The sequence below is a fragment of the Rana temporaria genome, chromosome 3 (genome assembly GCF_905171775.1).
Source record: "Rana temporaria chromosome 3, aRanTem1.1, whole genome shotgun sequence".
Classification (NCBI taxonomy): Eukaryota; Metazoa; Chordata; class Amphibia; order Anura; family Ranidae; genus Rana; species Rana temporaria.
This window is the reverse complement of record NC_053491.1, coordinates 468,468,244-468,540,332: the sequence shown is the minus strand read 5'-3', so window position 1 is coordinate 468,540,332 and position 72,089 is coordinate 468,468,244. Positions and strand designations below refer to the sequence as shown.

General features: G+C 45.6%; 2 protein-coding genes across 2 annotated transcripts; both read left to right on the top strand.

The window, feature by feature from the left end:
• Positions 1 to 14,152: 14,152 nt before the first annotated feature.
• On the top strand, positions 14,153 to 29,772 carry LOC120933613 (vitelline membrane outer layer protein 1-like). Its single transcript, XM_040346912.1, has 3 exons — positions 14,153 to 14,397; positions 20,218 to 20,342; positions 29,220 to 29,772. The coding sequence occupies exons 1-3, from the start codon at positions 14,239 to 14,241 to the stop codon at positions 29,521 to 29,523; spliced, it is 588 nt and encodes a 195-aa protein (XP_040202846.1). The 5' UTR covers positions 14,153 to 14,238; the 3' UTR covers positions 29,524 to 29,772.
• A 3,592-nt stretch (positions 29,773 to 33,364) lies between these two features.
• On the top strand, positions 33,365 to 51,098 carry LOC120933614 (vitelline membrane outer layer protein 1 homolog). The gene is made up of 3 exons (XM_040346914.1): positions 33,365 to 33,591; positions 39,230 to 39,342; positions 50,782 to 51,098. The coding sequence occupies exons 1-3, from the start codon at positions 33,442 to 33,444 to the stop codon at positions 51,065 to 51,067; spliced, it is 549 nt and encodes a 182-aa protein (XP_040202848.1). The 5' UTR covers positions 33,365 to 33,441; the 3' UTR covers positions 51,068 to 51,098.
• The last annotated feature ends 20,991 nt before the right edge of the window (positions 51,099 to 72,089 follow it).

Here is a 72,089-nt window from a genome sequence, read left to right as displayed (position 1 = left end):
TATCCTGGGGGTGTGAAGTGATGCTCCTGTCCTGGGGTCAAGGAAACTTGCAGCCCAAGCCAGTCATGTGGGTCCCAACTCCCTCGCGCACCTTGCTGCCCAGGGGTGTACTGACAACACCCAGGGCCTCCAGACCAAATAAAGCAAGGGCTCCCTGTCAGGCTCTGCCCATGACCCATTCCTGGCCCTATCATGACCCACCCCTGGCTCCGCCACTTCAATTTGTACAAAGTACTACCTTTTTTTCTCTTATCGTCCATGGACGGACACAGCTCCTTAAATCTTGACAAGTGGGTTATGTTCCCTGTTTACAGGAGAAGACTAGGCAGAAACATGTTATATAATTAAATACATGTTTTAACAGAGTTGAACAGCCCCGCCCTCCTCACTGCAGCATGCAGCCTCAGTTTCATTCTACCTAGCAAGGAGAAGGACGTATGGCTACCTTTGGGCCCAGCGCCCTGAGGAGAAATGTTATTTTATTTTATTTTTTCTTGAAGAATCTTCTTTCAACTGTCAGCTGAGAGACAGGCTGGATAATATAGATCCTTGTAGTCTACTCAGTCTGACCAGCAAGCGTGGGCACACCTTTGCAAAGAGGCTGGGTCTGCCACGCCATACCCCATGACTCCTGGGGTGGCCAGTGAGCTTTTCTCTGAGGTCCACATATGACTGGGCTGTGGTGTTGTCTCACTCACAGTGGACCGGGCCGACAGCTACCTCCATTGCGGTTGTAGTTCTGTCAGGAATGCATCAGCATAAGTACAGTCCCTCCCGCTTCGGTGGGTTGGTACGGCTGGGCATTTCTGGGGTTCGGGGGTCCTCTTCTCCTCCCTTAACTGTGTTATCTGGCCTGTGTTATTTCTTTTTTGTGTGGGGCTTTCCTGTGAGGGTTTTTTCACTGTTAAAAAGTCCTAGGAGGTTTTTCCTGTATAAATGCAGCATTTTGCCGCCATTTGGCTGGCGCTGGCGCCATTTTTTGGGAGGTTTTCAATTGCATTGAAGTTTTTTCCTTCTGTGCCCTTCTTTGATTATTTCTAAGATGCGGAATGAGAAAAGCCGCTAAGGGCTTTTGTAGTCCCTCGCCGCCGGGCGGTTCAGTGCCCCTTTGAGGAGAGCCCTTTCAAGAGGTGGGCTTCTTCTCCGGTGGTGGACCCTCCGGGTGTCATGTATAGGTGACCATTCTCCCTATTGCGGGAGGCCCTGCTTGTATGGATCTGATCCATGTTTACCATGCTGGGGTCTGTCTTGCGGCCTATTGTGGCCACTACTCTGGGGTCTCAGTCACTCACGGAGTGAGCATTTTGCACCAGACCGTGGAGGAGCACTGACTCTCTCCCGAAGTTATTAGGCTAGCGGACCAGCTGGTCCAGGGCCTCATATAGGTCTGTGATGCTTCATTGAATGCTGCGCCCTTGTTATCCAGGGCTTCTGTTTCAGAATGTTTTTATCCACTGTGTAATTGGCAGCAAGAGAGTCATTGGTTTGAATCGGGACACTGACACCAATCTGCCTGGAGCTTGCCCGGTTTCCTCCAAAGGCATGTGTGCATACACCTACATAATATACAATATACATACACACCATGTGTGTGTATGCGAGCCTGGGAGGCTCGCATCATGACTCATGGCCTGGGGGGAAATGTCCAGCTTGCATCCCGGCCCAGCCAGCCCCTGGTGAAGGGGGATCTCACTGGTCAAAGACCAATGTGTATGTGAAGGGGGATCTGACTGGGGAAGGACTAATGTGTGTGTGAGGGGATCTCACTGGGGAAGGACCAATGTGTATGTGAAGGGGGATCTCACTGGGGAAAGACCAATGTGTATGTGAAGGGGGATCTCACTGGGGAAAGACCAATGTGTGTGTGAAGGGGGATCTCACTGGGGAAAGACCAATGTGTGTGTGAAGGGGATCTCACTGGGGAAGGACCAATGTGTGTGTGAAGGGGGATCTCACTGGGGAAAGACCAATGTGTGTGTGAAGGGGATCTCACTGTGGAAGGACCAATGTGTATGTGAAGGGGGATCTCACTGGGGAAAGACCAATGTGTATGTGAAGGGGGATCTCACTGTGGAAGGACCAATGTGTATGTGAAGGGGATCTCACTGGGGAAAGACCAATGTGTGTGTGAAGGGGGATCTCACTGGGGAAGGACCAACATGTGTGCGGCGGTATGATGTTACTGTTGGAGAATGCTCTGCATTCAAAACTAGAGGCAAAATCCACCAGTGACACATGGAAAAATGAAATTAGAACGTATGCATTATATCAGTAAGGATATTCCATACCCAATGTTTTATTTGTATTAAACTTTTACTCGTAACCCTTGAGGTTCTCTTTATGCTATGTGATATTTATTTATCGTAATGTATCACAACTTAGACATTTATCGTATTTAAACACAACACATTCAACATCTCATCTGATTTCTTTATTAAAGTATTTTTTTTTTTTTTAAACAATAGCATGAATCATTTTATTTCAAGCAAATATTCATATTCTTCTTTTTTTTTTATATAATTGTGATCCTGATTTTAACAACATCTGAAAACGACATCATTCATGGCCGTGTCATCTCCTTTTCCTTGGTCACGCTCCACTTTGGTTCTGATGCCACAAATTCCAGAGTGGCATTTACCACTCCAAGATCCAAATGTTCCCCAGCCTCCACCATAACCTGTCAGGATATTATTATCAGAGCACTGGAACATGATATTGTTGGCTGCAGTATCGTCACCATCGCCCTGGGACCCCTCAACTTGCAGAGCAAAACTGATGAGATATCCAGAGGGACACCACTGATAACCATTCCAATTTCCCCATCTGTAATAGAAAACCAATAATCTCATTGCTGGTCTATGGAGATCTGCTTATTTTGCACTACAGCAATACTAGGCAATTGGCTTTACATTTGAACTTTGACCATGCACTTAGATCCTCACAGCCACTGGTTATACGCACTTTCCCTTTCACTGTTCTGCTATTCTGAAAATGAGAACACCGATGTAAGCTTCAAGTCATTCTAATGCCGCGTACACACGATCATTTTTCGGCATGAAAAAAAAAACGTTGTTTTTCAGCATGTCCAAAAAACTACGTTATTCCAACTTCATCATTAAAAACGACGTTGCCCACACACCATCGTTTTAGAAAAATTATGAACAAAGCGCGGTGACGTACAACACGTACAACGGCACTCTAAAGGGGAAGTTCCATTCGCCTTTGGGCTGCTTTAGCTGATTCTGTGTTAGTAAAAGGCGATTCGCACTTTTCTGTCTGTTACAGCGTGATGAATGTGCTTACTCCATTATGAATGGTAGTTTTACCAGAACGAGCGCTCCCGTCTCATAACTCGCTTCTGAGCATGCGCGGGTTTAAAGCGTTGTTTTAGCCCACACACGATCATTTTTTACAACCCTAAAAATGAAATTTTTTAAAACGACGTTAAAAAATGCAGCATGTTCGAATATTTTATTTGTTTCGTTTTTCAGAAGCCGAAAAATGATGTGTAGCCCACACACGATCATTTTAAATGACGTTTTTAAAAACATCGTTTTTTTTCATGCCGAAAAATGATCGTGTGAACGCGGCATCAGGACTGTCTTGCATGGAAAAATCACAAGTTTGTTTTTAACCACTTCATTACTGGGCACTTAAACCCCCTTCCTGCCCAGACCAATTTTCAGCGCTGATGCATTTTGAATGACAATTGCGCGGTCATACAACACTGTACCCAAATTATATTTTTATCATTTTTTTCCCACAAATAGAGCTTTTTTTTGGTGGTATTTGATCATCTCTGCGATTTTAATTTTTTGCGCTATAAACAAAAAAAGACAGAAAATTTGGAAAAAAAACCACAATGGGGCTGATTTACTATTGTCAGTGCGCTGCGCTGGTTCGTGCCTTAATTAGTGCGTCGGGTGAAGCCTTAATTAGGCGCATGAACCAGCGTAGCAGCCGGCGCATTGAAAGTAATATGTAAAGCCGCGCCGAACTCCCTATAGAAGTCTATGGGAGAAATCAAAAGTGTTCATTTTAAAGGCTAATCTGCAAGTTTTGTCCTAAAAAGTGTTTGGGGACCTCAGTACTGCCCCAGGGAACATGTATCAATGCTTTTTTTATTTTTTAAAACGGCCGTTTTTTCGGGAGCAGTGAAATTAATAATGCTTAAAGTGAAACAATAAAAGTGAAATATTGCTTTAAATTTCGTACCTAGGGGGGGTGTAATGTCAGCATGTGAAATAGCGCATTTTTACCGCACTTAGAACTGTCTCTGCAAAAAATGAAATTCTAAAGGAAAACATTTTTTAAAATTCACACGCGGCTATAATGAATTGTCGGCTCCCGGCAATTCTAAAGGGATTCATTCATAAAGGAAAAAAAAAATGTATGGGGGTCCCCCAAATTAAATTACCAGGCCCTTCAGGTCTGATATGGATATTAAGGGGAACCCCGCCGTAAAAACAAAACAAAAAAAAAGACGTGCGGTTCCCGGCAAATATCCATACCAGGCCCTTCAGGTCTGGTGTGGATTTTAAGGGGAACTCCACCCCAAATTAAAAAAAAAAATGGCGTGGAGTCCCCCTAAAAATCCACACCAGACCCTTATCCGAGCACGTTAACCTGGCCGGCCGCAGAAAAGAGGGGGGGACAGAGTGCAGCCCCCCCTCTCCTGAACCGCACCAGGCCACATGCCCTCAACATGGGGAGGATGTCCCCATGTTGATGGGGACAAGGGCCTCATCCCCACAACCCTTGCCCGGTGGTTGTGGGGGTCTGCGGGCGGGGGGCTTATCAGAATCTGGAAGACCCCTTTAACAAAGGGGACCCCCAGATCCTGGCCCCCCCTATGTGAAATGGTAATGGGGTACATTGTACCTCTACCATTTCACCCCCAAAAAAATTTCAAAGTGTTAAAAATGACAGTAGCCGGTTTTTGACAAATCTTTTAATAACATCTTCTTTTCTTCTTTCATTCGGGTTTCTTCCGCTGCTTCTTTCTTGGGTCTTCTTGTCCACATCTTGCCCGATGTCTTCTTCTATCTTCTCCATCCATCCTTCAGCCAGCTCATCCACATCTTGCCCGGTGTCTTCTCCTGTCTTCTCCGTCCTTCAGCCTCCTCGTCCGCATCTTGCCCGGTGTCTTCTACTGTCTTCTTCTCGGTCTGCCAGCCTTCTCGTCCACATCTTTTTCTTCCCCGGACGCAGCGCTTGAATTTGAATTGGCCGCCGTGTTCCGTCCTGGGACCCGCCCCCCTCTGACGCCACAAGTAAACTCCTTAGAAGGTCATGTGCGTCAGAGGGGGGCGGGGTCACAGAGCGTCACACGGCGGGGGAATTCAATTTCAAGCGCGACGTCCGGAGAAGAAAAAGCCGCCGCAGCTTCCAATTGAAGTTCCCGCCGTGTCACACTCATGTGACCCCGCCCCCCTCTGACGCACATATGCCACACGCGGACTTTCATATGAGTTTACCTGTGGCCTCAGAGGGGGGCGGGTCCCAGGATCAAGAAGATGCGGGACGAGAAGGTCGACGGACAGAGAAGAAGATGGGAGAAGACGGCAAGATGTGGATGAGAAGACCCAAGAAAGAAGCAGAGGAAGAAACCCGAAGGAAAGAAGAAGAAGGAACCGCGGAAAGAAGATTTTATTAAAGGAATTGTCAAAAACCGGCTACTGTCATTTTTCACACTTTTGTCACTTTTTTTTGGTAAAATGGTAGGGGTACAATGTACCCCATTACCATTTCACACGGGGGGGGGGGCCGGGATCTGGGGGTCCCCTTTGTTAAAGGGCTCTTCCAGATTCTGATAAGCCCCCCGCCCGCAGACCCCCACAACCACCGGGCAAGGGTTGTGGGGATGAGGCCCTTGTCCCCATCAACATGGGGACATCCTCCCCATGTTGAGGGCATGTGGCCTGGTGCGGTTCAGGAGAGGGGGGGGCCGCACTCTGTCCCCCCCTCTTTTCTGCGGCCGGCCAGGTTAACGTGCTCGGATAAGGGTCTGGTGTGGATTTTTAGGGGGACTCCACGCCATTTTTTTTAATTTGGGGTGGAGTTCCCCTTAAAATCCACACCAGACCTGAAGGGCCTGGTATGGATATTTGGGGGGACCCCACGCCATTTTTTTTTGTTTTTACGGCGGGGTTCCCCTTAATATCCATTCCAGACCTGAAGGGCCTGGTAATTTAATTTGGGGGGACCCCCATACATTTTTTTTTTTTTAGTTTTAATGAGCAATGACTATTCTTTATAGCCATGAGTACTTTAAACTTACTTTTTTTTCACTTCAGAAATGACATCTTGTACAGGGACAGTTCTAAGCACGGGAAACATGCGTGTACCCCCCTCCCCCCCTGTATGAAATTTAAAGGAATATTTCACTTTAACCACTTCCATACCGCGCTTATTCTGGCACTTCTCTCCTCCATGTAAAAATTATATTTTGTTCCTGGGAAATTACTCAGGACCCCCAAACATTATATATAATTTTTTAGCAGACACCCTAGGGAATAAAGTGGCAGTCATTTTTTATTTGATTTCCAACGGTATTTGCGCAATAATTTTTCTAACGCCTTTTTTTTTCGCCCAAAAAAAAACACGGTCCATGAATTAAAAAATAACAAAACAGTAAAGTTAGCCCAATTTTTAGGGATAATGTGAAAGATGATGTTACACCGAGTAAATAGATACCAACTTGTCACACACTCATGGAATGGCGCCAAACTTCGGGACATAAAAATATCCATAGGCGATGCTTGTTTTTTTTATACAGGTGACCAGTTCAGAGTTACAGAGGAGGTCTAGGGCTAGAATTATTGCTCTCGCTCTAACGCATGCGTCAATACCTCACATGTGTGGTTTGAATGGTGTTTACATATGTGGGGACTTACATGCATATTCGCTTCTGAGTACGAGCTTCTAGGGACAGGGGCGTTTTATTTTTTTTTATTTTTTTTTAGCTCATATTTTTCTGCTTGCACTTTTTTGTAACTTTTTTGATTTTGGATCACTTTTCTTCCTATTACAAGGAATGTAAACATCCCTTGTAATAGGACTAGTGTGTGACAGGTCCTCTTTATGGAGAGAGGCGGGGTCAATAAGGCTGGAAAGCATGGTGTTGGAAAAAAAATAAAGATCTCATGCTTTCAGCTGCAATCATGTTCGTTCACCACAGTGGTGTAGTGTATAGCACTTTGACCTAGCAGCAAAAGGGTCGCTGGTTCGAATCCCGCCCGTGACACCATCTGCATGGAGTTTGCATGTTCTCCCTGTGCCTGCGTGGGTTTCCTCCCACACTATAAAAACATGCTGTAAATCGGATCCGGTCTAAATAAGCCCTAATATGCAGTAGTATATTTAGGTTTTGTGCTGCCCTAGGCCTGACTAAATTTCTGCACCTCCTAATAGAAAAATGACCCACCCCTTCCTGTCAAAGCCACACCCTGTTTTTGTATCACCCGCCCAGGAATTTTCAGGGCACACACACACACTAGTTCTGGGGGGGGAGGGGGTTACTGGACTCCCTTAATTTGCATAGTTTTTCTCTCACTTCCTGTTTGGCTATGGGGCAGGAAGTGAAGGCAAATCTCCCCAATTGGACACAGATAATACAAAATAAACTGACAGGGCCTATAACCCTCCCTCACTCTATCCAAAATTAAAGAAAATAAAAAGTGTTGATTATAGTTCTTGTTTAAGCACAAATTTCAGAGAGTTTTATTGAGAGGCCTAAGAAAATATAACCATGCCAATAGGCCAGGATACAGCGTTGCTAATATGTATAAATGTGTGTGTTAGGGCCCCCCACAAACACCACCCAATGTTAACTAAAAAATTATTATTTTGCAAATTAGTATTATCTGCTCATTTTTTGGGGATGTCTGCACCCCTGATAGTGACAACATTTGTGAGGTGTCTTCACCCTTTCTAATTCAAATTCATTCACTTCCTGTCACATAGCCAAACAGGAAGTGAGGGTAAAACCTTACTAATATCTTTTCTTGGGGACACAGAGATCAATCTAAATAGTTTCCCATTATGTAAATTGCACTCTAGCATTTTGCTGTGTACACCCCAAATTATTAGGGATCTTGGACTTTGGGGTCCATTTACTAAAGGCAAATCCACTTTGCACTACAAGTGCAAAGCAAGGAAGAAAACAAAACAACTTTGCTTCTACAGGATTGGACGTTAAAACCGTGAGTGCTTCCTCTCTGATTTTCAGCAACTATGCTTGTACTGCAGAGTGGCTTTGCCTTTACTAAACCCCAAACTAAATAATCATTTGGGGCAGGGATCCTCAAACTACGGCCCTCCAGCTGTTGTAGAACTACACATCCCATGAGGCCTTGTAATGCACTGACATTCACAGACATGACTAGGGAATGTGTGGGAATTGTAGTTCCTGAACAACTGGAGGGCCGTAGTTTGAAGACCCATGATTTGGGGTGTACACAGCAGTGCTGGAGTGCAATTTGCTTAATGGGGACACTAGTTAGATTGACCTGTGTCCCCAAGAAATGACACTGGTAGGGTTTTAACCTCACTTCCTGTTCAGCTGTGTGACAGGAAGTGAAGCCAATTTTAAGAAAAGGGACACAAAGCTCAACCCAAAAATAAAAAAACACAAAGCAGGGGTTCTAACACTCACTTGGCTTCCCTCAAACACCCACAATTTGAATAGGATTGCCTTGCGCTAGATTTAAGCACAGTGCTGTAAATCAGCACGTCAAGCCTGTCCACCAATAGCAAACCCCCCCCCCCCACACAGGCCATGTTTGCAGGTTTTCCTTCATCTTGCACATGTGCTTTAAAAGACAGTCTGGACAGCAATTCTTGATAAGAGAAATCCACAAAACATGTCCTGTTGGGGGTACTTGAGGGCTGAGGACCACTGCAGAAAAAAGAAAATACTTACCAGTTTGTCTTTAATTTCCTCGAGATTAAACATGGCAAACATTTCATGCCTACACACCAGGAAAGAAGCTTAGACAAAAATCACACACAATTTGTTAGGCCCAAACCTATTTCAGCTGCAGCTGTCAAAATATAGCATGAAAAAGTAACAAAAAACAAACTTCCAAATTTTAAAGTAATTTTTATTGGTCAACAAAACAAGGAAAGCAAAAAAAGACAAACAAACACACAAACAAAAATACATTTCAATAATCAAAATAAACATAGTTTTAACCTCACAACATCTTGACACATTCTTCATAAAATAAGGCCGCATAGACAAAGACATCAAAGTGAACATCATTTAAAAATAAACAAAAACCATTGGCAAAATGAAAAAAAACATGCAACAAACCACATTTGTGTTTAGCAACAGCATTTCTGCCAGCCTGCCCCTTCTGAGGGCAGCTGAGGACTGATCGATCCAAGCTTTTTATAACAGTGCTAGTAATGAAGCAACTGAAATCACATGAACAAATTGCAGTCTCTAGTTTGGGTGAGCTTGTAATTGCGCACACCTGGTATTAACCCAAACCACGCTCTATGAGCATCCAAGTGTTTTTCACCTTTTAAAAAGAAAGGATAATTTTTTTCTAAGTGTCTGAGCATGCTCAGTTCATCACACATGTAGGAACAAAGCTGCAATGGCATGAGAGCTTTTTTTTTTTTTTTCCCCTGATCTGATGCTTTCCAGCCTGAAGGGGAGGTGTTAAAGACAGAATTGAACACGCACATTTAATAATCTATTTGTGGGAAAAAAAAGGTTGCCAATTTTGTTTGGGAGCCACGTCGCACGACTGCGCAATTGTCAGTTAAAGCGACGCCGTGCCGAATCACAAAAACTGGCCCGGTCATTGACCAGCAATATGGTCCGGGCTCAAGTGGTTAAAAATTCACAAAACACTAAAGTTAGCCCAATTTTTGGTGATAATGTGAAAGATGATGTTACACCGAGTAAATAGATACCTTACATGTCACGCTTTACTATTGAAAACACTCCTGCAATGGGGCCAAAATTCAGTACTTGAAATTCCCCATAGGCGACCTTTTTTTTTTTTCAGGTTACCAGTTTATAGTTACAAAGAAGGTCTAGTGCTAAAAGTATTGCTCTCGCTCTAATGCACGCGTCAATACCTCACATGTGTGGTTTGAACGATGTTTATATATGTGGGCGGGACTTGCGTAAGTCCCGCCCACATATGTAAACACCGTTCAAACCACACTTGTGAGGTATTGTCGCGTGCGTTAGAGCGAGAGTAATACTTTAAGCACTAGACTTTCTCTGTAGCTATAAACTGGTAACCTGAAAAAAAAAAAAAAGGTCGCCTATGGGGAATTTCCAGTACTGAATTTTGGCCCCATTGCAGGAGTGTTTTCAATAGTAAAGCGTGACATGTAAGGTATCTATTTACTCGGCGTAACATCATCTTTCACATTATCACCAAAAATTGGGCTAACTTTAGTGTTTTGTGAATTTTTAACCACTTGAGCCCCGGACCATATTGCTGGTCAATGACCGGGCCAGTTTTTGTGATTCGGCACGGCTTCGCTTTAACTGACAATGGTGCAGTCGTGCGACGTGGCTCCCAAACAAAATTGGCAACCTTTTTTTTCCCACAAAGAGAGCTTTATTTTGGTGGTATGTGATCACCTCTGCGTTTTTTGAATTTTTAGAGCTATAACCAAAAATAGAGCTTTTTGACTTTTTGCTATAATAAATATCCCCAAAAATATATATTCTAAAAAATAAATAAATCCCTCAGTTTAGGCCGATACATATTCTACATCTTTTTTGTTCCAAAAAAATCGCAATTCGCGTTTATTGATTGGTTTTGGCAAAAGTCTCCAAAATATGGCATTTTTGTTATATTTTTTTTTTAACTAGTTATTGCGGCCATCAGCGATTTTTATCGGTACTGCGACATTATGGCGGACACATCGGACTCTTTTTTGGAACCATTGGCATTTTTCTAGCGATCAGTGCTGTAAAAATGCATTGCTTACTATAAAAATGCCACTGGCAGGGAAGGGGTTAACACTAGGTGCGAGGGAGGGGTTAAATATGTTCCCTGGGTGTGTTCTAACTGAAGGGGGGGTGGGACTGACATGGGTAAATGACAGATCGCTGTTCATGAAGGGGAACTCCAGACCAAAAAAAAAAAATGTGGGTTCCCCTTCAGGTGCATACCAGGCTCTTAGGCTTGGTCTGGAACATAAGGGGTTAAACCCGCGCCGAAAACCAGCGTGGGGTCCGCCCCAAGATGCAGACCAAGCCCTTATCCCAGGCACGCAGTCTGGCCGGACAGGAATGGGGGCGGGGACGAGCGAGCGCCCCCCCCTTCCTGAGGCGTACCAGACCGCATGCCCTCAACATGGGGGAGTGTGTGCTGTGGGGGAGGGGGGCACTGCCCCCCCACCCCAAAGCACTCTTGTCCCCATGTCGATAGGGACAAGAGCCTCTTCCCGACAACCCTGGCCGTGGTTGTCGGGGTATGCGGGCGGGGGGCTTAACAGAATCTGAGAGGCGCCTTTAATAAGGTGGCCCCCAGATTCCGGCCCCCCACCCTATGTGAAGGAGTATGGGGTACATTGTACCCCTACCCATTCACCTGGGGAAAAAAAGGTAAAGAAATAAAACACAACACACATTAATAAATGAATTTATTAGTCTGCCGGGGGTCTTCTGCCGGGGCCCCCCACCACCACCCCATTAGGCCCCGGGCTTCGCCGTCTTCTGCCGGAGCCCCCTTCACCATGAGGCTCCTGCCTATGGGGGTGGGCTCCGTCGCTTTCTGCGGGGGGGGTTCACCTACCCCCCCGTCTTCAGCGCCGTCTTTCACCGGGACCCCCTTCACCAGTGAGGCTCCTTGCCTTTGGGGGAGGGTCCCGGGCTTCGTCGGTTTCTGTGGGGGGGTGCAGCGCCGTCTTTCACCGGGACCCCCTTCACCAGTGAGGCTCCTTGCCTTTGGGGGAGGGTCCCGGGCTTCGTCGGTTTCTGCGGGGGGGTGCAGCGCCGTCTTTCACCGGGACCCCCTTCACCAGTGAGGCTCCTTGCCTTTGGGGGAGGGTCCTGGGCTTCTACGGTGTTTTCCGCCGGGGGGCGACACCCGCGGGCTTCTGCGATGCCTTCCGCTTCTGCCTGTCTCCTCCGCGGAGCACAGGGCTTTCTTCCGCCGGAGGGCGCCACCCTCCGGGCTTCTGCGGTGCCTTCCGCTTCTGCCTGGCTCCTCCGGGAGCACAGGGCTTGTCTCCGCTGTGTTCTCCCTTCTCTTCCATTCGATGTTGACACAACGAGGTTCCGCGCTGGAATGCCGTCTGAGCAGCGGGCATCGACTTATATAGGGCAATGCCACCATGTGACCTCAACCCATGTGACATCACATTCCCATCATGCCCAGGGAATGTGATGTCACATGGGTTGAGGTCACATGGTGGCATTGCCCTATATAAGTCGATGCCCGCCGCTGACACGGCATGTCAGCGCGGAACCTCGTCGTGTCAACATCCAATGGAAGAGAAGGGAGAGGACAGCGCAGACAAGCCCTGTGCTCCCGGAGGAGACAGGCAGAAGAAGGAAGAGAGAAGAAAGAAGACGGAAGAAAGCCCTGGCTCCGCGGGGGAGCCAGGCAGAAGAGGGAGCAGAGAAAAGACCAGGGAGTTGGCGCACCCCCGGCAGAAGACCAGGAAGACCGGAACCCTGGCGGAAGGCACCGGAAAGACCGGGGGATAGGCGCCATCCCCCGGCAGAAGTCGCCGAAGTCCGGATGGCCCCCCCTAATGTAAAAGAGCTTAAATGGGGTGGGGGCACCCGGCGGAAGGCTCCGGACAGGACCGAGGGATGGCGCCCTCCCCCGGCAGAAATCACCGAAGCCCAGGGTCCCGGCAGAAGATCGGGAGAGAAGAAACCCCCCCCCCTGTGAAAGAAGAAAGGGGGCGGCCCGGAGCTGATTAATAAAATATTTTATTCTGTGTGGTGTTTTATTTAACTTTACATTTCCCCCAGGTGAATGGGTAGAGGTACGATGTACCCCATACTCATTCACATAGGGTGGGGGGCCGGCATCTGGGGGCCCCCTTATTAAAGGGAGCTCCCAGATTCCGATTAGCCCTGCCCGCATACCCCGACAACCAATGGCAAGGGTTGTCGGGAAGAGGCTCTTGTCCCTATCGACATGGGGGCAAGAGTGCTGTGGGGTGGGGGTGCAGTGCCCCCCTCCCCCACAGCACACACTCCCCCATGTTGAGGGCATGCGGTCTGGTACGGCTCAGGAGGGGGGGGGCGCTCACTTGTCCCCACCCCCATTCCTGTCAGGGCCAGACTGCATGCTTGGGATGAGGGCTTGGTTTGGATCTGGGGGGGGAACCCCGCGCCGAATCGGCGTGGGTTTAACCCCTCACGTTCCGGACCAAGCCTAAGAGCCTAATGTACCCCTGGAGGGGGACCCGCGCCGATTTCAAGTTTGAAATTTGGCGCGGAGTTCCCCTTCATGGCTGAAAACAGCTCTGAGATTCCCGTGCGCTGCGTCACGCAGCGCAATCACGGGTACGCCGCTTGGTATTTACCAAGATTTTCTCGGCGTACTGACAAGGCGCACGGGAATCCCTGACTTTTCTCTCTACGCATGCCCAGTATGCAAATGAACCTCCCGAGGTTCAGGCGCACTGTGCAAGCGTACGGGGATCTGTTTTCAAAAAACACTTTCACTTTCAATTCGGCCCGCCAAACACATTCAAACACATGTCACTTCACTTCCCCTGCATCCCCCCACCTCCCCCCCTAATAAACTCCCGCCCAAACCCCCGCAATTTACATTTCAATGTGCCGTGCGCCAGGTCTGTACTGGTGCACAATGCACCCTCTCCTGGGCGCACGGAGCACATTAGTAACTAGGGAAATACACTGCACTAGCAGCGTATTTCTTTAGTAAGTGACCAAACGGCTGCTACTCCTGCTTTTACTCCATGAGTCATGGAGTAAAGGCTTGGTAAATCAGCCCCAGAGAGTTTTGCCAATGACTGAAAATATTTGAATCGACATATAATGGGTTCTTTGAGGATAAAGACATTGGCTCCGCTCCAGGGAATAGCCTGCTTTTGATTTCCCCTGGGGATTTGGCAAACTTCTTGTGCTGTTTTTAATTGTTAAAATCATTTCTGTCGACCGCGAGACCCCTTACTCAGCAGACTTGTCCATGGACTGCCACGTAGGGAGAGTTGGGGTGGGAAGATCTGATATTTGTTACCAAAGGCAAAAGATACAACTTATCCAGAAGAAACATGTCCTCGAGCACTGCATTGTTTATCCTTCTCTCCCTCCTCCCGATAGCTCTGGGAGAACACCCTACCATAGGTGTCCCTAACGGGGGCCCCTGGGGGGAATGGGGCCCGGTGGAATGGTGTCCTTGTGGTTTTCGTGCAAGAGGATTCTCCCTAAAGGTGAGCAGTCTACGCTGACAATTTTTCTTTAAATGGTTCTTTATCCTAAAGTATATGCCTATATTGCCACTAAAAGGGGTCGATCCATCCAAAAATGGATATCTCTACATGGTAAATGTTGGGGAGCCTAATCACATTTGGATTGCTTATGATCCAAACGGTCTTTGGTCCAAATGGTGTTTTGGTCCAAGCCCCACCCATGTGTTAGCCCCTTTACTAAAAGTCTCACTCTCCTTGCAAAATTTTTACATATATTGTATAATGAGGAATATGCAGAATGAGCTTGTTTAGAGCTTCAACCAAAAGCTGGAAGGCTAGTTTTGGGTGGAATATGTAGAAGTCAAAGTATATTTTTGTTAAGATACAGGATCTGCTCCTGAAGAATTGTGAAGGAGTGAAAGATTTCTGGAAGATGGTATCAGAGGAAATAGAAGAGATAACTGAAATGTCTCTTGGAGAGAATCCGGCGGTTTACTTGTTGTTGGATATTCCGATATCAGTAGAAAATTATAAAAAATCTTTGGTAAGACATTTGCTAATAACAGCTAGAGCATGTATTCCAGCCCTATGGAAGAGCACTTGCTCACCAAGTAGACCACAATGGCATGCAAAAATTATGGAAATCCAATATATGGAGAATCTCACGATGGCTCTGAGGGAACAGGAGGAGAAGTTTAGGGAGATATGGGCTCCCTATACTAGATATAGGGAACGAAGGGAGTAGGTGGGAGGGGGGGATGGCGAGGAGGGGAGGGAGTGGTAGAGGAGGAGGTAGAGGAGGAGGAATCTACTTTTTTTTTTTTTTTTTTTTCGGTTGTTTTTGGGTTCGGGAAGGTTTTGGACAAAGGGTCCTGACGCTGGGGTGGGAGGGGGGAGATGGAGATTTTCACTACCTCAAACAGGGAGAGGACACGTCAAATGTTCTGGGGGAATAGGAAATAAGAAGAGTGGGTAACTAGCTTTGGATTTATATGTTAGTGTATTTAGTTAGAGGCAATTACGGTCAGAGACAGGTCAGAAACAAGTATAATGTATAGTTGTTTGACCGTTTGCTTTTACTTTTTGATGTGTTAATATCCCTGTTTTTGTGGAATTGTGAAATAAGGAAAAGCGGAAAAATAAAGAATTTAAAAAAAAAAAAGATACAGGATCTGAGCTAGTGGTATGAGTAGCCAATGGGTTAATTTATCATATTAGTACAGGGCTTTTAAAATGAAATTACAACTCTAAAGCCTCGTACACACGATCAGTCCATCCGATGAGAACGGTCTGAAGGACCGTTGTCATCGGTTAACCGATAAAGCTGACTGAAGGTCCGTCGCGCCCACACACCATCGGTTAAATAACCGATTGTGTCAGAACGCGGTGACGTAAAACACAACGACGTGCTGAAAAAAATGAAGTTCAATGCTTTCAAGCATGCGTCGACTTGATTCTGAGCATGCCTGGATTTTTAACCAATGGGTTAGGAACCCAATGGGTTAGGAACCCATTGGTTAAATTTAAAGCAAGTTGGCTTTTTTTTAACCAATGGTTAAATAACCTATGGGGCCCACACACGATCAGTTTTGACCGATGAAAACGGTCCATCAGACCGTTGTCCTCTGGTTAACCTATAGTGTGTACAAGGTCTAACAAATTAATTTTATACCTACTCCTTGTGAGTTTACCTACTCATCTTTGTACCGTAATAGTCCTACTGCCCTCTTTTCTGCTTTGGTCTTTTCGGGTTTTAGGGTCCCTTAAGTCCCATGTCTATTCCAATAAATTCATGCAAATAATAATAATAGATAATGCACATTAAAAATAAATAAATAAAATATTTTTTTCTTTAAATTAAGCAAATGAAAATCATCCAAGATCCAAGAGAAGACATTTAAACAATTGTGATAAGTTGATATATTATCCAGCTCACACACAACTAACCAGTTGACTCTTTATTGCCATAGAAGAAACCAATCGTTTTCTGCCTCTTTTCACCCAACATGGCCCAGGCAGAAAAGTACTGTGAATAATAAAAAATGCAGTAGTCATGTGACTTTAAATGAGACAGGTCATTCCCTTTCAAAAAATTAAATGATCGCATTGATATAAATATCTTAGCAAAATTAATACATGTGTGTCGCCAGCACTGCATTAACAGGACTTTATAAAAAAAAATTAAAATAATTGTGATCGGAAACATCCTCCATCTCTAATTAGACAAACAATAAAAAATGCAGTGGTCATGGGACTTTAAATGAGGCATGTCACTCAAACATAAAAATTATATGATATATCAAGTACAATTAATTCCAAATTTATTAAAATTCATATTTGAACATTCAATATTCATAACAGTACATATTTCATATACAGTAAAATCTTGGATTGCGCGCATAATTCGTTCCGGAAGCATGCTTGTAATTAAAAGCACTTGTATATCAAAGCAAATTTCCCCATAAGAAATAATGGAAACTCAAATGATTCATATATATGTATAATACTACAGCGCTACTATTTCTAATTTATCAAAGAAAGGGATAGAAATAAAAAACTAAATAATACAGCTGCAAACACAAAAAAGTGTACAAAACCAAGATAATGTGATAAGATAGGTGTGTTGCGCTAATATTAACTTATTTGTAAGTACAAAAAGTGCATTAAGAAGAGATCCCCTTCCAACCTAATACAGGGGGGATCACAAGTGCAAATAGACAACAACCCAAAATAATGATAAATAATCAGCCAGTGAAGTGCTGGGAATAAATCCCTATCAGAATCAGCATACAATCTTCATGGACAACTGCAGCAAGTCAATACAACCACTGTCAGGTGGGAAGATATACACCACAGTCCAATATTCATGGAGTTTTCAGAGTGTACAGGCTTCACCTCTACATATCCTTTCCTTCAGGACGGTGCCGCTCATGTAAAGAAGGAAACACAAATATGGTGCAAATAACGTATGGATAAAGGAAGAAAAACAATGCAATGCGGCGATTGCACTCACGGAAACCCCGATCTCATAGGCTCAGCTGTAAAGTCATACGAACGCCGCTCAGTGCTTCAGCGATCTCCTCAGGTGGACGGATCTCACCGTCGATCGCGTCATGAATAAGTCGCGTGTCTAGTGACGATACGCGTGGGGGAGGAGCCTGCACACCACGTCGCTCATCTGCCGTCCTCATTTATGATTGTACTTCATGCCGTTTTTAGTCTGGCCGAATGTGAGTAGCCTGACTTTTACATTTTTTTGTGATTAAATCTACCTATTGCAACAGAGAGCACTTAGTCTGTGATTATCTTTTTTCATGCACCTGTCTTATGCGGTATGGTTGCCTAATGAGGATCTGATACATCAGCATGGTTCCTGTTTATTGTGATACCTGCCTAATTGACCATTTGTTAATTCAGTGGTCTACGCATGAAGGTGAGAGTAGCCATCTCTAACGGTGGAGGGATCACTTTAAGTGTGGTGGTTTATCACGCGGTGGAGATTTATTTCATCTACTTCATTTATTCGACACTTATAGACTTTGGATTGTTATTCTGAGTTTTATTTTTTTATTTTTTATTTATTTGGACTGTTTTATTATATACACACATATATAAGCTTGCTGGCTATATACCAGCATCATATTTGTCTAAGTTTTGCGCTGCACTAATTTCACCTATTATTACAACTTTTAGCAACTCACATGGTTGATGATTAAAAGAGGCACATCTAAGTATGCAGGGATCCGGGGTAAAGCTGTCCACATAGACCGTCCTCCGCTCCGCCAATCCATTACTGTGGGGGGAGGGAAGTGACTGGGGGAGGTGAACGATGGTTGACCCTATGAACAAGGGACACACTATTAGTCCCCTCTCCCTGACAGGACGTGGATCTGTGTGCAGGGGCGGACTGACAACTCATGGGGCCCCCGGGCAATAGAAGATTATGGGGGCCCCCGGGCAATAGAAGATTATGGGGCCCCCCCGGGCTTACAGATTGCCACCACGCCAGGAGGAAGTGTAGAGGCAGGGCAGCTAAAATCTCAGGATTTTCACATCAAAAGCATGTCGGTTTCGGACATATCAGGGACAGATGTAAAAATAACACAGATTTTTACATACTGTCCCTGGTTTTATTAAGCCTGGCAACCCTGATGGGGCCCCCTAGTGGCATGGGGCCCTCGGGCAGTGCCTGAGAGCCTCAATGGTCAGTCCGCCCCTGTCTGTGTGTTTACTATAAAATAGTAATTTTTGAAATATTATACTTTGGTGACTCCAATCCACCAGAAACAATCATTGAAATGTTCCATGTGATTCACTTTGACTAGAGGTTCTATGAGGAACTTATGCCGCGTACACATGATCATTTTTCGGGCATGAAAAAAAACTTTATTTTTCAGCATGTCCAAAAAACGACGTTTTTCCAACTTCATCATTAAAACGACGTTGCCCACACACCATCGTTTTTTTAAAAATGATGAAGAAAGCGCGGTGACGTACAACACGTATGACGGCACTCTGAAGGGGAAGTTCTATTCGCCTTTGGGCTGCTTTAGCTGATTCCTTGCTAGTAAAAGACGATTTGCGCTTTTCTGTCTGTTACAGCGTGATGAATGTGCTTACTCCAATATGAACGGTAGTTTTACCAGAACGAGCGCTCCCGTCTCATAACTTGCTTCTAAGCATGCGCGGGTTTAAAACGTCGTTTTAGCCCACACACGATCATTTTTTACAACCCGAAAAACAAAATTTTTTAAAACGACGTTAAATAATGCAGCATGTTTGAAAAAAAAAATTGTCATTTTTCAGAAGCCGAAAAACGATGTGAAGCCTAATGTTGAGCGGAATACGCCATATTCGATTTTGCGATATATCACGAATATATAGCCGAATATTCGAGAAATATTTGCTAAAATCGAATATTCGTGATATTTTATCCAAATGAAATTTTTGCGAAATTTCGCTATTGCGAATGCGAAAATAATTGCGAAATTTCGACAAGTGCGGTAGGAGAACTCTGATTGGCTCATGCTGAAATCGAATATTCGTGATATATTATCGAAATTTCGCAAATGCGAATGCGAAATTGATTGCGGAATTTCGACAACTGTGGTAGGAGAACTCTGATTGGCTCCGATGCAAAAGAAGGGCGGAGAAAGTATTCGCTAATATTCTGAAATCGAATATTCGTGAAATTTTATCCAAAAAACAATATTGCGAAATTGCGCTAATGCGGATGCGAAAATGATAGCGAAATTTTAACAACTGTGGTAGGAGAACTCTGATGCAAAAGAAGGGCGGAGAAAATAATCACGCAATATTCCTATTGCCGAATATTCGCATTGCGAATATTTGGCAATATAAAATGATCGCTTCAGCTACTCGGCCCAGTGTCTCTAATCATACCAGCAATGCTTTTAGACGTCGATGGAGATCACTAGGATGTGATATGTTTTAAAAATAAAATTGAAAAAATGCGAATATTCGGAATAGCGAATATTGGCCGCGAAATTCGATATATTCGCGAATACTCGAATATGCCATATTCGAGCCAAATATTCGCAATACGAATATTCGTGAGCAACACTAGTGAAGCCCACACACCATCATTTTAAATGCTGAAAAATGATCGTGTGTACGCGGCATAAGGAGTTGGCTAAGCCAAAATTGCCACAATGGCAGAGAGCCTCTATGTAGGCCAAATATAACAATGATACTAAATAGAGTTTGATGTCTTCCAAGTCATAAACTAATCTGAACAATCGTGAAACCTTGCAATCCTTACATAACTTCCTGCCACTAAATTGAAATTTTTAGACTGTTCTTATTAAACTTTATTCATAGGTTGAAGAAAAGAAGAACATTGAAGATGACACGGCTCTAAATGGGGTCCGTCTGCTGTGTGTGAACCGCAATGATACATCCCTGGATGGTAGCAACGTGTACCCCATCCAGTCTGCAGAAGCACGGTAAGTAAACCACAACCCAATACGTTTTGGGCTTACCTGGGATCAGGGTCGATGCACCCTATAGGCTCACTATGCAAGCCGCTTAGGGCCCCGCAAAGCTGCGGAGGGCCCCCCAAATTACTAGAGGCCCCTGCCTGGTGAGAAGTCATTTTCGGCCCCTCACCCCGCTTCCTCAACTCACTGGCTGCATGGGAGAAGAGGTAAGAAGTCATCACCCCCTGCTTTTCTCTTTAATGTAAGATGCCATTTACGACAGCGCCCCCCCCCCCCCCTCCCCACTTCTCAACTTTAATGTGACATGTAATTTTGCTTAGGGCCCCAGGGAGGTCAGGATCGGCACTGCCTGGGATTTCCAAACGTTGACTTGTCCATCACAGTCCAAACAAACTGTAATGCCGCGTACACACAATCAGAAATTCCGACAAGAAAACCGTGGATTTTTTCTGACGGAATGTTGGCTCAAACTTGTGTTGCATACACACGGTCACACAAATCTTGTCGGAAATTCCGACCATCAAAAACGAGGTGACGTACAACACGTACGACGAGCCGAGATCAATGAAGTTCAATAGGCAGTTCAGCTCTTCTGCTTGATTCTGAGCATGGGTGTTTTTTTCACGTCGGAATCGCATACAGACGAGAACCAGCTCTCAATCTTTTGTTGGCGGAAATTCTGTTAGAAAAAGTCAGATGGAGCATACACACGGTCGGAATTCGACAAAAAGCTCACATCTGACTTCTCTTGTCAGAATTTCCTATTGTGTGTACTTTTTTCCGTCGGCATAAGAAATTGGTTGAAAATTTACTGAAAATTGAACCGCCAGCTTTCACCAAACATTCAAACAGAGGTGTTGGATGAGCTGCTTTTGGGGTTTATTCACATCTGTGTGGATCAAGTAGATCAGAGATATCCAAACTATGGCCCTCCAGCTGTTACAGGACTACATGTCTCATGAGGCATTGTAAAACTCTGACCTTCACAGACATGACTAAGCATGATGGGAATTGTAGTTCCTGAACTTCTGCTGGGGCTAGATTCAGCAAGAATTTACGCCGGCGTATCTTTAGATACGCCGCGTAAATTCAAAGCTGCGCTGGTGTATCTTCTTTCTGTATTCAGAAAGCAAGATACGCCGAAATTAGCTTAAGATCCGACTGGCGTAAGTCTCTTACACCGTCGTATCTTAGGGTGCATATTTACGCCCGGCCGCTAGGTGGCGCTTCCGTCGTTTTCGGCGTAGAATATGCAAATGACCTAGATACGCCAATTCAAAAACGTACGTGCGCCCGGCGAAATTTTTTACGTCGTTTGCGTAAGGCTTTTTCCGGTGTAACGTTGCTCCTGCTATATGAGGAGCAACCAATGTTAAGTATGGACGTCGTTCCCGTGTCGAATTTTGAAATTTTTACGTCGTTTGCGTAAGTCGTTGGCGAATAGGACTTTGCGTAAATTACGTCCACGTCGAAAGCATTGACGATTTGCGGCGGAATTTCGAGCATGCGCACTGGGATTCTTTCACGAACGGCGCATGCGCCGTTCGTGAAAGACGTCATTTACATGGGGTCATGTTTTATTTACATAAAACACGCCCATCTCTTCTCAATTTGAATTTGGCGCGCTTACGCCGGCTGATTTACGCTACGCCGCCGCAACTTATGGAGCAAGTGCATTGTGAATACTGCACTTGCCCGTCTAAGTTGCGGAGGCGTAGCGTAAATAGGATATGCTACGCCCGCACAAAATTACGTCCCCCTACCTGAATCTAGCCCCTGGAGTTTGGAGAACCCCCAAGTACAAGAGATCAATGGAAAAGCATCAAAGTGTCAATGCCCACCAACTTATGAGTTTTGTGAGACACGATTACACAGATCAATGCATGTTGATGCACATCGTTTGTTGATGTGGATTATGTAATATTTTGCATTATGACCCATTGACATGATTTTTGATAATTTTCCATTAATTTCAGAGGAAAAACACATAGGTGTGAGTCTAGCCTCATTGATTAACTGTATAGGTATAATATGTATGCATCATTGGGAATGAATGGCACCGTACCAACACACTAATGCACACTACTACACCATAACAATGCTAATAGATCCTTCAAGCTGGGGCTTATATTTCTTTTTTTCAGCAATTTTTCTAACTGTTTATGTTTTCATCTAACGTATATTCTGTTGGTTGTTATTTCTATAAAATCTGCGTTTTACCAATAAAAAAATTAAAGGGTTTGAACTTACCTCTGGGGATGCTGAGCTGTCAGCATCCTTGCAGCCAATCTAGGGGTCCGGGGATATGGAGATTCTCCCTCTTTTTTGTGCAGCATTTCCAGGATGAACCAGACTAACTCTGATTGGCCAGCACTATCACAGTGAATCGTTGTGGTCTGTCCCAAAAGCGCTGCATTGAGAAGAGAAAGAAAAGTGGGGACTTTGAATCCCCATACTGCTGGGGATTCTGACAGCTCGGCAACTCTGGAGGTAAGTACATACATTTTTCTGTAAGGCCCCATACACACGAGAGGATCCATCCGCTGAAAAATCTCAGCGGATCGTTTTCAGCGGATGGATCCCCTGGTGTGTATGCTCCAGCGGATCTTTATCCGCGGATATTTTCGAATTCCAGCAGATAAAAATTTGTTGACATGCCAACAAATCTATCCGCTGGAATCGGATCCCACGGATCGATCCGCTGGTCTGTACAGACTCACCGGATCGATCCGTCCGAGGGGATCCCCCGCATGCGTCGTAATGATTCGACGCATGCGTGGAATTCCTTATATGACTGCGTCGCGCACGTCGCCACATCATCATCGCGGCGACGGCGCGACACGTCATCGCCAGAGGATTTCGGCGCGGATTTCGATTCGATGGTGAGTACACTCCATCGGATGGAAATCCGCGCAAATCCTCGAGAGGATTTATCCGCGGATACGGTCCGCTGGACCGTATCCGCGGATAAATCCTCTCGTGTGTATGGGGCCTAACAGTGAAGCCACCCTATAAGCTGAAATCTGGGCGCACGAGTGGAGTGACGGCTGTTCCTATCTCCACTTTCCTGGCTGCCCTTTCAGATGGCCCCTTGGAAAGTTTTAATCGGAAAGAGAGAGCCTAACAGCAAACAGCTCCTGCTGTCTCTCTGCTTACAACATACATAATGCTAATCCAGTGGAATATTTTTTTTATACAAACAGATATACAATGTTAATGTTTACAGCAGATCTTCACCCTCAGGTGTACGTTTAATAAACCGTGATAAGCGGAGATCATGATGATCACGGCTGATCACTGCTTATCACAGAGCATTGCCGGTTTAATAAACTGTGATAAGGAGCAGAGAACACATTCTTCACTTCACATCACTTCACATCACAGCACATGGATGTTTTGTCACAAACGGCCAGTTTAATAAACCGTGATCTGAAGATTTCACAGCTCTTCACCTGAAATATCTCCCTTCCAGATTCACCAGCTCAGAGGTGGAGAATCTGGGAGAGAAGCTGGTGTGATAAGAGGAAGAAGGCTTATTTCTTCCTAATTTCAACACCAGTGGGTTAAAAATGAATATTAACAACAATATACGTGTATGTGTGTGTGCGTATATATATATATATATATATATATATATATATATATACACATACAGTATCTATATAACACATGACACATGTGTGTGTATATATATATATATATATATATATATATATATACACATATATATACACACACACACACACATATATATATACTGTATTTATCGGCGTATACGTGCACTTTTTTTCCCTTAAAATCAGGGCTAAATTGTGGGTGCGCGATATACGCCGATACTTGCTTCCCGCACTGTTTGAACTTTGCCGCCGATCCCTGCTTCCCGCGCTGTGTTTGAACGCTGCCGCAGACATATACCGAGCGCAGTATACTCGGGTACAGTCGGCCAGGCTCGGCTCCCTTCTAGGTTATGCGAGAGGAGCCGAGCGTGCCCGAGTGTACTGCGCTCGGTATATGTCGGCGGCGTTCAAACACAGCGCGGGAAGCAGGGATCGGCTCAGAGACAGCGCAGGAGCAGCGGGGAGGACACCACGAAGGTCGCAGACGGACGCCAGACCGGACAAGGCCGCCGATGGACGCCAGGCAAGACACCAAAACTGTAAGTAATAAAAAATAAATAAAATTCAGGAATTTCACGTCCAGAGTAGGGGTGCGCGCTATACGCGGGTGCGCACAATAGGCTGATAAATACGGTATATATATATATATATATATATATATATATATATATATATATATACATACACACACACACACACATATATATACATACAGTATTTATATATATATGTAATTTTATATATATATATATATATATATATATATATATATATATGTTATCACATGTCTGAAAACATTAATTACATGTTCTTTTAAACGTTAGTTTCACTGTTTGAATTCGGCTGCACCATAATCTCACAATATCTCACGAGATTACAGGCAGTCCACCCAGTTTTTACACAGATCTCAGCTGTTTTCAGAGAAAAAACTTCACCTCTGTTCACCATCTGAGAACTGAAGTTCTCAGTTTATTAAACCGGCTGCAGAGGAGATAATTCTCCTCATGAGAACTGCCGTGAACTGCTGTGAACTGAACGGAGAAAAAACTTCACAGTTTATTAAACGGACACCTCAGTTTGATGTTGCCTGTTCTCCGCCCCTCCTCTGTGTTGTGTAAATATGTTTTTTTTTTTTTAAATGTACCTTCTTTTTAAATAAAGAAACCTCTGCATGTCCCTTGCCTAGGTGAATGACATGCACTTTACCCACTGTGACTCCTGGAATATGTATGTCACATATCCCAGGAGGTCCTTTATTGAAAAAGAAGGGTTGGGCCAGCGGGAGATCTAACGGCTGAACCCAGCTTCCCAAATATGTCACACTAGAAGATATGGGCACAGGACTGAGTGAGGGCAGAAGAGATGAGGATCCCAGTAGGACAACTCTGAATCTGCTGGGCACGTAAGTATCTTAAAGTGGTTCCGAAGGTTTTTTACCTTCATGTATTCTATGCACGAAGCTAAAAACTTTCTGGGAGCAGCGGCCAGCCTAGACCTCCCCAATCCTTACCTGAGCCCCCTTTGATCCAGCAATGTTGACGTTAGCCTCCTCATTGGCTGAGACAGCACCGGGAGCTCATTTGGCTTCCACTGTTGTTGGTCACAGCCACTGAGCCAAGAGAGAACAGGGGGGGGTGGTGGGGCTGAGCTGCGACTCTATGTGTCTCATAGATGCATAGAGCAGCGGCTCAGGACCGAGCATGTAGCAAGCTGCTTTCTTTGGGGGCACTGCATACTGTCACTCCTCCAGACTAGCTAGCACCACATGGGTAGGCCTGACACTAACTCAGCCAGGCCTCAGTGAACTGTCTTTTGCGGGCAGGGACCTCGGCCCCTGTGGTGTAGAAATAGTTCAAGTGCTAGTGTCATCTGCTTAGCTACCAATCCCAGATAGCTCTCTTCATGCCCTGCCAGCCAGCCTCTCTGCAATGACCTCGCTCTGTTCCCCCTCCCACAGTCCTCTCTTCTGGTTCTGCACCCATCTCTCAAACTGCAATTTCCTAGTTCTCTCAGGCGTGCCTCCCCACTGTGCCTCACTCACCAGCCCTCCTGGCTGCGACCAGTTGTCCTCCCTGGAGTCTCTTAGAAGTGTTCTCTCCCACTGTCCTCCCCTTGCTCTCTCATGTGCCTCTCCTCTTCTCTCCTTCTGGATGCACCCGAGCCCTGGCCCAAGGTCACCCCCCAGACCGGGGAGCCCCCTGTGAGCCATGACAGCCTCCACACTCCCTCACTCCAGCTCCTCCACCCGACAACTCCTTTCCAGTTGGGCTGACCCCAGGTATTTAAGGAGGCCTGCCCCCTGCCAATTCAAGTTGGGGATTAGATAAGGCTCCTAGAATACCCTAGGCAACTCCACCACTCCTCTCTTTTTAGCACCTTCTAGAAAAAAAGAGGGAGGTGACAGTGATACTACCTGTCAGTCACCAAGCCCTGCCCTGAGCCACTTCCAGCCCAGAATAAAAACAAACAGGCCTAGCCAACAGCTAGGCCTGCCTAAATTTTCCTCACTCCAGCACCTACCTAAGTAGAGGGTGCTAAACAAGTATGACATGTTTGTTAGTTAAAAAGATTTGCTTTAAACTTAAAAACTATTTGAAAGATATTATAATTTTCCTTTAAGATGGACCTAATGTCAAATGTGTGTAAGTGTAATGCCGCATACACACGATCGGACATTCCGACAACAAACCCGTGGATAAATTTCCAACGGATGTTGGGTCAAACTTGCCTTGCATACACACGGTCGCACAAATGTTGTCGAAAATTCCGATCGTAAAGAACGCGGTCACGTACAGCACGTACGACGGCACAATAAAATGGAAGTTCCATACCAAGTGCACCACCCTTTGGGCTCCTTCTGCTAATCTTGTGTTAGTAGAAGTTTGGTGAGAGACGATTCGCGTTTTTCAGCCTTGTGCTTTTCAGTCCGTTACAGCGTGACAAGTGTGCTACAGTATCTCCATTACAAACGCTAGTTTTACCAGACGGAGCGATTCCGTCTTGTACTTGATTCAGAGCATGCGTGGAATTTTATGCGTCGGAATTGTCTACACACAATCGAAATTTAAGAGAACGGATTTTGTTGTCGGAAAGTTTGAGAACCAGCTCTCAAATTTTTGTTGACGGAAATTCCGACAACAAATGTCCGACACACGGTAGGAATTTGTTGTCGGAAATTCCGAGCGTGTGTATGCGGCATAACAATTTCATGTATTTGTAACCTCTCGCAGATCCCAGTGCTTCCCCTGACAATGTCTTCCTCTGCCTGGTGCCTGTGCAGGTCTTGGTTAATAAATATCAGGCACAGTTCAGCCCTTGTCTCTCACCTTGTGTGACTTACTACAAAGACACAACGTTGCAATCTGATCACAGAGGGAGAAGAGACTGAGGAAATGCTTCCTCCTGAATGCAGCAGACTGATTGATTATATTATCAGTCTGACCCAGGGGCGGACTGACCATTCGGGCACTCGGGCACTGCCCAAGGGACCCATGCCACTAGAGAGAGCCCCATCAGGGTTGCCAGCCTCAGTAAAACCAGGGACAGTATGTAAAAATCTGTGTTTTTAAACAAATCCCAAGATTATAGCTGCCCCCCACATCTCCAGTAGCTTTTTAGTGTGTGTATGTATACTTTGTGTGTATACTGTGTGTGTGTATATTATGTGTCTGTGTGTGTGTATACTGTGTGGACCCATAATCTATTGCCCAGGGGCTCCATGAGTTGTCAGTCCGCCGCTGCTCTGACCATACCTCCCAACTTTTTAAGATGGGAACGAGGGACACCTATCAGCAAAAGCATGCAGGCATAGGACACACCCCTTGCCACACCCCCTTAAAGGAGAATTGTACAAAAAAACAAGATTGGTTAAACCCACAAGTGTTTTTTTTACCACTACTATTTCTTTATATTGGCTTTTGGAATTTACATATGCAGCAATTTGGAAATTAGATGAAAGGTTTAGCGCTTTTTTAACACTTTTCGATAGATAAAAAGTAGGGTTGTCCCGATACCGATACTAGTATCGGTATCGGGACCGATTCCGAGTATTTGCGGGAGTACTTGTACTCCCCGCAAATGCCCCCGATGCCTCATCCGATACTCCAACCCCCCCCCACCGCTACGCCGCATCCCCGCTGCCGCCGCCGCTTGGTTAATACGGGCGGGGAACATTACAGCTTTCACTTGAATAGCTGTAGTGTTTCCCGCCGCGCCGCGTATAGACACTCCCCCTTGCTCGGGTGAACTGTCCAAACCCGAGCAAGGGGGAGTGTCTATACGCAGCGCGGCGCGAAACACTACAACTATTCAAATGAAAGATGTAATGTTCCCCGCCCGTATTAACCAAGCGGCGGCGCAGCAGCATGTAGGTAAGGGGGACATGGCTGCATATATGGGGGGGGCATGGCTGCATATATGGGGGGGACATGGCTGCATATATGGGGGGGACATGGCTGGATATGGGGGGGGGACATGGCTGGATATGGGGGGACATGGCTGGATATGGGGGGGACATGGCTGCATATTGGGGGGAAATGGCTGCATATGGGGGGGACATGGCTGGATATGGGGGGGACATGGCTGCATATGGGGGGACATGGCTGCATATGGGGGGACATGGCTGCATATGGGGGGACATGGCTGGAGATGGGGGGGACATGGCTGCATATGGGGGGGACATGGCTGCATATGGGGGGACATGGCTGCATATGGGGGGACATGGCTGGATATGGGGGGGACATGGCTGCATATGGGGGGACATGGCTGCATATGGGGGCGACATGGCTGCATATATGGGGGGGACATGGCTGCATCTGTGGTGGGACATGGCTGCATTTGTGGGGGGGCATGGCTGCATTTGGGGACACATTTTAAAAAAAAGTATCGGTATTCGGTATTGGCGAGTACTTGAAAAAAAAGTATCGGTACTCGTACTCGGTCCTAAGAAAGTGGTATCGGGACAACCCTAATAAAAAGTATATTTTGTATACATCTATATAGACCAAAATGAAGGACAAATGATGGGGAAAGAGGGACAGAGGGACATTGCTCCAAATCAGGGACAGTTGGGAGCTATGGTCTAATAACTATGATATCCTCGGAGTCCAAAGACTTACCTAAATGATAAGAGTAGGAGATTTGGGGTAGAAATATACCACGTCTATTATGTTACCTGACATGTATTCATGCAGACCTTTAAAGTTGCCGAAAGTTTCACTTTAAGCTGAATTCCTATAGCAGGTCTGATGAATCTAATTTTCCACAGGTGGGGTGAGTGGACCGAGGTTTTGTGGTGCCCTGAAGGATTTATCATAAGGTTCACCATGCAGGTGGAGGCCCATAAAAAAGGTGGAGATGACACGGCAGCCAACAATTTCATGTTCCTCTGTTCTGACACCATCGTCCATATGGGGCTGGGCATGAACTGGGGCCAATACGGGAAGTGGAGCAGGCGCTGCCACCACGGGATCTGCGGGATGAAGACCAAAGTGGAATCTCCACAAGGAACCGGAGACGACACGGCCCTAAACGATGTCCAGTTTATATGTTGCAAGGAAGGCGGCAGATAAACACTGGGATTAAATGCTGCGCTGTAATTGGGTAAATGTGATGGTCATTTTGATTTGAGATCTAACCAATAATCCGAAAGAAATAGAAGTGTAAACCCACTCGGTAATTCAGCAGCATGCGGTATCTGCCCTTGTGTTCCCAGCTCCGTCCATCTGCCTAAACTATTACGGACTTTTTGCATGCTTCATATTAAAGCCTAACTCCAAGCAAGTTAAAGGGGTTGTAAAGGTTCGTTTTTTATTTTCTAAATAGGTTTCTTTAACCTCCCTGGCGGTATGATTCTTTCAGAAAAAACATGCTAAAAGCGGTACCATTATTTGCAAGGAAATTTGGCGTTTTATATTGTAGGTCTGTAATTTTTAGAAATAACTCACTTAAATCTGACCAAACAAGATTCTAATAGGCATCCCAGGTATGACATTTTTTTAAAAACAAAATTATAAATTATAATATAATAAATAATTATAAATAATTATAACAAATAATAATATAATTATAATAAAAATTATTCAATAATGTAATCAAATCAAAATCACTGAAATTTGCTCAGTTGCAGAATTGTCGCTGTCATTACTTTTATTTTTTTATGACGAATTTCCCCACAAATCGCTATCGCACAATTCTGCAAGTGATTATAATTTATTATCGCTGTTTTTTAGCTGATCTAAAACTATTTTTGACATAAAGGGACACTTTTGGTTGCTATGGACAATCTACAGTTTGCAGGGAGAAAAAAAGGTTTGTATTATATAAAATGACATGCAGGACACTGGGCAGACCACTAGGGACAGGGGTGTGTGTTTTTTTTTACATACAGTACTGTAATCTATAAGATTACAGTATACTGTGTGTATAGTGTTTGTTTACGTTTTTGAATTTGGCGCCGTTCTCCGTCCCCGTGCGTCGTAACGTCGCAGGGGACGGAGATCGGCGTCACACAGAGGCACTGTGTGAATCGAGCGAGGTCCCGCTCGCTCACACAGCGCGGTGGCATCGCTGGATCCAGGGACAAGGTAAGTAAAAAGTGCCTGTGGATCTAGCGAGGCAAGCCCGTGACTGACACGGGGTTATCGATAGTAGAAAGAAAATCTAACCCCGTGTCAGTCTTGGGAAGACCGCCAGGGAGGTTAAGCTAGTGCATTGTTGGTTCACTTATCTTTTCCTTTCGATTTCCCTAATAAATGTTTTTTTTTTTCTTTGTCTGAATTTCTCACTTCCTGTTCCTCCTCAATATGCTTGCCCTCATCATCTGAGCCATTCTTGCTGGAGGTTAGTCAGCCTGCTTGCCCCCTCCCTTGGGACTACATTCCTGCGGGGAGACGCTGTGAACACAACATCTCCCCACAGGGATGTAGTCCCAAGGGAAGGGACGAGCACGCTGACTAACCCCCAGCCAGAACGGCTCGGATGATGGGGGCAAGCTCAGGGCCGATCCTAGGGTCACAGGCGCCTGGGTGCAGAAAAATTTCTGGCGCCCCCACATGGACGTGGTAATTTTAAGTAAGTTTCTATGGCAATGACTCAACCACAGAGATGGTCCTCCACAAAGTCTTCATTACTCTGGGATCCTTACATGATCTCTTAACAATAAACAAAATACAGGAAGAGAAGCAGAGTACTTTATTGGGATCTGGAGGGGGGGCCTCTCTGATGGACACAGAGAGGGCTTCTGTTAGAGAGTCTGTTAGAAAGACCCCCAGACATACTACAGACATGATACAGGAGACGGTCAGAGACTGCAGACATGATACAGGAGATGGTCAGAGACTGCAGACACAATACAGGAGATGATCAGAGACTGCAGACTTAGTAAAGGAGACGGTCAGAGATTGCAGACATAATACAGGAAACGGTCAGAGACTGCAGACACACAGTACAGGAGATGATCAGAGACTGCAGACACAGTACAGGAGATGATCAGAGACTACAGACATAGTAAAGGAGATGGTCAGAGACTACAGACATAGTACAGGAGATGGTCAGAGACTGCAGACATAGTACAGGAGATGGTCAGAGACACATCAGTTCTGGACGGACACACACCTATGCTCGGAACACTAGTTCTGGATGGACACAAACAAGGAGAGAAGGAAGGAGGGTAGAACTCTGCGACTTCGGCGCCCCCACCTCTGCAGGCGCCTGGGTGCAAAGCACTCTGTGCACCCTGCCTAGGATCGGAAGGCTTACTGGGGAGGAACAGGAAGTGAGAAATTCAGACAAAAGAAAACAAAGAAAAATCGAGGGAAAAGGTAGGTGAACCAACAATGCACTAGCTTAAAGGAACCTATTTAGAAAATAAAAAACAAACCTTTACAGCCCCTTTAAAGAAAGTTTTGGCTTATGTTAAACTTTTTTACCTCCTGACATCCTATAAATGTATTGCAATATCTGATTTTACAAGGAAAATAATAAAGATTAAAAATAAAAGCTTACGGAGATTGTGAAGTTTTTTTTCTTTAAAATAATAAACATGTTATACTTACCTTCTCTGTGCAGTGGCTTTAGACAGAGCGGCCCAGATCTTCCTCTTCTGGTGTTCCTGACGGTGCTCCTGGTTCCATCCCTTCAGCGAGTGCCCCCATAGAAAGCCATTTCCTATGAGGGAACTCATGCAGACTTCTCATTCTGACCCTGAGACACGCTGCCTGCGTCTATAGACATAGTGGTTTGGCCACGCCCCCTCCTCACAGAACTATATTGACAGCAGTGGGAGCCAGTGGAAACGTTTTTTTGGGGGCAAACAGTATTTCCCCTCACATTGGTCGGTCAGTCAGTCAGTAGCACTTACCCCATCACTGGTGTCTTCTCCTGCTCAGCGGCGTCTTCCCCTGCTCAGCAGGCCCTATGTTCTCTTACTCTCCACGGGTTATCACGGCGATGGCAGCGGTTTCCTCCCTCCTCCTCAGCGGCGAATCGGGAGTCTTCTCTTTTCAGCCAATCCGAAAACGGGTCTCACACCCGCTTCTGATTGCCCACATTGAGGATCAGTGTTTCAACAGCAAATATTCATTCACTGTTGTAACACACCTGGGTGGGCTCAGGTCGCACTTTCTGCAACCTGAGCCCACCCTGTTTTGAAAGCCTATTAGAGTCTTTGGCTCTAATCAGGTGCGTAAAAAAAAATGCCCTGAAAGGGACTGGATGCTTGAATAGGGGGAGGCCACTGCGGCCATTCATTGCATATAGGGGGGTGGAGTGGAGAGAGGGGGAGGTGCCTGGGCGCCCCTAATAGATGGGCCGCCCCTGGTGGGAGCCAATGGCTATGAATCTGCCCTGTGAGAAGGGAGACACTGACACCAACAATGGGGCCCTATTCCTTCTACTGAAACTAACAAAGAGGCACTATTCCTCCCACTTATGGCAAGGGTGAGGCACTATTCCTTCTACATGAGTATGTGTATATCCAATACAATACGTAAAAAACGTCAAATATGCGGAGTCACAGTTAATATACATTAAACACGCCCACATCATCCACATTTGAATTAGGCGGACTTACGCCGACACAGATACGTTACGCCGCCGTAACTAAGGGCGCAAGTTGTTTCTGAATACAGAACTTGAAAAACTCACTGCAAAGCTACTGGCGTTTTTATAACGTTATTTTAACGTCCAGTGTGCATGAGGCCTAAATATAAAAATGGCAGAAGGATTAATTTTTAGTCTTGCACATAATAAATAAAATACGACAGGTTCCCTTTTAAAGTACCAAATGTTTCAGATTTTCAACTGGGTTTTACTGAAAGCTTGTTCTTAGATAATTATCAAGTTGAAACAGTTAAGAAAACCCCCAAAAATCAATACCGGTCAAAGTTCTGTCAGTGACTCGGTGTTACAAAGGTGGGAAGGCGTCAGTCAGTTCCCAAATATTTCCCACCATTCAGTCCACTTCAGGATCAGGAGCCCGTCTATAGAAGATGATTAGGGTGTTGGTGATTCTCTCCCTGCTACAAGTCACCCTGACCTGTGAGGAGACCATCTATGTGGACAATGGTGCAAAGTGGGGCGATTGGGGTGACACCGAGATGTGTCCAGTCGGGACCTCCGCAAGGGCTTTCGAATTATCGGTAAATATCACATAATAAAATGGCTTCAGCTTCCAACGATGACTCAGCGAGGTTGATCATTTTTAAATTTTTCACAATTTCAGCTAAATACATTGGTGTCATTAACCACTTAAGACCCGGACCAAAATGCAACTAAAGGACCCGGCCAGGTTTTGCGATTCGGCACTGCGTCGCTTTAACTGACAATTGCTCGGTCGTGCGACGTGGCTCCCAAACAAAATTGGCGTCCTTTTTTTTCCCACAAATAGAGCTTTATTTTGGTGGTATTTGATCACATCTGTGGTTTTTATTTTTTGCGCTATAAACAAAAATAGAGCGTCAATTTTGAAAAAAAATCAATATTTTTTACTTTTTGCTATAATAAATATCCCCAAAAAATATATAAAAAAATAAAAATTTTCCTCAGTTTAGGCCGTTACGTATTCTTACCTATTTTTGGTAAAAAAAAATGCAATAAGTGTTTATCGATTGGTTTGCGCAAAATTTATAGCGTTTAAAAATAGGGGATAGTTTTATTGCATTTTTTTTTTTTTTTTTTTTACTACTAATAGCGGCAATCAGTGATTTTTTTTTCATAACTGCGACATTATGGCGGACACTTCGGACAATTTTGACACATTTTTGGGACCATTGTCATTTTCACAGCTAAAAATGCATTTAAAATGCATTGGCCTAGATTCAAGAAGCAATTGCGCCTGTGTAACCATAGGTTACACAGCGCAATTGCTTACTTGCCCCGGCGTAACGAATGCTCCTGATTCAGGAACCTCGTTACGCCGACTGCAGCCTAAGATCTGCGCGGCATAAGGCTCTTATGCCCGCATATCTTAGGCTGCATTCTTGCGATGGCCGCTAGGTGGCGTTCCCGTTGTGCTCAGCGTATAGTATGCAAATTGCATACTAACACCGATTCACAACGTTGCGCGAGCCCTGCGTACGCAATTTACGTAGTTTCCGTACGGCGTTTTTTGCGCAAGGCTGCCCCTGCTATTAGCAGGGGCAGCCAATGTTACGTATACCCGTCGTTCCCACGTCGCGAAATTTGAATTTTACGTAGTTTGCGTAAGTGAATCGTGAATGGCGCTGGACGCCATTCACGTTCACTTTAAAGCAAATGACGTCCTTGCGACGTCATTTGCCACAATGCACGTCGGGAAAGTTTCCCGACGGAGCATACGCTCTACGATTGGCGCGAGAACGCGCCTAATTTAAATGATTCCCGCCCCCTACGGGATCATTTAAATTGCGCGTGCTTGCGCCGGGCATTTTGCCGGCGCGCCCGCGCAATTTACGGAGCTTCGGCTCCGTGAATCGAGGGCAGCGCAAAAAAATTGCAGGGGCAAAGGGCAAAAACGTTGCCCTGCGCCTCCGTAAAAATAGCGCAATTCTACCTGAATCCGGGCCATTGTTTATTGTAAAAAAGACAATTGCAGTTTGGGAGTAAATCACAAGGGGGCGCTAATGGGGTTAAGAGTGACCTCATCTGTGTTTCTAACTGTAGGGGGGTGTGGCTGTAGGTGTGACCTAATCGATTGTGATTCCCTATATAATGGAACACACGATCGATCAAGGCGCCACAGTGAAGAACGTTTACACACAGCTCTCCCCGTTCTTCAGCTCCGGGGACCGATCGTGGGACTCCAGCGGCGATCGGGTCCGCGAGTCCCGAGGCTGTGGTCACGGAACTTCAGGCCGGGTCGTGTGCACGCGCCCGCGGCGCGAGCGTGCGACCACACGGCTGGGCTTAAAGGGCAACGTACATATACGTTGATGTGCCCAGCCGTGCCATTCTGCCGACGTAAATCGGCGTGAAGGGGTTCTTAAGTGGTTAATAAAGGCACAATAAAAAGTTTTTAGATAGAATTTTAAGAGTGCAGATGGCTATAAATTGACGCTGCGGCTATTTTTTTATGTTGTTTATTTATATTTCTTTTTTGATTTCTTTGCAAATTTTTTTTTTTATTATTATTATTATTATTTTTTTTTTTTGCACATAATAAAATGCATTCTTCTTTCTCTTTATTATTATATATTTTTTTAACTTTACAATTTTTTTTTTACCTTTTTCTTAGTGCTTTAAAAAAGTATTTATGCCCCTTGAAATTTTCTAAATTTTGTCACAACCAAAAACGTAAATGTATGTTATTGGGATTTTATGTGAGACCAACACAAAGTGGCACACAATTGTGAAGTGGAAGGAAAATGATAAATAATTTTGCAACCTTTTTACAATAAATATGTGAAAAGTGTGGGGGGGGGGGGGGGCATTTGTATTCAATACTTTGTAGAATCGCCTTTCGCTGCAATTACAGCTGCAAGTCTTTTTGGGGATGTCTCTACCAGCTTTGCACATCTAGAGAGGGACATTTCTGCCCATTCTTCTTTGCAAAATATCTCAAGCTCTGTCAGATTGGATGGAGAGCGTCTGTGATCAGCAATTTCCAAGTCTTGCCACAGATTCTCAATTGGATTTAGGTCTAGACTTTGACTGGACCATTCTAACACATGAATATTCCTTGATCTAAACCATTCCATTGTAGCTCTGGCTGTATGTTTAGGGTCATTGTCCTGCTGGACCGTGAACCTTCACCCCAGTCTCAAGTCTTTTACAGACTCTAATGCCTCCTACACACTATTGGAATTTCCGATGATAAAAGTCAGACAGAATTTTTTTTTGTTCTAAGATTTCCCTATATTTGGCTCCATCCATCTTCCCGTCAACTCTGACCAGCTTCCCTTTCCCTGCTGGAGAAAAGCATCCCTACAATATGATGCTGCCACCACCATGTTTCACAGTGGGAATGGTGTGTTCAGGGTGATGTACAGTATTTAGTTTTCCACCACACATTGCGTTTTGCTTTTAGGCCAAAAGTTCATTTTGGTCTCATCTGACCAGAGCACCTTCTTCCACATGTTTGCTGTGTCCCCCACATGACTTCTCACAAACTGCAAACAGGACTTCTTATGGCTTTCTTTCAGCAATGGCTTCCTTCTTGCCACTCTTCCATAAAGGGCAGAGTTGTGGAGAGACCACTAATAGTTGTCCTGTGGACAGATTCTCCCCCCTGAGCTGTGGATCTCTGCAGCTCCTCCAGAGTTACCATGGGCCTCTTGGCTGCTTCTCTGATGAATGCTCTCCTTGCCCGGCCGGTCAGTTTAGTTGGACGGCCATGTCTTGGTAGGTTTGCAGTTGTGCCATACTCTCTCCATTTTCGGATGATGGATTGAACAGAGCTCCGTGAGATGTTCAAAGCTTGGGATATTTTTTTGTAACCTAACCCTGCTTTAAACTTCCCCACAACTTTATCCCTGACCTGTCTGGTGCGTTCCTTGGCCTTCATGATCCTGTTTGTTCACTGAGGTTCTCTAACAAACCTCTGAGGGCTTCACAGAACAGCTGTATTTATACTGAGATTAAATTACACACAGGTGGACTCTATCTACTAATTAGGTGACTTCTGAAGGGAATTGGTTCCACTAGATTTTAGTTGGGGGTATCGGAGTAAAGGGGGCTGAATACAAATGTATCCCCCACACTTTTCACATATTTACTTGAAAAAAACTTTGAAAACCATTTATCATTTTCCTTCCACTTCATAATTATGTGCCACTTTGTGTTGGTCTATCACATAAAATCCCAATAAAATACATTTACATTTTTAGTTGTAACAAAATGTGGAACATTTCAAGGGGTATGAATACTTTTTCAAGGCACAGTAAACCCTTCATTTTTCAAGCCCTTCTAATCACTTTTGAAGCATGCAGCTTTATTATCTATTTATACACAAACACTAATTGTGATTTGAAAAGCCACGAATGTGGGAAATTAACCTTTAATTTCCATTGTAACCTGTGTGTGCCACCTTCTGTGTCTGTACCAAAGCCAAACAGTCCAGGGTATGTAAACTTTTTATCGGGGCCATTTGGGTGATTTTTGTTACCATAATGATTTAAAAAGGATACAAAAAAACTATGTGATAATAAATGGCTTCAAATGATTGCTATCCTTAAATAAAGATAGTTTTTTTTTTTGGCATGATCAGCCATATTTTCAATATTAACCACTTCAGCCCCGGACCATTTTGCTGGTCAATGATCGGGCCACTTTTTGCGATTCGGCACTGCGTCGCTTTAACTGACAATTGCGCGGTCGTGCGACATGGCTCCCAAACAAAATTGGCGTCCTTTTTTCCCCCACAAATAGAGCTTTCTTTTGGTGGTATTTGATCACCTCTGCGGTTTTTATTTTTTGCGCTATAAACAAAAATAGAGCGACAATTTTGAAAAAAAAAGAATATTTTTTACTTTTTGCTATAATAAATATCCCCCAAAATATATAAAAAAAACAATTTTTTTCCTCAGTTTAGGCCGATACGTATTCTTCTACATATTTTTCGTAAAAAAAAATTGCATTAAGCGTTTATTGATTGGTTTGCGCAAAAGTTATAGCGCCTACAAAATAGGGGATAGTTTTATGGCATTTTTATTAATATATTTTTTTTTTAACTAGTAATGGTGGCGATCTGCGGTTTTTATCAGTACTGCGACCTTATGGCAGACACTTCGGACACTTTTGACACATTTTTGGGACCATTGCCATTTTTATAGCGATCAGTGCTATAAAAATTCATTGATTACTGTAAAAGTTTCACTGACAGGGAAGCAGTTAACACTAGGGGGCGAGGAAGGGGTTAATTATGTTCCCTGGGTGTGTTCTAACTGAAGGGGGGGTGGGACTGACTTGGGGGGAAATGACAAATCGCTGATCATACATTGTATGAACAGACGGTCAGGCATTTCTCCCTCTGAAAGGACCGAGAGCTGTGTGTTTACAAACACAGCTCCGGTTCACGCTCTGTAACGAGCGATCGCGGGTGCCCGGCGCTGATCGTGCGACGGCACCAGGGGCGAGCAGGGGGCGCGAGTGCCTCCGGCGGCACGCACGCACCCCTAATGGCTGAAATGCGAAATTACTTAATATTACGTTGTTTTTTTCTGTGAAAATTTGCACTAAAATAGATATTGCACAACATAAAAAATTGGAACTGCCGTTATTTTATTCTTCTGGGTCACTAGAGTCGGTTGTGTGTTGGATCCATGGCAGTGATTCAGAGCATGTCTGTCTCCTTTGCTTCAGAACCAGTACATGAGACACTAGCAGGGGCGGACTGACCATTGGGACTCTCGGGCACTGCCCGAGGGCCCCATGCCACTAGGGGGCCCCATCAGGGTTGCCAGGCTCAATAAAACCAGGGACAGTATCTAAAAATCTGTGTTTTTTTTTACATCTGTCCTTGATATGTCCAAAACCGACATGCTTTTGATGTTAAAATCCTGAGATTTTAGCTGCCCTGCCTATGCAATGCCTTCTGCCGTGGTTGCCATCTGTAAGCCCGGGGGCCCCATAATCTTCTATTGCCAAATTTAGAACTTGCTTTAAAATTTAACCGATGGACGCCTAACCGATAGGTCAAAACTGATGGTTAGTATGCAAAAGCATCGGTTAAAGGTCCACGCGTGGTCCACGAGTTGTCAGTCCGCCTCTGGACACTAGTCAAGGAATAATAGTTGCTTCCATCAAATTCTTCTCGCATTGGTGTCTTGCCTTATTAAAAATTGGCTTTGTGTGCTTTTAAAGGTGGAACCTTCTCAAGGACATGGAGATGACACGGCTCTGAATGGAATTCGACTGTTGTGTGCTGAACCCGGCAGCGAAGACATTAAAGCCAGAATTACTTCTACAATGGCAAAGTAAGTCCGTATATCCATTGTCCGTGTGTACGCCTGTTATAAAGACCACACAGAAATCACTAAATTTAAACTCGAATGCATATGTGCAGCGTAAAAAAAAGGAGACTTTAACGCCAAGCACATGGCGGCCTGCGGTGCTGAGAGCACGCCCAATCTCGTGCTCCCGGCACACTGACCAAGCTCTCAGTTCATGGCTTTTGATTGGGACCCACTTAAAGTGGAAGTAAACCCATCGATTTAATAGTTTCAAAAAACAGTTACATTCCCGGCATGCCAGAAATGCCAACTGTCACATTGGTTGTGCTCTCAACCAAACTGTCAAGCCAGCCAATGGCTGGTGTCCTAGCTTATCACATGTCCAGCACCATGGTAGTTGAAGTTTAAACAGAGGCCAAGGTGGCAGCTTCCTTGGCTGAAAACAATAGGAGGGTTTACTTCCACTTTAAGCGACTTAGTAACCAGTCGTGGGCCACAATGAGTGGAGCATGCGGGTGACAGGTCCATGTCCACCCTGCATATGCAGAGCGGACACGGACATGGCTCGCTCCACTCTATGGGCCCTCCGATCCGATCTGCCCAGATAGAAGGGGACGGATCCCCCCCTTCTGTTTTTTTTTTTAGTGGATCGTATTGGAGGTAGGTGCGGTGTATACGGTAGGGTGACCACATTTCCAAACTACCATTCAGGGACACCCCCCTTCCCAAAAATCAGCTTGTGGTATAACGAATCACAGCACAGTGATTGGACACAAGAGGTGGGATTTATGATTTCACCAATCACAAGCAGGGGACGGGATTGTGCTCCTCCAGGCATTCCCGGCCAGGACAAGTACTGTCAGTGAGTAAAGTGGTGATATGGCGGCCTTTTTTGGGGGCATCAGATTGGCCCGGAGGGTGGCTATGTCAGTTTCATTCCGGGACACTGTATTGTCCTGGAATGAAGGTGCCCGGGACAGACCTGCAAAATGCGGGACTGTCCCAGGCAATCCGGGACACGAGGTCACCCTAGTATACGGCCACAAGCCCGTTTACATCTGTGGCTCAATAAAGGGGGACGGAGGGTCCGATTGGGTTGGACCAATCATGCCAAAGGTGCCTAAGGCTGCTTTCACACTGACACGCTGAGCAGAGCAGTGCACCTGTGGCTTTCATGTGGGTTACCTGCACTTTGCCATAGACTTCTAGTATATCCTGCTGTTGTTGTGTATTTTCTGAAAGCACACGAAACCTGCAAGTATAAAAACGGGGGGAACTAATGCGCAAAACCAACCTCAACAAGGGCACAACAAAGCTAAAATAAGAAAATCAAACTAATAATGCAGCTGCCACGACTAATAGTGTTCACACACTTAGAGCAATTAATGACAAGGGGGGGTGTAATGGCGCTTGCAACAGGATCTAATTAAAACGAAATATCAATAACGATTTCCATAATGTTGTCAGGAAAATGTGCTCCACTGGTTCCTGTGTAAAATGTGTTCCACTCTGAATAAAATCATATACCCACCCAACATTAACTGAGTAATGTGGAGAGTAATAAGAGTGGATAAATGATGATAAAAAAGACAAATGTGCCAGTGACCCGCACAATATTAATAGCGAGTGATCTGGAATCGTTCAGATAAAATTAACAAGTAGTAGCTATCTTCGTAAACATATAACATATATAGTGCAAATATGCAAATGAGCTCAAACCAATCCAAAGTGCATAGTGCAATAAATGAATAATATCCATAAAAGTGAAAAAAACATCAAAAAGTGGAAGAAATATAAATAATAAAATTCCAATCCATGCATAAAAGTGAAAAAAAAAATTCAATCCATAAATGACTGCAGTGAAAAATGTCCCATATAATTCACCAAGGAATTAAAAAAAAACATGAAATGTCAATAATAAAAAAAAAAATATATATATATATATAAAAAACATGCAGGTTACAAAAGAAGTCTATGGCCCCGTACACACGATAGAATCCATCCGCAGATAAATCCCAGCAAATGGGTTTCTGCGGATAGATCCTATGGTGTGTACACGCCAGCGGATCTGTTTCCGCGGAGAAATCTCCTCTGGGATGGATTCCAGCAGATCGGATATTTGCTGTGCTGCACAACAAATCCATCTGCTGGAATCCATTCCAACGGATGGATCCGCTCGTCTGTACAGACTTACCGGATCCATTCGTCCAAAGGGATTCCCCGCACGCGTCGTAATGATTTGACGCATGCGTGGAATTCCTTATATGACAGCGTCGCGCCCGTCGCCGCGTCATAATCGCGGCGACGGCGCGACACGTCATCGGCAGAGGATTTCCGCGCGGATTTCAATGCGATGGTGTGTACACTCCATCCCATCGAAATCAGCGGAAATCTTTGAGAGGATTTATCTGTGGAAACGGTCCGCTGGACCGTATCTGCGGATAAATCCTCTCGTGTGTACGGGGCCTATGGCTCAGTGCAGGTTACCTGCAGGTGTTCTGCTCTGCACCCGCGGATCAGTTTGAAAGCAGCCCAGTAACCACTGCAGAACAGATATTCCCATATATACACTGCGATTTTAATAAAAAACATACCTTCAATAACAGTATTCTATTCAGGTATCGCCGGTTGTTGCTGTCCCAGGCGGAGTGCATTTGGTATCACTCCGCCTGTGACAGGAGGCGGCGCTGTAGCCACTTACTTTCTCTACCGCCCACTTCATTAACAACACTGATGCTCTGGGATGGCGGGTCAGCAATCCACAATCTGGGCTTGCCAACCCATCATCCCAGAGCAGGAGGTCGCGGGCCACATCAGAGCTTGTTGGCACATCTGCATTTGAGCAAGGACAGGGAAGGTCTCAGGCCGCGTACACACGGTCGGTCAAAACCGATGAAAACGGACTGAAGGACCTTTTTATCGGTCCAAACCGATTGTGTGTGGGCCCCAACGGTCAGTTATCCTTCGGTCCAAAAATTTAGAACTTGCTTTAAAATTGAACCGATGGGGGGCGTGACCGGAAGCCAGCCTGGAAGGAAGCATCCCCTGAGAGCTCCTCTCCAGCCCGCAGCAATTAGGCAACAAAACGGGGGTAATTCCTGCCATCCATGGGCGGATCGCGGACCACCAGGTCCACTAAGGCTCGGGGAACATCCCAACCCCCGCCAGGCTCATCCTCGACCCTGAAGCACTATTTTCGGCCATCCGACATGCCGCCGGGCGGAGGAGACAAGATGGCGCCGGACGCTGCCGCCTTCAGCACAGGGACGTCTCCCCCTCACTCACCTCACCATCCGGAGCCATCCCCGACCCGATCGAGGACATCCGATTCGCCGTCGAGCCCGGATGGCTCCCAGCAGCCGGTGAGTGGATCCCCGCATCCGCATCTCCCTGCCGCAGACCACGCGGCACAGGCCGCGGCTTTCTATGGCCCCCAGGACACTCAATGTACGGGGGCCTTCCCCCGCCTGCTCCGCTCTGCCCCAGACCCTGAGCTGCAAAGCGGGGACCAGCTCTCCTCACCCACATTTAATCGGGAGGATTTCCCGGCCCTGCAAGCCACCAGCACCTCCCAGGCCTCCATAAGCTCTCCACAGCAAGGCAGCTCCCCGGCCAGTGCTAGGCCGCAATCCACCTCTCCCGCAGCACAGGGGCTTATTTACCCGGCCATCCATCTCGGGCCCGGGGATAGGAGAGGGATCTCTCCCCCCTCATATGCCTCAATGGCAAGCACTTCTGCCCCATGGCACGGAGGGGCCCCCACTTCTATGGAGGTACAGGCTCGGGCCTGGTCCGCATCATGGGACGCATCTCAGCAACCCCCCCCGAGGCCAGAAAACATGGAGACTTAGGTCCCAGCCACCAGCCATCCCCCATCAACCCACTCCATCCCACGCATGACACCGGGGGACCCTCTCATTATCCCCCTCCGCCATGGCAGTCCTATATGCAGGCCTTTCCCACGAAAGACGACTTTAAACAGTTAATTGAAGACGTCAAGGCGACCTGCCGCGCTGAAATTCAAGTTCTCCATACGGGTCTCAAACACTTAGCTGACAGAGTGGAGATGGCGGAGGAGGAGATCCAAGAGACTAAAATGGCAGTGCACCGCACACAAATCCAGGCATCAGACCATCATCTTATGCTCAGAGACATGCAGCGGCACATCGAAGACCTGGACAACAGGGGGCGCCGCAACAATGTCCGCATACGCGGCCTCCCCGAAGCGGAGGGGGCCGAGGACCTGCAGCTCACCCTCCAGAAACTATTCAATGGCATTCTGGGCGAACCAGCAGACAAGACCATCGAGATGGATAGGGCTCATCGAGCCCTCAAGCCAAAGGGCCCTGCCTCCAAACCGCGGGACGTCATATGCCGTGTAAACTCCTACCCGCTGAAGGAAGCCATAATGCGCAAAGCCCGCCCCATTCGTAACCTAGTCTTCAACAATAATCCACTACAGCTCTACCCGGACCTTTCCTGGATTACCCTCCAGAAACGGCGTCTTCTTCAACCCCTGCTCCGCACCTTACAGGACAAAGACATTGTGTACCGATGGGGCTTCCCCTTTAGCCTCTCCGCCAGCCACCAGGGAACTTCTGCCACCTTACGCTACCCAGAGGACCTGGACACCTTCTGCAACACACTGGACATCCCTGTCCCCCAGCTGCCAGATTGGGACCTTGTGGCTACACCACCCCCACCACCGGTGGTCTGGCAGAAAGTCCCGCCGCTTAGGCGCCCCAGAGGCCGCGACCCTGGCCGCAACTCCCCCAGGCACAGGCCTACATGAGATGGTCATCCTGGCCACAAGAGCCGCCCTGAGCACTACATGAAGCTTTCAAGTTTTGTTTTTGCCCATTGTTTACATTTTTTTTGGTTTTACCCCCGGTTGCCCAAGCCTTACCCCTGAGCTACATATCGGGCCAGTCTCGGACGAGACCCCGTAGAGGCTACCCTTCTGATTACGGACCCCCCCATGGCTAATAGCCTGAAAGTTCCTTCTTCCCCAACCCCCACGGTGGAATTTATCCACACCACCCCCCTGCCCCCCCGACCCACATTTTTGGACTCTTTGGTCGGGAGGTCCTCAAGGAACTGTTGGGTCCCGGGGGCCCTCGGGCCACCTGGACCCCTATTGTTGAATAATGTTGTGTTCTTCCTCTGTTTATTTGCTTACAACTCTCCTTTTCTTTCCAGATCTCTCTCTCTCCTCTTTCGAGCAGGCAAGACCCGAAGGCACGCCTCGGTGGCTGCCGGCCCGGCGGCCCCTCCACCCACCCTCCCAGAACCAGACGTAGCGCACCTGACTCCAGCTAAGTATGACTCACGACCACACCACCCACAACATGGCTAAGTTGCTATCCCTGAACGTACACGGGCTCAACTCTAATAAGAAACGACATTTAGCACTAAGGGAATTCAGGCAGTCGGGGGCGGAGATCATAATGGTACAGGAGTCGCACTTCTCCAAGGGCGACTCCTTTACGTTCGCAGCTAGATATTTCCCCTTGATATACCAGGCCTTTAGTTCGCGCAAACGGGCAGGAGTTGCAATCCTGGTCAAACGGGGCACCCCCTTTACCTGCACCGACACCTACATTGATCCCCTGGGCCACTTTATCATCCTGAGGGGTACGTGGCATTCGAGAGACATAACCCTGTGTACCTTATACGCCCCCAACGCCCATCAGCACAGATTTTTGGGCCGGGTCCTCGCCCGCCTAGCCCGCTCCCCCCACGGTTTATTGGTGGTGGGAGGGGACTTCAACCTACCCCACTCAGCAACCTGGGATCGCCTGGTAGTGAACCCCCGGGCCTCTCAGACTAGGGCCCTGCGGGACTCCAAGCTCTTCCGCCAGCTTACGAGGAAACATGCTCTATTTGACGCATGGCGGGCGCTTCACCCAGGGGATCGCCAGTTTACCTTTTACTCATCCCCCCATCACACACACTCACGCATAGATTACTTTCTAGTTAATAATACCACGCTACGCGCTACTAGCTCCGCACAGATACTACCCATCTCCTGGTCTGACCACGCTCCCATTACGTTGACCCTCGACCTGACCGCTCCCAACCGCAGGCCTTGTAACTGGCGACTGAATGATTTCCTCCTGAAGCACATCCCCTCCAAAATGGAGATAGAAACTGCCCTACAATTGTATTTTAGCGAAAACGATACGCAGGACATATCCACCACCACACTGTGGGCCGCTCATAAAGCGGTAATCAGGGGACGCTGTATGGCCATCTCATCGGCCCTTAAGAGGAACGCTGAGTCAGCTAAAAAACAGGCGGAAGCGCAGCTTCAAGCCCTAGAATCCCGTCTCCAGACCTCACCCTCCCGGACGCTTCTTAAACGCATTACCCTAGTGCGGTCGACACTCCGGGACCTCGCGCTGGGTCGAGTCGAGAAGGCCCTTGTCCGCCTCCGTCAGGTATACTATGATAAGGGCAATAAGGCGCAAGCTCTATTAGCAAGGAAGCTAGCCGATCGCTCCCTCGCTTCCACCCCGCACCAGGTCCAGGACAGATCGGGCAACACCATATCCCACCCGCAAAGTATTGCGGACGCATTCGCAGCATTTTACGCGGATCTGTACAACAGGCCTGAAATTCCCCATAACCCACCCACCCCCGACCTACTTGATAGGATGACACAATACCTGACACAGGCGGGCATCCCTCGGCTACAACCGGAGGACCTGATCCCCCTTAATGCTCCCATCACAGATGAGGAGCTAACCCGGGCCATTAAGGCCCTGCCCGCCCACAAGTCCCCAGGTCCAGACGGGTTTCCATACGAATATTATAAGACCTTTCTCCCCACACTTCTCCCCCACATGACTAAACTCTTCAACGCCTTTCTACAACAGACCCCCATCCCGCAGGATATGCAGCGATCATTTATCACCCTCATTCCTAAACCTGACAAGGACCCTTCATTATGCGCAAGCTACAGGCCAATAGCCCTATTAAACTCAGACCTCAAAATATTTACGAAGGTCCTCTCCCTCCGTTTAAATGTAGTCTTGCCCTCCCTGGTCCATAAAGACCAGGTGGGCTTTGTCCCCCTCCGCCAAGCGGGGGACAATACGAGAAAGGTGATTGACCTAATTGACGTGGCGGGCAGGGAGGGCTCGGAATCTTTGCTCCTAAGCCTAGACGCAGAAAAGGCGTTCGACCGCCTTGGCTGGCCCTTCATGCTCGCCACGTTGAAACACATGGGGTTTAGGGGACCTTTTCTTCAGGCGGTCCGACACCTCTATACCAACCCGTTATCACAGGTAAAAACTCCCTTTGCCACTTCGTCCACCTTCCCTGTCACCAATGGAACCCGCCAAGGGTGCCCACTCTCCCCCCTGCTCTTCGCTCTGTGCGTCGAGCCCCTAGCAGCGACGATCCGCGGTAACCCGGACATTCGGGGTATTCCAGTAAGGGGGAGGGAATTTAAGATCTCCCTCTTTGCTGACGATATTATTCTAACATTGACGCGCCCCCGCATCTCCCTGCCCAATCTTCACGTTGAACTTGAACGATACGGGGCCCTCTCGGGATACAAAACCAACACCTCTAAGTCGATGGCCATGCCGATAAACATGCCCGAACCAGAGACCCTACACATGCAGTCAGTCTTCCCATATCACTGGGAGCGAACCTCCCTGAAATACCTGGGGGTCCATCTGACCCCGGACTTTGCATCCCTGTACCAGGCCAATTTCCCCCCCCTTTATAGCTCGATCAGGGCGCTGATCCATAAATGGAAGCCCCATCAGATATCCCTTCTGGGCCGGATAGCGGCCATAAAAATGGTGATCCTTCCAAAACTGCTGTATCTGTTCCAGACCCTTCCCATCCCAGTCCCATGCGCCCATTTGCGAGCCCTACAAGCAGACCTCCTCCGATATGTGTGGAACTACAAGCGCCACAGGATCCCACGTTCGGTCATGACGGCGGCGCGAACCGAGGGAGGCCTGGCCTTCCCAGACCTGGTGAAATACTACCAGGCCTCACAGCTACGAGCGGTGGCATCATGGTTTCCCCAGAAGTCCTACAATAGGTGGACGGAGGTGGAAAAGATTTGGCTGGCACCAATTCACCCCAATAACCTCCTCTGGAACGCGAACGCGTCAGTGGAGCCAGGACGTTTGCTAGGCTCCATGCGGCAGCTTCAAAGCATATGGAGGAGGCTAGCCCAAGGCTGCCGACTGAAATCTGATAGCTCCCTGCTGACTTCCTTTCTCTATAACCCTAAAGTACCGACAAGCCTCACCCACCCGATGTCATGGCCCTGGGCCTCGCGAAACCTATTTCATTTTGGCCATTTAGTAGATCCCAGGTCCCGCACCCTACACTCCTTCGCTGATCTTCAAGCCAAACATGACATTCCACGACAAGCTTTCTTCAGCTACCTACAGATCCGCCACTACGCCCACACAGTAGCCCCTCGGCTCCTCTTCTCGAAGCCAACCCCATTTGAGCGCATTATACTAGAGGGCACAGCTCGAAGGGGCCTTATATCAGACATATACCAAATCTTAAATGAACACTCCTTCCAACAAAACGGTAAACACGCCTATATGCTTCGATGGGAGAGGGAGCTTGGGGAGGTGCTCTCGGAGGAGGAGTGGGGAGCGGTTTGGAGACAGGCGGCCAAAAGCTCTATCTGTACCCTTTATAAGGAGAATGCATACAAAGTGCTGTTTTTTTGGTACCTGACCCCGGACGTTCTCCACAAGATCTACCCTTCCACCTCTGACCGGTGCTGGCGATGTAACCAAGCGAGGGGCACATTGTTTCACATATATTGGGCCTGCCCCTTGATTGTCCCGTTTTGGACTCAGACACGAGAGCTCCTGACCCGCCTCCTGGAGGTGCCCATACCCCTCTCCCCGAAGCTATTCCTTTTGGGCCTGTCCCAACCTCGCATAGCCAAACCTTATAAAAAGCTGTTAAGACACATTATCACGGCGGCAAAGTGCTTGATAGCACTAAACTGGAAGAAACCGATGCCCCCAACCCAAGAGGCCCTCTACGTTAGGGTCAAGGATGTAGAACTCATGGAAAAAATGACGGCTAGGATCCGGGACAGACTAGAGGATCATGACCTTGTCTGGGAGAGGTGGCATGTGAGGGAGGACCCGCCGTGAGCCGACGACAGACCACCGAGGTATGCTACAACACCCACCCCTCTTGCCTGCTTCCCTCCTCTCCTCTCTCCCTTTTTCTATCCTCTCCTTTTTCTTTTTCTCTCTTCCTTTTCTCTCCCTCTCCACTTGCCTCTCCCACTCACCCATCCCCCCCTTCCCGCCCCACCTCCTCTCTCCTTTCTCTCTTTTGTTTGAATCCTGTTATTTTATAAGCTACTGATAGTACAAATAACTATGAAACCACTGTGTAAGCACATTAAGCTGGAATTGTGTACCTCTTCTCTTCTCTTACACCAGATATGTTGCCATATTTTGTACTGCCCTTTTTTCAAAAATAAAAAACTGTTATTGGAAAAAAATTGAACCGATGGACGCCTGACCGATAGGTCAAAACCGATGGTTAGTATGCAAAAGCATCGGTTAAAGGTCCACGCGTGCTCGGAGTCGAGTCGACGCATGCTTGGAAGCATTGAACTTCGTTTTTTCAGCACGCCATTGTGTTTTACGTCACCGCGTTTTGACGCGATCGTTTTTTTTAACCTATGGTGTGTAGGCACATCAGACCATCAGTCAGCTTCATCAGTTAACCGATGACAACGGTCCTTCGGACCGTTCTCATCAGATGGACCGATCGTGTGTACATGGCCTTAGACTTCCCTGCCGTTAGGCTTTGCACCAGGGTTAACACCTGTCCGGGATTCACCCGGACAGTCCGGGTTTTAAATCTTGTGTCCGGGTTTCAGTCCATCTTTCATTTTAAAGAGGTTGTAAAGGTTCGTTTTTTATTTTCTTTAGGTTCCTTTAAGCTAGTGCATTGTTGGTTTCAATTTAAAGGGGTTGTAAAGGTTTTTGATTTTCTAAATAGGTTCCTTTAAGCTCGTGCATTGTTGGTTCACTTATCTTTTCCTTCGATTTCCCTTCTAAATGTTTTTTTTCTTTGTCTGAATTTCTCACTTCCTGTTCTCCTCAGTAAGCTTGCCCCCATCACCCGAGCCGTTCTGGCTGGGGGTTAGTCCCCCTCCCTTGGGACTACATCCCTCCTGGGAGACGCTGACTGACCCCCAGCCAGAACGGCTCGGATGATGGGGGCAAGCTTACTGAGGAGGAACAGGAAGTGAGAAATTCAGACAAAGAAAAAAAACATTTAGAAGGGAAATCGAAGGAAAAGGTAAGTGAACCAACAATGCACTAGCTTAACCACTTAACCCCCGGACCATATTGCTGGTCAAAGACCAGAGCACTTTTTGCAATTTGGCACTGCGCCGCTTTAACTGACAATTGCGGGGTCGTGCGACGTGGCTCCCAAACAAAATTGGCGTCCTTTTTTCCCCACGAATAGATCTTTCTTTTGGTGGTATTTGATCACCTCTGCGGTTTTTCGTTTTTGCGCTATAAACAAAAATAGAGCAACAATTTTGAAAAAAAAAATATTTTTTACTTTTTGCTATAATAAATATCCCCCAAAAATATATAAAAAAAAAAATTTCCTCAGTTTAGGACGATACGTATTCTTCTACCTATTTTTTGCAAAAAAAAATCGCAATAAGCGTTTATTGATTGGTTTGCGCAAAAGTTATAGCGTTTACAAAATAGGGGGTATTTTTAGGGCATTTTTATTAATATTTTTTTTTACTAGTAATGGCGGCGATCAGCGATTTTTTTTTCGGTACTGCAACATTATGGCGGACACTTCGGACACTTTTGACACATTTTTGGGACCATTGGCATTTTTATAGCGATCAGTGCTATAAAAATGCATTGGATTACTATAAAAATGCCACAGGCAGTGAAGGGGTTAAGACTAGGGGGCGGGGAAGGGGTTAAGTATGTTCCCTGGGTGTGTTCTTACTGTGGGGGGGGGGGGTGGCCTCACTAGGGGAAACACTGATCTTCTGTTCATACATTGTATGAACAGAGGATGAGCATTCCCCCCCCCTGACAGGACCGGGAGCTGTGTGTTTACACACACAGCTCCCGGTCCCCGCTCTGTAACGAGCGATTGCGGGTGCCCAGCGTCGATCGCGCCCGCCGGGCACGCGCACGGGAGTCGGGGGCGTGCGCCCCTAGTGGCCTGCGAGAGAGCCGAAGTAGAGCTACGGGCTCTCGCGCAGGGGAGCCAACGTGCCGCCTTAAACCGACGGCGGCAGGTCGGCAAGTAGTTAAAGGAACCTATTTAGAAAATAAAAAACCTTTACAACCCCTTTAAATTGAAACCAGCTGGCTGGTATTTATACAGGAATTGAATAAACCAATATGAGTGACAGTCTACTATGCAGACACCTAGCCGGTCATCCTGTGTCTTTCTCTACAGGTGGGGAAGTTGGACCGGAATCCAGTGGTGTCCTTCTGGGGATCTCATCAGCTTCTCTCTGAGGGTTGAGCCACCCATTGAAGGTGACGATACCGGAGCTAACAACATCATGTTCCAGTGCTCCGATATGAAGATCCTTAAAGGATATGGCAGTTCCTGGGGCGATTTTGGAGCCTGGAGTGAAATCTGCTACACGGGAATTTGTGGCATCCAGACCAATGTGGAGAGACCCCAAGGAAAAGGAGATGACACAGCCCTCAATGACGTCAAGTTTTGCTGCTGCTAACATTAACTACCAATAAAATATAAACTCTATAGTTGTGAATTAATTTTCATTAAAAATGCTACTCCAGCCAAACAGTTCCTAGGTGCACCTACCTTGTGCACGTAATAGGGTGCAAATAAGCATCAACAGGTTGCATTTAGATGATGCTCAGTACGGATGAGCGAATGAACCTTGATATGGTTCAAAGCAGGTTTGGCAAACATTACTCTATCCGCATTGGGAAGACACATGACATGAGTGATACTTGTGCTGCCGCCCTAATTAAATTACAATATGGGAAAAGTCCCCCAACGGGGCATTATCGCAGCAAATTTCACAAATTCAGGAGAATTATTAAAAGGGTTGTAAAGGTAAAACAAAAATCCCCTAAATATCTTCCTTTACCTTAGTGCAGTCCTCCTTCACTTACCTCATCCTTCCATTTTGCTTTTAAATGTCCTTATTTCTTCTGAGAAATCCTCACTTCCTGTTCTTCTGTCTGTAACTCCACACCGTAATGCAAGGCTTTCTCCCTGGTGTGGAGAAAGCCTCTTGAGGGGGCGAGCAGGAGTGTCAGGACACTCTCTACTGTGCAGATAGAGAAAGGAGCTGTGTGTTAGTGGGCGTCCTGACACTCCTGCTCGCCCCCTCCCCCCTCAAGAGGTTTTCTCCACACCAGGGAGAAAGCCTTGCATTACTGTGTGGGGTTACAGACAGAAGAACAGGAAGTGAGGATTTCTCAGAAGAAATAAGGAAATTTAAAAGCAAAATGGAAGGATGAGGTAAGTGAAGGAGAGGACTGCACTAAGGTAAAGGAAGCTATTTAGGGGGGGGGGGGGAATACAACGCTTTTAAGGGCTCTTTCACACGGAGCGGATCCGTATTGATCCGCCCCGTGTATGTCCGTCTGCTCAGCGAGATCATCCGTAAATCCCCGCTGAGCTGTCGGCGGACAGGGCGGTCCCTGCACACTGTGCAGAGACCGTCTTTCCTCCGCTCTCCCCTATGGGGAATCGGATGAATACAGACCGTGTGTCCGTATTCATCCGATCCGTTCCGCCAGACGGAAGAAAAATAGGGTTTTCTTCCGTCTGAAAAAGCGGATCTTTGCGGAGGCGGATCTTTGCGGACGTTAGCGGATGCATCATCCGCTAACGTCTGCAATCCCGTAAACGGACTTGTAAAAAAACGGACCGTGTGAAAGGGCCCTAAAGAAGAGTTTCTTCATTGAAAAATCACAATGTAAACTGGACACATAGGCGTTTTTAAAATATGAGCTCTGGTTAGGGAATGTATCACCATTCAAAATCTTACAAAGATTTATAAACATACAAAAATACGCAGTGTGAAATATCTAATATGCAAATTCCAAATGCGTTTCGACCTGCGTGGTCAAAGTCTTCCTCAGGGGATTAATATGCTGTCAAGAAATATATATAAAAATATTATTTACACTTCTTATTATCATTTCACAAGGTAAACAATAGGCAATGTATGTCATATTGTAAAAACAGTAGGATTTACATGGAATATATTTACCAAAGAAGGGTGTATAGATGACAAAATCTCCTGGCCAGGGTTCCTCTAAAATTGATCAGATGATCCTGTGTGTTCATGCCACTCGTATTCCAAGGAAGGACACCTTCGCTCCTAATGTGACTTACAAGCAGTGTTGCCAACCTACCAGATTGAAATTTACTGGCACGACCCCCGAAATTTAGTGGCGCAGCCTTGTTTTTACGTTTTCACAAAAGTTACTAAATTACATTTTTAGGTGCAAATTTTAGTATTTAGGCTACAAACAAGTACGCTAGGCAAATAGCAATGTGATTTAAGGTAGATATTAAGGTAAACATTTTTTTTTCAAATTTTCGATTTAATAAGGGCAAATTATTTAGTCACATCACCCCCTGCCTTCATCCCCCTCTGCCACCAACACCCCCTGCCTTCACCCCCCTCTGCGGTGCCATGATCTCCCCCTGCCCCCAATCTCCCCCAGCTCATCGTCCCCTGCCTCCATCCCCCTCTGCGGTGCCACCAACACCCCCTGCCACTAACACCCCCTGCCTCCAATATCCCCCTGCCTCCATCGCCCTCTGCGGTGAGACCGCAGCCAACATCACTCCCTGCCTCCAATCTCCATGCGCAGTTCCAAGCCGAACTGATCTTGGCTATTTTTACTGGCACATTTCCGCAACCACAAACATTTACGAACGGAGGAAAAAAGTGCCTGTTTTTACGAACTGTCCGTAAATATACGGATGGTTGGCAACACTGCTTACAAGGAGCCAAACTATGAAATAGCCAGCAATGATGTCGGGGTAAAGTAGTCAAGCGCCTGCAGTGGAGTCCCAATGATTGCAGTGGAGTCCCAACAATACTGAATCCAAACCCCACTGAAGTCAATAGGCAAGGGATTGATTGTCAAAGGAGGGCATGGGGAGTTGGGCAGTAGACATGTGCAATTCGTTTAGTTTCTAATTCGTTTTTTAACGAAAATTCCGAAATTTCAAATTTCTGAATTTCTGAATTTTTACATTTCGAAAAAAAAATTCGGAAATTCGGATTTTTGGAAATTCTGAAATACGAACATTTTTCTTTTAATTTTAGAAATTTCGAATTTTTCATTTTTTTTTAATTTTCAAATTTTTCATTTTCGACTTTTCAAATTTCAAATTTTTCAATTTTCGAATTCTCGAAATTTCAAATTTTCAATTTTTTTACTTTCGAATTTCGAAATTTTCAATTTTCGCATTTTCAAATTTTTCATTTTCGAATTTTCAAAATTTCAAATTTTTCATTTTTGAAATTTCTAATTTTGGAATTTTTCATTTTGGAATTTTCAAATTTTTCATTTATATATATATATATATATATATATATATATATATATATTGTAAGTCCAAAATTGACCAGGCCAGATTTCAGTCCAGGATGGGTCTATTTTACACATCAAACCTGTAACATGTTACACATCAAAAGACGCTTGTCGATTGTCAATAGGCAAAGAGACAGGATGGGTCTATTTTACACATCAAACCAATCAAACCATTACTCAGGCCACATGTAATCTAATTACTTATTAGAGGGAGCTTATTAGTATGCAAGGATGTATACTAATTAGTGGAGTCATTACCTGTCACTCTGAAAGACAGGATGTAGATCAAAGACTCAGCTCAGCTATTCAGTGAATAGGGAATATAATCCTGGAGTTCAGTCTTGTCTCTGAGAATATATTCCCTATGTATTCTCTGTATGAATATGGCACAGGTCTAGGAAAAGATGGGATTCTGAATTACTCTGTTGGATTTGTATCGTCTGTGGAATTTGGACTTTGTTCGTTATTGGAAGTTAAATAAAATGCATTCTCTGGAAAGCCTAGTGTGTTGCTGCGGAACAACAAATTTATAATCATCATACTAACATCTAAATATCAATTATCTTACCGGACACTACACTATTGGACATTTATATCACTACAATAGGCACACTATTTGGCTTCATATTTGCACTTTATTGGTGACAGCGGACCATCACTGCTGCCTATTATGTGTGTGTTTTTCACAAGAATTTTTATGCACATTTTTTATTGTTTGCACTTAGCACTTTTGTAAATTGGCTTTCAGTAAGCGCCTCAACACCCCTCATTATACATTCTGATCAGTGTGTGAACACTTATTTAGTTGTGGCAGCTGCTGTCTTTATTATTTTTCACTGTTATTTAGTATTCTATACCTTTATTAGTATTTAGATACGGGTCCTATTTTAGTGTGGTTTGCGCATTAGTTCCCCCCCCCATTTTGTTTATTACATTTCACCCCTTGTCTATCAAAGTACATTTAAAAATGGCATGGAAGACAAGGGGTTAAATCTAGCTCATGGCTTGGTAGCTTTAGAGCAGGGGTCTCCAAAACTTTTCAAACAAAAGGCCAGTATACAGTCCTTCAGATTTTAGGAGGACAGAATTGTGGCCCAGGTAGAAAATGTCCCGGCCCAGAATCAGTGAGAATAAATATGGTTTCAGGGTTGGTGGTCTGTAGGAGGAACAGTTCCTCTATTAGGAACAACTGCTTTTTATGATCCCAATTTCACGTGATTTTACTGCTACATTTTTAACAAAATAAAGCCTTCACGGTTTTTACTTGTTTGACCTGCACCATTGGAGCATTTTTTCATTTATTCCTCACATATGCTGTGTTCCACGAGTGTGGCCTTTTCCATCATTTGGCCTCACCCATTGGGGTTTCTGCCTTGGAGAGAGCGTCTGACCAGATCGGTTCCAATATCCTGAGTGGAGCGACCATCTGAACCATCCAACAGAGCCATCCATCTGCACAAAACCCAGGGTCCGCTGTGACCACCACGCTTTACCTGACTTGGCGCTAGTATTAGCACGCAAGTCCACCACAGCTGGTAAGAATACCCTTTTTATTTCCTATACCAACGTGGAGATTGCTACAGACAAGCCATTACCACTGTTTGTTTGAATTTACATCATCTGTGAAGTGCATTCACCTTTCCAGCGTAAATCCGTCCGGCGCAAGCTGGCCTAATTCAAATGGGGCGTGTATCATTTAAATTAGGCGTGTTCCCACCACGAACGTACTGCGCATGCTCCGTTTTGTAATTTCCCGCCGTGCTTTGCGCAAAATGACGTCGCACCGACGTAATTTTTTGAACGGCGACGTGCGTTACGTCCTTTCCTATTCCCGGACGACTTACGCAAAAAAAAAAAAAATTAAATTTGACGCGGGAACGACGGCCATACTTTAACATGGCTGGTCTAAATATAAGCCCTGAAATAGCAGCCGTAACTTTACGACGGGAAAAGCCGATTAGCGACGACGTAAGAGAATGCGACGAGCGCGCATAGCTTCGTGGATCGCCGTAAACAGCTAATTAGAATACCCGACGCGGAAAACGATGCGAACTCCACCCAGCGGGCGCCAAAGTATTACACCTACGATCCGAAGGCGTACGAAGCCTGTTGGATCGAAGCCAGAAGCCGTCGTATCTTGGTTTGAGAATTCAAACTAAAGATACGACGCGGCAAATTTGAAAATACGCCGGAGTATCAGTAGATACGCCGGCGTATTTCGACTGTGAATCTGGCCCAGTATGTCATTTTCAACTTAAAAAAAACTTGCGATGCCTCTTACTAAATACCTTGGACTGTCTACTTTCCAAAAGAGGGGTTATTTGGGGGATCTTTGCACTGTCCTGACATTTCGGCCTAAATTTATGAAGAACATAAGTCATTTTCACTCACTCACTCACTCACAGTTATTTATTTTGTATGTTATAACAGAAAAGAAGAAAACCTTTTTTTTCCCAAAATGTTTCGGTCTTTTTTTTCATTTATTTCTCACAACAAATCAGTGGCGATTAAATACCACCAGAAAGCTCCATTTGTGTAAAGAAAATGCAAAAAATTGTTGTGGGGAAAGTGTTGCCTGACCGTGCAATTGTCAATCAAAGTGTGAGAGCGCTGAAAGCTGAAAATTGTCCTGGGCAGGAAGGGGGTAAATGTGCCTGGTATTGAAGTGGTTAAACTGGCAGAGCATGGGGGGGGGGTGACGATGCTGCAGGGGCCAGTCTAGCAGTGCAGAGGAGAGGTGGATCAGGTAAGTAGATCTAATTTTCCATGCACCCTAAAACTAAACGCGCAATGAACCTTTTCATGGCTGGCACAGCCCCACTGCATGGGAACATTTTTTTGTTTCCCGATGCTCTGCTTTAAGTATTTTTTAAGCAGAACTCAACACCAACAAAAAAAGAAAATGGTGCACTGGACTGGCTGCCAGTACCATAGCAGCCAATGAAGCAGAACACCCAGGGCACACAGCCTCATTTATTGCTATGGTACTGGTGGCCAGCCCAACTGCACCATGGAAATGCATGACACCAATCCAGTGCTGTCCGAGCATTCAGTAGAGGACCTGCTCAACCTCCCGCCCTCTGACCAGATCTGCTTTGCTGCCTACCCTGTGCCAGGGGAGGGGGGTTTCTGATGTGCAAGAGGGGGGGGGGGTTCTGATGTGCAAGAGGAGTTCTGATGTGCAAGGGAAGTTCTGATGTGTAAGGGGGGTTCTGATGTGCAAGGGGGTTCTGATGTGAAAGGGGAGGTTCTGATGTGAAAGGGGGTTCTGATGTGCAAGGGGGTTCTTATGTGCAAGGGGGTTCTGATATGAAAGGGGGTTCTATAGTGAAAGGGGGTTCTGATGTGAAAGGGGGTTCTGATGTGCAAGGGGGTTCTGATGTGCAAGGGGGTTCTGATGTGCAAGGGGGTTCTGATGCAAGAGGGGGGGTTCTGATGTGCAAGAGGAGTTCTGATGTGCAAGGGAAGTTCTGATGTGTAAGGGGGGTTCTGATGTGCAAGGGGGTTCTGATGTGCAAGGGGGTTCTATAGTGAAAAGGGGTTCTGATGTGAAAGGGGGTTCTGATGTGCAAGGGGGTTCTGATGTGCAAGGGGGTTCTGATGTGCAAGGGGGTTCTGATGTGCAAGGGGGGTTCTTATGTGCAAGGGGGTTCTTATGTGCAAGGGGGTTCTGATGTGCAAGGGGGTTCTGATGTGAAAGAGGGTTCTGATGTGCAAGGGGGTTCTTATGTGCAAGGGGGTTCTGATGTGCAAGGGGGTTCTGATGTGAAAGGGGGGTTCTGATGTGCAAGGGGGTTCTGATGTGCAAGGGGGTTCTTATGTGCAAGGGGGTTCTGATATGAAAGGGGGTTCTTATGTGTAAGGGGGTTCTGATGTGAAAGGGGGGGTTCTGATGTGAAAGGGGGTTCTGATGTGCAAGGGGGGTTCTTATGTGCAAGAGGGGATTCTGATGCGCAAGGCGGGGTTCGGTTGTACGAGGGGGGTACTGATGCACAAGGGGGTTCTGATGTGCAAAGAGGGGTTCTGTTGTGTAAGGGGAGATCTGATATGCAAGAGGGGGGTTCTGATGTGCAAGATGGGGGTTCTGATATGCAAGGGGGGGTTCTGATGTGCAAGGGGGTTCTGTTGTGCAAGGGGGGTTCTTATGTGCAAGAGGGGATTCTGATGCGCAAGGCGGGGTTCGGTTGTACGAGGGGGGTACTGATGCACAAGGGGGTTCTGATGTGCAAAGAAGGGTTCTGTTGTGTAAGGGGAGATCTGATATGCAAGAGGGGGGTTCTGATGTGCAAGATGGGGGTTCTGATATGCAAGGGGGGGGTTATGTTGTATGAGGAGGTCCTGATTTGCAAGGGGGGGTTCTTTTGTGCAAGGGGGGTTCCGATGTGCAAGAAGAGGGTTCTGATGCGCAAAGCGGGGGTTCGGTTTTACAAGGGGGGTACTGATGCACAAGGGGGTTCTTTTGTACGAGGGGGGTTATTTCTTAGAGTGTGCTTATTCATTCATTTAAAATGTATTAATTCAATTACAAAACATATTTTTTGGGCCCACAAATAAAGAAATATATACGTCGGCAGAATGGCACGGCTGGGCACAGGCACATACAGGTACGTCACCTTTAAGAGCCCAGCCGTGGGTGTCGCGCGCACGTGACCGGGTCTGAAGCTCCGTGACCGCGCACGCGGGACCCGCTGACCCGATCGCCGCCGGTGTCCCGTGATCGGTCACAGGAGCTGAAGAACGGAGAGAGGTGAGTGTAAACACACCTTCCCGTTCTTCTCTGTGGCAGTGACACTGATCGTCTGTTCCCTGATATAGGGAACGACGTCCAGTGATGTCACGCCTACAGCCACGCCCCCCTACAGTAAGAATCACTCCCTTAGGGCACATTTAACCCCTTAGCGCCCCCTAGTGGTTAACCCCTTCACTGCCATTGTCATTTTCACAGTAATCGGTGCATTTTTATAGCACTTTTCGCTGAAAATGACAATGGTCCCAAAAATGTGTCAAAAGTGTCCGATGTGCCTGCCATAATGTCGCAGTCATGAAAAAAACGCTGATCGCCGCCATTACTAGTAAAAAAAATATATTAACAAAAATGCCATAAAACTATCCCCTATTTTCTAAACGCTATAACTTTTGTGCAAACCAATCAATAAACGCTTATTGCAATTTTTTTTACCAAAAATATGTAGAAGAATATGTATCGGCCTAAACTGAGGAATTTTTTTTTTTATATATATATTTTTGGGGGATATTTATTACAGCAAAAAGTAAAAAATATTGAATTTTTTTCAAAATTGTCGCTCTATTTTTGTTTATAGCGCAAAAAATAACAACCGCAGAGGTGATCAAATACCACCAAAAGAAAGCTCTATTTGTGGGGGAAAAAAGGACGTCAATTTTGTTTGGGAGCCACGTCGCACAACCGCGCAATTGTCAGTTAAAGCGACGCAGTGTCGAATCTCAAAAACTGGCCAGGTCCTTTACCTGCATAATGGTCCGGGGCTTAAGTGGTTAAAATTGTTTATTGATCGTGTAGAATCCCCACATCAGCTTCTGTGCGAAATTCGGGCCCACACACCCATAACCACAATGATGAGGAAATCTGCTCACCAGATGATGTAGACTCTCAAGTTATAGAGAAGTCTAAATACGCCTTAGAACAGGGGTGGGCAATTATTTTTTCGATGGGGCCACATGAGAAACTAAAAATATTTTGGAGGGCCGGGCCAAAAGGCTAAACTCAATACTGCATAAAATCAATTGTATTTCTTTATAAAAAGCAGTAAATATCATTGTTGGACAACTGGTACGAGTACTTGTTATAGTTAAACAATGAAAAAGTGAGGTTGCCTTACAAGAAAAAAAATTTAATTTATTAAACAAAATTTCCCAAAACAATTAACATTTTTCACTATTTGTGACTCATATTAGTGAAAATTTCCAATCACGTTCACTCAAACACATTTTGAGTTTCATTTACTGTTGGAAAGAGGTTCTTAGCATTCTCAAGACATAATGCAAAGACACTCCAAATCTTAAAGGGGTAGTCAACTGGAAAATATTTATTTTCAACTGGTGACAGAAAGTTAGACGGATTTGTAAATTACTTCTATTAAAAAATCTAAATCCTTCCAGAACTTTTTAGCAGCTGTATACTACTGAGGAAATCCCTTTCTTTCTTGATTTGCGTGATGCGTTGTCCACAGTGCTCTCTGCTGACACCTCTGTCCATTTTAGGAACTGCATGAGCAGGAGAAAATCTCCATAGCAAACCATTGGTGCTGTGGACAGCTCCTAAATGAGGTGTCAGCAGAGAACACTGTGGACAACAAATCACACAAACCAAGAAAGAAAGGGATTTCCTCAGTAGTATGCAGCCACTAAAGTGGCTAAAAAGTACTGGAAGGATCAAGATTTTTTATAGAAGTAATTTACAAATCTGTCTAACTTTCTGTCACCAGTTGAAAAGAAAATGGGGGAGATTTATCAAAACCCGTCCAGAGGAAACGTTGCTGAGTTGCCCATAGCAACCAATCAGATTGCTTCTTTCAGTTCTCAGAGGCCTTTTCAAAACTGAAAGAAGCAATCTGATTGGTTGCTATGGGCAACTCAGCAGCAACGTTTCCTCTGGACGGGTTTTGATAAATCTCCCCCATTTTCATTAGGTGGTTTATGTAATTTTAGCAGAAAATGCACCAATATATTGCAAACCATAGCTATGGTTTGCAATATATTAGTGCATTTTTTGATAAAATTACATAAACCAGCTGAAAAGAGACTCAGAAACTCAAAAAAGAGGAGATAAAATGTGCACAAAGCATGACAAGGGACAGACACCACAGAAAATAGATATGAGAAGTATATAATATGGATGGTATTCATCAGTCTGTGAGAACAGCAACAAAACATCACTCACCATCACAACAGATCCAAAGTACGATGACTGTGAAGTTTTCCTGCACCGTCCTAGGAGGGCCAGTCACATCCACCACGCCGCATCAATCGCTCCTCACAGGCGCGCGGAAAGGAGCTGACGTCATCTGACGTGATGTCAACTCCCTGTGTGCGTCTGCACGTACGGCTCAAGCCGTAGCCCCGCCCCCCCCACTAGCTGATGGCCGGCCCAGCCACTGACCATCATCCAGGAGACGTTGCGCAATATAATTCGCCCTGCGCCGCCAGCTACTACATTGCCGTAACTAGTGCTCCGCCCGGGGGCCGGATTAAAAGGTCCGCCGGGCCATATACGCCCCGCGGGCCGTAGTTTGCCCAGGTCTGCCTTAGAATGATAAAAATCAGATGTACACTATATTGTCAAAAGTATTGGGACACCTGCCTTTACACACACATGGACTTTAATGGCATCCCAATCTTAGTCCGTAGGGTTCAATATTGAGTTGGCCCACCCTTTGCAGCTATAACAGCTTCACCTCTTCTGGGAAGACTGTCCACAAGATTTAGGAATGTGTCTATGGGAATGTTTCACCATTCTTCCAGAAGTGCATTTCTTGAGGTCACCTGGCCTGGCTCGCAGTCTCCACTCTAATTCATCCCAAAGGTGTTCTATCAGGTTGAGCAAATTCGCTCATCCATGTCTTTATGGACCTTGCTTTGTACCATTGGCGCCTGGTGCTCCAAATGTTTGGGGGGCGCAAACAAACTGAAAAATGCTGCCAGTGTGCCCATAAAATGCTGCCAGTGTGCCCATCAAATGCTGCCACTGTGCCCATCATATGCTGCCAGTGTGCCCATTAAATGCTGCCAGGGTGCTCATTAAATGCTGACAGTGTGCCCATCAAATGCTGCCACTGTGCCCATCATATGCTGCCAGTGTGCCCATTAAATGCTGCCAGGGTGCCCATTAAATGCTGACAGTGTGCCCATCATATGCTGCCACTGTGCCAATTGCTGCCAGTGTGCCCATCAAATGCTGCCAGTGTGCCCATTAAATTCTGCCAGTGTGACCCCCTGCCCGCTCGCTGTCTGCCTGGCACTTACCCTGTCTTGGTGGGGCAGCGGGTGACAGCGATGAGAGGGGTCCTTCATGTCTCCTACGGGGCCGTGCACAGCGTCCTCATCTCTGACTCCCGTCCCCTCGGTCTGTCAGGTATCCAATTGCGGCACCTGTTGTTTCAACCAATCAGGTGACAGGGTAACCAGACCCGGTGCACCTGATTGGCTGAGAGGCGGGTCAGTGTTAGGGAAGCGATGTATTCATTTCCCTAACACAATACTAAGTAAACAGCGAACGCACAGCAGTGCGCCCGCTGGTTACCCTTTTGGAAGCCTATTAGAGACCACGGCTCTAATCAGGAAGCCTATTAGAGCCTAATCGGGTGCTTCCAAAACACCACCGCCGCTGTGATTCATATGCCCGGCGCCCGACAAGGGGTCAGGCACATGAATAGATGGCGGCAGCGGCGGCCATAGATAGATAGATTCATGCATTGCATGAATCTATGTGAGCGAGCAGGAGAGGGAGGGTGGGGGGGGGGGGGCGGCGCTCCATCAGATTTTTATCATTCCAAGGCGTATTTAGACTTCTCTATAAATTGAGAGTCTACATCATCTGGTAAGCAGATTTCCTCAGGTGTCCCAATACTTTTGACAATAGAGTGTATATCAAACATCAACTGGAATCCAAGCGGTATACTCAAATCAATGAAACACAGGCTTGCTTTGGGAAATTCACCATAAACTTCCAGAGGATACCGTCATCAAACCAAATTGGTTATTACTAGAGTTGAGCGAACCCGTACTGTAAAGTTCAGGTTCGGTACGGACTTTGGGTTTTTCCCCCAAAGCACCTTGTCCCCATGTTGATGGGGACAAGGGCCTCATCCCCACAACCCTTGCCCGGTGGTTGTGGGGGTATGCAGGCGGGAGGCTTATCAGAATCTGGAAGACCCATTTAACAAAGGGGACCCCCAGATCCTGACCCCCCCTGTGTGAAATGGTAATGGGGTACACTGTACCCCTACCATTTCACAAAAGAAGTGTAAATTCTTGTAAAAAAAAAAAAACACACACACCGTAGAATAAAGTCCTTTATTAATAATAAAAAAAAATAAAAAATACTCCAGCGGTGATAATCCACTCGTTCCCGGCTTCCTGCTCCAACGTTGTCCTGATCCAGGGACGGGTGCGGGTGATATCCAGCGATGAGAAGATCCATCCATCCAAAGCGCAGCATCGCCGACCTCCTCTCACCGCTGGACACAGCCCAGCGAATGACCCGTCACGTGACCCCGCACCCTCTGACGCACCCTCTGCTACGTCACTGGGTAAGCCCAGGAAGAGGGAAGACTGGGCTTACCCAGTGACGTAGCAGAGGGGGCGGGGTCACGTGACGGGTGGCCCTGCCTCCCCTATATAAGTAATGTCACAGCTTCAGCGCGTTATTCGCTGGGCTGTGTCCAGCGGTGAGAGGAGGTCGGCGATGCTGCGCTCTGGATGGATGGATCTTCTCATCGCTGGACCGGAGATCACCCGCACCCGTCGCTGGATCGGGACAACGTGGGAGCAGGAAGCCGGGAACGAGTTGATTATCACCGCTGGAGTTTTTTTATTTATTTTTTATTAATAAAGGACTTTATTCTAAGGTGTGTGTTTTTTTTTTTACAAGAATTTACACTTTCTTTGTGAAATGGTAGGGGTACCCCATTACCATTTCACATAGGGGGAGTCAGGATCTGGGGGTTCCCTTTGTTAAAGGGCATGTGGCCTGGTGCGGTTCAGGAGAGGGGGGGCGCACTCTGTCCCCCCCTCTTTTCTGCGGCCGGCCAGGTCAACGTGCTCGGATAACGGGTCTGGTTATGGATATTTAGGGGGAACCACACGTCATTTTTTTTTTAAATTGACGGCGGGGTTCCCCTTAATATCCATACCAGACCTAAAGGGTCTGGTTATTGAATTTGCGGGGACCTCCGCGCATTTTTTTTCTAAAAGTCCGTGTCCCATTGACTACAATGGGGTTCGGAGTTCGGGTGTCCAGGTGTCCGCTCAACTCTAGTTATTACCTCTTAAGAGTGTGAATAAAAGGTACCATAGTGCAGTATGTGTTTTAAAACCACTTTTTAATGTAAAGTAATAAACTCACATAGGAATAAAAAAGCTCACCAAACAAGTTTCCAAGATGGCCGCAGCATCCAGCCTGCTTATGTCATGCGTCACATGTTCCAACTTACGCGTTTCATTACAATCTGACGTCATCGCGCCTCTGATTTTTTTTTATCCTTATGTCCGTGTGAGTTTATTATTTTACATTAAAAGTGTTTTATGTTAAAAGACGTACTGCACTATGGTACCTTTTATCCACACTCGAATGTGGTAATAACCAAATGGGTTTGATGACGGTATCCTCTGGAAGTGTATGGTGATTTTCCCATGGCAAGGCTGTGTTTCATTGATTTGAGGATACCGCTTGGATACCAGTTGATGTTTTGATCGACATCTGATTTTTTATAATTCTAAGAAGTGTTTAGACTTTTCTATTGCCGCGTACACACGACCGTTTTTCGGGTTCTAAAAAATTACGTTTTTAAGGGTCTTGAAAAAAGAACGTCTTTTTTCATCCCGATCATTAAAACGGCCTTGCCTACACACTAAAAAAAAATGCTCTAGCAAAGCGCGGTGACGTACAACACGTACAACGGCACTATAAAGGGGAAGTTCCATGCGGATTGGCACCACCCTTGGGGCTGCTTTAGCTGATTTTGTGTTAGTAAAAGACGATTCGCGCTTTTCTGTCTGTTACAGCGTGATGAATGTGCTTACTCCATTACGAACGGTAGTTTTACCAGAACGAGCGCTCCCGTCTCATAACTTGCTTCTGAGCATGCGTGGGTTTTTAACGTCGTTAAAGCCCACACACGACCATTTTTTACAACGTTAACCACTTAAGACCCAGACCTTTAGGCAGCTAAAGGACCCGGACAGTTTTTGCGATTCGGCACTGCGTCGCTTTAACTGACAATTGCACGGTCGTGCGATGTGGCTCCCAAACAAAATTGCCATCCTTTTTCCTCCACAAATAGAGCTTTCTTTTGGTGGTATTTGATCACCTCTGCGGTTTTTAGTTTTTGCGCTATAAACAAAAATAGAGTGAAAATTTTGAAAAAAATGAATATTTTTTGCTATAATAAATATCTCCCAAAAATATATAAAAAAACATTTTTTTCCCTCAGTTTAGGCCGATACGTATTCTTCTACATATTTTTTAAAAAAAAAATCGCAATAAGCGTTTATTGATTGGTTTGCGCAAAAATTATAACGTTTACAAAATAGGGGGTATTTTTATGGCATTTTTATTAATATTTTTTTTTTACTAGTAACGGCGGCGATCGGCGATTTATTTTTCGGTACTGCGACATTATGGCGGACACTTGACACTTTTGGGGACCATTGGCATTTTTATAGCGATCAGTGCTATAAAAATGCATTGGATTACTATAAAAATGCCACCGGCAGTGAAGGGGTTAACACCAGGGGGCGGGGAAGGGGTTAAGTATGTTCCCTGGGTGTGTTCTAACTGTAGGGGGGGTGGCCTCACTAGGGGAAATCACTGATCTTCTGTTCATACATTGCTCTGTAACGAGCGATCGCATGTGCCCGGAGGTGATCGCGCCCGCCGGGCAAGTGCACGGGAGTTGGGGGCGAGCGGGGGGCGCGCGCACGCGCCCCTAGTGGCCTGCGCGAGAGCCGACGTATAGCTACGGGCTCTCGCGCAGGGGAGCCTACCTGCCGCCGTATAACTGCGTCTGGTCGGCAAGCAGTTAAAACGGCCTTGCCTACACACGATCGTGGAAAAAAAACCACGTACAACGGCACTATAAAGGGGAAGTTCCATGTGGATGACGCCACCCAAGGGGCTGCTTTTGCTGATTCCGTATTAGTAAAAGACGATTTGCGCTTTTCTGTCTGTTACAGCGTGATGAATGTGCTTACTCCATTACGAACGGTAGTTTTACCAGAACGAGTGCTCCCATCTCATAACTTGCTTCTGAGCATGCGCGGGTTTTTAACGTCGTTAAAGCCTACACACGATAATTTTTTACAACGTTAAAAACGTAGTGAAAAAATAGAGCATGTTCGAAATTTTTAATGCCCATTTTTTTAGATCGTGAAAAATGCTCTGGAGCCCACACCCGATCGTTTTTAATGACATTTAAAAAAAATACGTAATTTTTTAGAACCCAAAAAACGGTCGTGTGTACGCGGCTTATAACTTGAGAGTCTACATCATCTGGTGAGCAGATTTCCTCATCACTGTGGTTATGGGTGTGTGGGCCCGACTTTCACACAGAAGCTGATGTGGGGATTCTACACAATCAATTATTAAAGAGCTGATCGCAGCTGAAGAATATTTAACCATTTGCGGACTGAAAGGCAAAGCAACGTACTCATACAATGCTGCTTGTTTTCAGGTTTAACCACTTCCATACCGGGCATTTTCACCCCCTTCCTGCCCAGACCAATTTTTAGTTTTCAGCGCTGTTGCACTTTGAAAGACAATTGCGCGGTCATGCAACACTGTAATTCTTTCTCAAATTCTTAATAAAAACACACTATAATACATATAAATAAAATCCTCACGTATATTAAATATTAAAATATATATATATATAATCGTGAAAAAGGCATTTTATCTTCAGAATACTATCAGTCCCATAAAGATCTCTCTTAATACAGGGTACTCCATCTAGTGGACATATAATGTATTATAGCACTAATCTAACGAATCAGTGGCGACATCTAATGGATGTTTATAAAAAGGCAATCATGGTGACGAAAAAAAGAAAAAGAAAAAAAGGAATCCAAAGTTGGATTTGAAACAATTTAAATCAAACTCCACATTATGTCATAGCGGTGCTAAAGTAAGTAGCTCATGTATCCAACAGGATTCAGACTGACTCAATTTAATGATTTTATTGTCCCCCCTCCTATGAGGTTTATATTTTTCAATCCCCCACACCACTAAGGAAGAGGGGTCTCTATTATGGTACTGAGTGTAATGTCTCGATAAGCAATGTTTGGGGAATCCATTTTTTATATTTTGTGTATGTTCTCTCAGTCTCTTCCATAATTCTCTTTTGGTTCTTCCAATATATTGAATCCCACAAGGACATTCAAAAAGATAGACAACCCCTTCAGTCCCACACAATTTGAAATCTTCAATCAAATATTCTCTCCCAGCTACTGTAGATTTAAAACTTACTTTTTCAGCATGTCCAAAAAATTAAGTTTTCCCAACTTCATCATTAAAACAACGTTGCCCACACACCATCGTTTTAAAAAAATGCTCTAGCAAAGCGCGGTGACGTACAACACGTATGACGGCACTATAAAGGGGAAGTTCCATTCGCCTTTGGGCTGCTTTAGCTGATTCTGTGTTAGTAAAAGAAGATTTGTGCTTTTTTGTCTGTTACAGCGTGATGAATGTGCTTACTCCATTATGAACAGTAGTTTTACCCGAACGAAGCATAACTTGCTTCTGAGCATGCGCAGGTATTTTACGTTGTTTTTGCCCACACACGATCATTTTTTACAACCCGAAAAACGACGTTTAAAAATGCAGCATGTTCGAATTTTTTTTTTTTTTCAGAACCTGAAAAATGATGTGTAGCCCACACACCATCATTTTAAATGACGTTTTTGAAAAACAATGTTTTCTTCATGCCGAAAAATTATCGTGTGTACGCGGCATTAGAGTTGGAGCTCTTCGGTACGTACATTCGGCTTTTATAATGCTCGAATATTTTTTGCATATCATCTCTATCTGTTTATGCTGAATGTTATAGTCCATAACTAATGGGAAAATGTTTTTACATTCATTATTTATAAAAGAATTCTGGATTAATTTTTCCCTATCTAGCGAGGTTAAATGTTTGATTTTTTTTCTTCAATAAATCCATGCTTTTGTACAAATCTCTCTCCAATCAATTCAGCTTGTTTAAGAAATACATATTTTTCAGTACAATTTCTCTTCAGTCTGATTAGCTGACTTTTCGGTATATTGTTCAACCAAGGTGCATAGTGGCAGCTGTCTAATGGAAGGTAACTGTTTCTATCAACAGATTTAAAATACGTTTGCGTCACTAATCTCTCTCCTTCTTTCACAATCTGCAAATCTAAAAAATGATTTTTTTTCTTCACTTATTTCCCAGGTAAGTTTAACCACTTGCCGCCCGCCAATGACATATTGACGTCGGCAAAGTGGTTGTAGAATCCTGACTGGACGTCATATGACGTCCTCAGGATTCTGAGCCGCTGCGCGCCCCCGGGGGCGTGCATCGCGGCGATCGTTGTTGCAGGGTGTCAATCTGACACCCCGCAACACCGATCTCGGTAAAGAGTCTCTCACGGAGGCTCTTTACCACGTGATCAGCCGTGTCGAGTAGAGGAGAGCCGATCGGCGGCTCTCCTGTCAGGGGGGGTTCGCGCTGATTGTTTATCAGCGCAGCCCCCCCTCGGATCGCTACACTGAACCACCATGGAAGCCCACCCTGGACCACCAGGGTGGGCCAAACAAAAAACAAAGTCTCAAAAAAAATGTATTATAGCACTAATCTACGCTGTTAGAATCAGTCAAATAGGTGATCAAATACCACCAAAAGAAAGCTCTATTTGTGGGGAAAAAAGGACGCCAATTTTGTTTGGGTACAGTGTAGCATGACCGCGCAATTGCCATTCAAAGTGCGACAGTGGTGAAAGCTGAAAATTGGCTTGGGCGGGAAGGTGCGTAAGTGCCCTGTATGGAAGTGGTTAATATTTGTATTATTTGTATTCAGGTCAAAGCAATAATCTGTCCGACTCTCTCTGTCTCCAGCCCAAATAACGATAATGTCATCAATAAATCTCTTGAATAGAAGTAGTAGTTGTGGTTTCTTATTATATAGGGCATCCCCCTCCCATTCAGCCATGTAGAGATTGGCCACATTGGGCGCGTACTTAGCACCGGATCTTTTTGTAATAATTTTTGTCGTACCAAAAAATAGTTGTGGTCCAAACTATATTTAAGACAGTTAACTAGAAATTTTCTCTGTACACATTTCAATTCACGAAGTTCTCTTATGCCGCATACACACGATCATTTTTCGGCATTAAAAAAAAACAACGTTTTTGAAAACGTCATTTAAAATGATGGTGTGTGGGCTTCACATCGTTTCTTGGCTTCTGAAAAACGACAAATTTTTTTTTGAACATGCTGCATTTTTTTACGTCGTTTTAAAAAAATTTGTTTTTCGGGTTGTAAAAAATGATCGTGTGTGGGCTAAAACAACGTTTTAAACCCGCGCATGCTCAGAGGCAAGTTATGAGACGGGAGCACTCGTTCTGGTAAAACTACCGTTCATAATGGAGTAAGCACATTCATCACGCTGTAACAGACAGAAAAGCGCAAATCGTCTTTTACTAACACGGAATCAGCTAAAGCAGCCCAAAAGGAAATGGAACTTCCCCTTTAGAGTGCCGTCGTACGTGTTCTACGTCACCACGCTTTTTTCATAATTTTTTTAAAACGATGGTGTGTAGGCAACATCGTTTTTAATGATGAAGTTGGAAAAACTTTGTTTTTTAGGCATGCTGAAAAACAAAGTTTTTTTTTCAGGCTGAAAAATGATCGTGTGTACGCAGCATTAGGGTACATTTTGTTGCATGTGTTGCTTCTTTATGGTCAATAATTGTGTTCAAGGAAGTAAAATCTGCTGTTTCCAAATACACGGGACTATCATTAACCTTAATGTTGTCTAGTAGCTGTATAAGATGTTTAGCATTTCTGAGGTATGATTTGGTTCTTCTCACTATCGGTTGTAAGAGCCAATCTATATACTCTCCAATCCTTGCTCCAACCGAGTTGATTCCATTGACCATCAGTCTCCACAGTGGTTTTTCCTTATCTTTGTGAATCTTCGGAAGGGTATATATTATAGGAATTTTGCATCCATAGGGCTGGAGATACCTCCCTTCTTTTTTGTTTAACCACTTCAGCCCCGGACCATTTGGCTGGTTAAAGACCAGGCCACTTTTTGTCGTGCGACGTGGCTCCCAAACAAAATTGACATATTTTTTCCCACAAATAGAGCTTACTTTTGGTGGTATTTGATCACCTCTGCGGTTTTAATTTTTTGCGCTATTAACAAAAATAGAGAGACAATTTTGAAAAAAGCAGAATTTTGTTCCCAAAAAAACTTCAAAAGTGTCACTTAGTGTTAGATTTTTCTTTTGCTATAATAAATATCCCCCAAAAATATATAAAAAAAAAAATTTCCTCAATTTGGGCCGATATGTATTTTTCTACATATTTTTGGTAAAAAAAACGCAAATAAGCGTTTATTGATCGGTTTGTGCAAAAGTTATACTGTCTACAAAATAGGGGATAGTTTTATGGCATTTTTATCAAAAATTTTTTTTACTAGTAATGGTGGCGATCAGTGACTTTTATCGTGAGATTATGGTGGACACATCGGACACTTTTGACACCATTTTAGGGCCATTGTCATTTATACAGTAATCAGTGCTATAAAAATGCACTGATTATTGTAAAAATTACACTGGCAGTGAAGGAGTTAACCTGTAGGGGCGCTGAAGGGGTTAAGTGTGTCCGAGGGTTTTCTTTTTAACTGTTAGGGGGCGTGGCTTGCCGTGGCAAGTCACTGATCGTTGTTTCTGATGACAGGGAACACGATCAGTGACAGTGTCACCTTGATAGAACGGGGAGATGTTGTGTTTACACTAACATCTCCCCATTCTTCAGCTCTGTGACCCGATTGCGGGACACCGGCGGCGATTGGGTCTGCGGGTCCCTCGGGCACTGTCATGAAGCTCGTGAGTGCGCCGCTGGTGGCGAGCGTAAGACCACACGGCTCGCAAATTAAAGGGTAACGTACCTGTACGCCCATTTGTGCAGCCATGCCATTCTGTCGACGTACATCGTCGTGCGCCGGTCGGGAACCGGTTAACAAACCTTTCGCCAAACCCTTTTGTATGACGTTGGCTAGTTCTTTTTTATATCTCAATGTTATTCATTTATCTTGAAAATATTTTTCATGGGTTGGCTAGATCCCACCATGAGTTGATCCTTTTTTTTCCATTAAATGTCAAATTTTTTAAAATAAATAAATTTTATATCTCCTACTGGATTGACTTCGAAGGCCACAGGAGAGTGGACCCCAGAGATCAACCAGATGGACTCCAGATTCCAAATCTGGAAGGAAAACAAAGAAGGAAGAAGAAAGAAATCAAGATCCCAGAGAGGTCGAGACAGGGAAGAGCGATCAAGAAGAACACAGAGGAGAACTCCAGAGAACAGATCTGGAAGAAACGTAAACCGAGGTAAGGATGTAGAGCAGGAGTCAAGAAACAAAAGAAAAAGAGAGTGATAGGGGAAAGGATCATAAATATTAGTGGAATAGAACTTACAAAAGATGAAATTAATGTATTGGATAAGGGCTTAAAATTTGCTCCAAAAAGGAATTTGAATAAATGTAATGCTTATGTTGATATAAATAAATTCGCTAGGAGTTTACATATAAAGAAATACATGCTCAGTAAACCTGGGGAGGGGACAGTGAGAAGTAATACTGTGGCAAATGAGATTGTGTTTAGCAATGTCAGGAATAAATCTCTCTTCAATCCCCCAATTGGTAAAGAAGGACATATTGAGGTGTTTCGAAAGATGGTCTGAAAATTAAGAAAATATATGATCAGGGCCGATCCTAGGCAGGGTGCGCGGAGTGCTCCACACCCAGGCGCCGCGGAGGTGGGGGGGCGCCAAAGCCCCAAAGTGCTCCCCTCCCTCCTGCTTGTCTGTGCCCAGAGGTGGAGTGCATGTAGCTGGTGCTGCGGTTCCCCATCCCGCTTGCTCCCGCTTCTGACCGTCAAGAGCGTGGTGACGTACAACATGGTACTAGGCTCCACTAACTAATTCTGTCTGGTGCGCGTGGAGCAGTCTCCTGTCTGCCCCGCCCCCTCTGCGTGTTTGTCGGCTCTTCTTCCATAGGCGGTGTGATGAGAGGCTTCTGGGTTGGCCGGAGCTGCTGCCAATCATCCCGCGCACTCCCAGAAATGCTCTCCGAGTGCCACCCTCCTAGTAACCAAAGATGCCACAAAACGATGCCCCGCCCCCTGTAATGTGCTTCTGCTCCCAGCGTGCCTGAGCTACAG

What these genes read in the sequence shown, in the direction of transcription:
- LOC120933613 (XM_040346912.1), top strand. Translation starts at nt 14,239, where the DNA reads ATGTCCTCGAGCACTGCATTGTTTATCCTTCTCTCCCTCCTCCCGATA. An exon ending in CAAGAGGATTCTCCCTAAAG is followed by an intron (nt 14,398 to 20,217) that starts GTGAGCAGTCTA and finishes CTTTATTCATAG; the next exon opens with GTTGAAGAAAAGAAGAACAT. An exon ending in ATCCAGTCTGCAGAAGCACG is followed by an intron (nt 20,343 to 29,219) that starts GTAAGTAAACCA and finishes AATTTTCCACAG; the next exon opens with GTGGGGTGAGTGGACCGAGG.
- LOC120933614 (XM_040346914.1), top strand. Translation starts at nt 33,442, where the DNA reads ATGATTAGGGTGTTGGTGATTCTCTCCCTGCTACAAGTCACCCTGACC. An exon ending in CAAGGGCTTTCGAATTATCG is followed by an intron (nt 33,592 to 39,229) that starts GTAAATATCACA and finishes GTGCTTTTAAAG; the next exon opens with GTGGAACCTTCTCAAGGACA. An exon ending in ATTACTTCTACAATGGCAAA is followed by an intron (nt 39,343 to 50,781) that starts GTAAGTCCGTAT and finishes CTTTCTCTACAG; the next exon opens with GTGGGGAAGTTGGACCGGAA.